This window comes from Lissotriton helveticus, chromosome 7, assembly GCF_964261635.1.
Source record: "Lissotriton helveticus chromosome 7, aLisHel1.1, whole genome shotgun sequence".
NCBI lineage: Eukaryota > Metazoa > Chordata > Amphibia > Caudata > Salamandridae > Lissotriton > Lissotriton helveticus.
In genome coordinates this window covers 1,805,867,577-1,805,939,665 of record NC_136068.1, presented here as the reverse complement: position 1 = coordinate 1,805,939,665, position 72,089 = coordinate 1,805,867,577, and positions in this window count along the sequence as shown.

Sequence of the window (72,089 nt, the reverse complement as noted above, 5' to 3'; positions counted from 1 at the left end):
CCAGTGCATCATGGGAACAGGGCAGACCAAACTACCAAGCCAATTCTTTACTGGAAAGGAAACAAGCTTCCGGGGACCGGTTTCTGGCATTACAGCCGTCTTCGGCCCGGCTTGCTTGAATCCTGATGGTGCAGTGAGCAAGGGACTCATGTCTGAGCATACCCTGCCACACTTATGGTGGCCAAAATAATTTCAAAAAGGGGGTGGTGATGGACAGAGTATCTGAGTTAATCAGAACACTCCTACCCAGTCAACAGATCAGGGCTTGATCCATCACCGTTTTTTAGCTCACTGCACCATCCCAGTTCAGAACCCGGCTACATGCAAATTAGGCTGTCCCTGGCCCAGTGCATCATGGGAACAGGGCAGACCAAACTACCAAGCCAATTCTTTACTGGAAAGGAAACAAGCTTCCGGGGACCGGTTTCTGGCATCACAGCCGTCTTCGGCCCGGCTTGCTTGAATCCTGATGGTGCAGTGAGCAAGGGACTCATGTCTGAGCATACCCTGCCACACTTATGGTGGCCAAAATATTTTCAAAAAGGGGGTGGTGATGGACAGAGTATCTGAGTTAATCAGAACACTCCTACCCAGTCAACAGATCAGGGCTTGATCCATCACCGTTTTTTAGCTCACTGCACCATCCCAGTTCAGAACCTGGCTATATGCAAATTAGGCTGTCCCTGGCCCAGTGCATCATGGGAACAGGGCAGACCAAACTACCAAGCCAATTCTTTACTGGAAAGGAAACAAGCTTCCGGGGACCGGTTTCTGGCATTACAGCCGTCTTCGGCTCGGCTTGCTTGAATCCTGTTGTGCAGTGAGCAAGGGACTCATGTCTGAGCATACCCTTCCACACTTATGGTGGCCAAAATAATTTCAAAAAGGGGGTGGTGATGGACAGAGTATCTGAGTTAATCAGAACACTCCTACCCAGTCAACAGATCAGGGCTTGATCCATCACCATTTTTTAGCTCACTGTACCATCCCAGTTCAGAACCTGGCTACATGCAAATTAGGCTGTCCCTGGCCCAGTGCATCATGGGAACAGGGCAGACCAAACTACCAAGCCAATTCTTTACTGGAAAGGAAACAAGCTTCCGGGGACCGGTTTCTGGCAATACAGCCGTCTTCGGCCCGGCTTGCTTGAATCCTGATGGTGCAGTGAGCAAGGGCCTCATGTCTGAGCATACCCTTCCACACGTATGGTGGCCAAAATAATTTCAAAAAGGGGGTGGTGATGGACTGAGTATCTGAGTTAATCAGAACACTCCTACCCAGTCTACAGATCAGGGCTTGATCCATCACCGTTTTTTAGCTCACTGCACAGTCCCAGTTCAGAACCTGGCTACATGCAAATTAATCTGTCCCTGGCCCAGTGCATCATGGGAACAGGGCAGACCAAACTACCAAGCCAATTCTTTACTGGAAAGGAAACAAGCTTCCGGGGACCGGTTTCTGGCATTACAGCCGTCTTCGGCCCGGCTTGCTTGAATCCTGTTGTGCAGTGAGCAAGGGACTCATGTCTGAGCATACCCTTCCACACTTATGGTGGCCAAAATAATTTCAAAAAGGGGGTGGTGATGGACAGAGTATCTGAGTTAATCAGAACACTCCTACCCAGTCAACAGATCAGGGCTTGATCCATCACCGTTTTTTAGCTCACTGCACCATCTCAGTTCAGAACCCGGCTAAATGCAAATTAGGCTGTCCCTGGCCCAGTGCATCATGGGAACAGGGCAGACCAAACTACCAAGCCAATTCTTTACTGGAAAGGAAACAAGCTTCCGGGGACCGGTTTCTGGCATCACAGCCGTCTTCGGCCCGGCTTGCTTGAATCCTGATGGTGCAGTGAGCAAGGGACTCATGTCTGAGCATACCCTGCCACACTTATGGTGGCCAAAATATTTTCAAAAAGGGGGTGGTGATGGACAGAGTATCTGAGTTAATCAGAACACTCCTACCCAGTCAACAGATCAGGGCTTGATCCATCACCGTTTTTTAGCTCACTGCACCATCCCAGTTCAGAACCTGGCTACATGCAAATTAGGCTGTCCCTGGCCCAGTGCATCATGGGAACAGGGCAGACCAAACTACCAAGCCAATTCTTTACTGGAAAGGAAACAAGCTTCCGGGGACCGGTTTCTGGCATTACAGCCGTCTTCGGCTCGGCTTGCTTGAATCCTGTTGTGCAGTGAGCAAGGGACTCATGTCTGAGCATACCCTTCCACACTTATGGTGGCCAAAATAATTTCAAAAAGGGGGTGGTGATGGACAGAGTATCTGAGTTAATCAGAACACTCCTACCCAGTCAACAGATCAGGGCTTGATCCATCACCATTTTTTAGCTCACTGTACCATCCCAGTTCAGAACCTGGCTACATGCAAATTAGGCTGTCCCTGGCCCAGTGCATCATGGGAACAGGGCAGACCAAACTACCAAGCCAATTCTTTACTGGAAAGGAAACAAGCTTCCGGGGACCAGTTTCTGGCATTACAGCCGTCTTCGGCCCGGCTTGCTTGAATCCTGATGGTGCAGTGAGCAAGGGACTCATGTCTGAGCATACCCTTCCACACTTATGGTGGCCAAAATAATTTCAAAAAGGGGGTGGTGATGGACAGAGTATCTGAGTTAATCAGAACACTCCTACCCAGTCAACAGATCAGGGCTTGATCCATCACCGTTTTTTAGCTCACTGCACCATCCCAGTTCAGAACCTGGCTACATGCAAATTAGGCTGTCCCTGGCCCAGTGCATCATGGGAACAGGGCAGACCAAACTACCAAGCCAATTCTTTACTGGAATGGAAACAAGCTTCCGGGGATCGGTTTCTGGCATTACAGCCGTCTTCGGCCCGGCTTGCTTGAATCCTGATGGTGCAGTGAGCAAGGGACTCATGTCTGAGCATACCCTTCCACACTTATGGTGGCCAAAATAATTTCAAAAAGGGGGTGGTGATGGACAGAGTATCTGAGTTAATCAGAACACTCCTACCCAGTCAACAGATCAGGGCTTGATCCATCACCGTTTTTTAGCTCACTGCACCATCCCAGTTCAGAACCTGGCTACATGCAAATTAGGCTGTCCCTGGCCCAATGCATCATGTTAACAGGGCAGACCAAACTACCAAGCCAATTCTTTACTGGAAAGGAAACAAGCTTCTGGGGACCGGTTTCTGGCAATACAGCCGTCTTCGGCCCGGCTTGCTTGAATCCTGATGGTGCAGTGAGCAAGGGCCTCATGTCTGAGCATACCCTTCCACACGTATGGTGGCCAAAATAATTTCAAAAAGGGGTTGGTGATGGACAGAGTATCTGAGTTAATCAGAACACTCCTACCCGGTCAACAGATCAGGGCTTGATACATCATTGTTTTTTAGCTCACTGCACCATCCCAGTTCAGAACCTGGCTACATGCAAATTAGGCTGTCCCTGGCCCAGTGCATCATAGGAACAGGGCAGACCAAACTACCAAGCCAATTCTTTACTGGAAAGGAAACAAGCTTCCGGGGACCGGTTTCTGGCATTACAGCCGTCTTCGGCCCGGCTTGCTTGAATCCTGATGGTGCAGTGAGCAAGGGACTCATGTCTGCACATACCCTTCCACACTTATGGTGGCCAAAATAATTTCAAAAAGGGGGTGGTGATGGGCAGAGTATCTGAGTTAATCAGAACACTCCTACCCAGTCAACAGATCAGGGCTTGATCCATCACCGTTTTTTAGCTCACTGCACAGTCCCAGTTCAGAACCTGGCTACATGCAAATTAGGCTGTCCCTGGCCCAGTGCATCATGGGAACAGGGCAGACCAAACTACCAAGCCAATTCTTTACTGGAAAGGAAACAAGCTTCCGGGGACCGGTTTCTGGCATTACAGCCGTCTTCGACCCGGCTTGCTTGAATCCTGATGGTGCAGTGAGCAAGGGACTCATGTCTGAGCATACCCTTCCACACTTATGGTGGCCAAAATAATTTCAAAAGGGGTGGTGATCGACAGATTATCTGAGTTAATCAGAACACTCCTACCCAGTCAACAGATCAGGGCTTGATCCATCACCGTTTTTTAGCTCACTGCGCCATCCCAGTTCAGAACCTGGCTACATGCAAATTAGGCTGTCCCTGGCCCAGTGCATCATGGGAACAGGGCAGACCAAACTACCAAGCCAATTCTTTACTGGAAAGGAAACAAGCTTCCGGGGACCGGTTTCTGGCATTACAGCCGTCTTCGGCCCGGCTTGCTTGAATCCTGATGGTGCAGTGAGCAAGGGACTCATGTCTGAGCATACCCTTCCACACTTATGGTGGTCAAAATAATTTCAAAAAGGGGGTGGTGATGGACAGAGTATCTGAGCTAATCAGAACACTCCTACCCAGTCAACAGATCAGGGCTTGATCCATCACCGTTTTTTAGCTCACTGCACCATCCTAGTTCAGAACCTGGCTACATGCAAATTAGGCTGTCCCTGGCCCAGTGCATCATGGGAACAGGGCAGACCAAACTACCAAGCCAATTCTTTACTGGAAAGGAAACAAGCTTCCGGGGACCGGTTTCTGGCATTACAGCCGTCTTCGGCCCGGCTTTCTTGAATCCTGATGGTGCAGTGAGCAAGGGACTCATGTCTGAGCATACCCTTCCACACTTATGGTGGCCAAAATAATTTCAAAAAGGGGGTGGTGATGGACAGAGTATCTGAGTTAATCAGAACACTCCTACCCAGTCAACAGATCAGGGCTTGATCCATCACCGTTTTTTAGCTCACTGCACCATCCCAGTTCAGAACCTGGCTACATGCAAATTAGGCTGTCCCTGGCCCAGTGCATCATGGGAACAGGGCAGACCAAACTACCAAGCCAATTCTTTACTGGAAAGGAAACAAGCTTCCGGGGACCGGTTTCTGGCATTACAACCGTCTTCGGCCCGGCTTCCTTGAATCCTGATGGTGCAGTGAGCAAGGGACTCATGTGTGAGCATACCCATCCACACTTATGGTGGCCAAAATAATTTCAAAAAGGGGGTGGTGATGGACAGAGTATCTGAGTTAATCAGAACACTCCTACCCAGTCAACAGATCAGGGCTTGATCCATCACCGTTTTTTAGCTCACTGCACCATCCCATTTCAGAACCTGGCTACATGCAAATTAGGCTGTCCCTGGCCCAGTGCATCATGGGAACAGGGCAGACCAAACTACCAAGCCAATTCTTTACTGGAAAGGAAACAAGCTTCCGGGGACCGGTTTCTGGCATCACAGCCGTCTTCGGCCCGGCTTGCTTGAATCCTGATGGTGCAGTGAGCAAGGGACTCATGTCTGAGCATACCCTGCCACACTTATGGTGGCAAAAATATTTTCAAAAAGGGGGTGGTGATGGACAGAGTATCTGAGTTAATCAGAACACTCCTACCCAGTCAACAGATCAGGGCTTGATCCATCACCGTTTTTTAGCTCACTGCACCATCCCAGTTCAGAACCTGGCTACATGCAAATTAGGCTGTCCCTTGCCCAGTGCATCATGGGAACAGGGCAGACCAAACTACCAAGCCAATTCTTTACTGGAAAGGAAACAAGCTTCCGGGGACCGGTTTCTGGCATTACAGCCGTCTTCGGCCCGGCTTGCTTGAATCCTGTTGTGCAGTGAGCAAGGGACTCATGTCTGAGCATACCCTTCCACACTTATGGTGGCCAAAATAATTTCAAAAAGGGGGTGGTGATGGACAGAGTATCTGAGTTAATCAGAACACTCCTACCCAGTCAACAGATCAGGGCTTGATCCATCACCATTTTTTAGCTCACTGCACCATCCCAGTTCAGAACCTGGCTACATGCAAATTAGGCTGTCCCTGGCCCAGTGCATCATGGGAACAGGGCAGACCAAACTACCAAGCCAATTCTTTACTGGAAAGGAAACAAGCTTCCGGGGACCAGTTTCTGGCATTACAGCCGTCTTCGGCCCGGCTTGCTTGAATCCTGATGGTGCAGTGAGCAAGGGACTCATGTCTGAGCATACCCTTCCACACTTATGGTGGCCAAAATAATTTCAAAAAGGGGGTGGTGATGGACAGAGTATCTGAGTTAATCAGAACACTCCTACCCAGTCAACAGATCAGGGCTTGATCCATCACCACTTTTTAGCTCACTGCACCATCCCAGTTCAGAACCTGGCTACATGCAAATTAGGCTGTCCCTGGCCCAGTGCATCATGGGAACAGGGCAGACCAAACTACCAAGCCAATTCTTTACTGGAAAGGAAACAAGCTTCCGGGGACCGGTTTCTGGCATTACAGCCGTCTTCGGCCCGGCTTGCTTGAATCCTGATGGTGCAGTGAGCAAGGGACTCATGTCTGAGCATACCCTTCCACACTTATGGTGGCAAAAATAATTTCAAAAAGGGGGTGGTGATGGACAGAGTATCTGAGTTAATCAGAACACTCCTACCCAGTAAACAGATCAGGGCTTGATCCATCACCGTTTTTTAGCTCACTGCACCATCCCAGTTCAGAACCTGGCTACATGCAAATTAGGCTGTCCCTGGCCCAATGCATCATGTTAACAGGGCAGACCAAACTACCAAGCCAATTCTTTACTGGAAAGGAAACAAGCTTCCGGGGACCGGTTTCTGGCAATACAGCCGTCTTCGGCCCGGCTTGCTTGAATCCTGATGGTGCAGTGAGCAAGGGCCTCATGTCTGAGCATACCCTTCCACACGTATGGTGGCCAAAATAATTTCAAAAAGGGGGTGGTGATGGACTGAGTATCTGAGTTAATCAGAACACTCCTACCCGGTCAACAGATCAGGGCTTGATACATCACCGTTTTTTTAGCTCACTGCACCATCCCAGTTCAGAACCTGGCTACATGCAAATTAGGCTGTCCCTGGCCCAGTGCATCATAGGAACAGGGCAGACCAAACTACCAAGCCAATTCTTTACTGGAAAGGAAACAAGCTTCCGGGGACCGGTTTCTGGCATTACAGCCGTCTTCGGCCCGGCTTGCTTGAATCCTGATGGTGCAGTGAGCAAGGGACTCATGTCTGCACATACCCTTCCACACTTATGGTGGCCAAAATAATTTCGAAAAGGGGGTGGTGATGGGCAGAGTATCTGAGTTAATCAGAACACTCCTACCCAGTCTACAGATCAGGGCTTGATCCATCACCGTTTTTTAGCTCACTGCACAGTCCCAGTTCAGAACCTGGCTACATGCAAATTAATCTGTCCCTGGCCCAGTGCATCATGGGAACAGGGCAGACCAAACTACCAAGCCAATTCTTTACTGGAAAGGAAACAAGCTTCCGGGGACCGGTTTCTGGCATTACAGCCGTCTTCGGCCCGGCTTTCTTGAATCCTGATGGTGCAGTGAGCAAGGGACTCATGTCTGAGCATACCCTTCCACACTTATGGTGGCCAAAATAATTTCAAAAAGGGGGTGGTGATGGACAGAGTATCTGAGTTAATCAGAACACTCCTACCCAGTCAACAGATCAGGGCTTGATCCATCACCGTTTTTTAGCTCACTGCACCATCCCAGTTCAGAACCTGGCTACATGCAAATTAGGCTGTCCCTGGCCCAGTGCATCATGGGAACAGGGCAGACCAAACTACCAAGCCAATTCTTTACTGGAAAGGAAACAAGCTTCCGGGGACCGGTTTCTGGCATTACAACCGTCTTCGGCCCGGCTTCCTTGAATCCTGATGGTGCAGTGAGCAAGGGACTCATGTGTGAGCATACCCTTCCACACTTATGGTGGCCAAAATAATTTCAAAAAGGGGGTGGTGATGGACAGAGTATCTGAGTTAATCAGAACACTCCTACCCAGTCAACAGATCAGGGCTTGATCCATCACCGTTTTTTAGCTCACTGCACCATCCCATTTCAGAACCTGGCTACATGCAAATTAGGCTGTCCCTGGCCCAGTGCATCATGGGAACAGGGCAGACCAAACTACCAAGCCAATTCTTTACTGGAAAGGAAACAAGCTTCCGGGGACCGGTTTCTGGCATTACAGCCGTCTTCGGCCCGGCTTGCTTGAATCCTGATGGTGCAGTGAGCAAGGGACTCATGTCTGAGCATACCCTGCCACACTTATGGTGGCCAAAATAATTTCAAAAAGGGGGTGGTGATGGACAGAGTATCTGAGTTAATCAGAACACTCCTACCCAGTCAACAGATCAGGGCTTGATCCATCACCGTTTTTTAGCTCACTGCACCATCCCAGTTCAGAACCCGGCTACATGCAAATTAGGCTGTCCCTGGCCCAGTGCATCATGGGAACAGGGCAGACCAAACTACCAAGCCAATTCTTTACTGGAAAGGAAACAAGCTTCCGGGGACCGGTTTCTGGCATCACAGCCGTCTTCGGCCCGGCTTGCTTGAATCCTGATGGTGCAGTGAGCAAGGGACTCATGTCTGAGCATACCCTGCCACACTTATGGTGGCCAAAATATTTTCAAAAAGGGGGTGGTGATGGACAGAGTATCTGAGTTAATCAGAACACTCCTACCCAGTCAACAGATCAGGGCTTGATCCATCACCGTTTTTTAGCTCACTGCACCATCCCAGTTCAGAACCTGGCTACATGCAAATTAGGCTGTCCCTGGCCCAGTGCATCATGGGAACAGGGCAGACCAAACTACCAAGCCAATTCTTTACTGGAAAGGAAACAAGCTTCCGGGGACCGGTTTCTGGCATTACAGCCGTCTTCGGCTCGGCTTGCTTGAATCCTGTTGTGCAGTGAGCAAGGGACTCATGTCTGAGCATACCCTTCCACACTTATGGTGGCCAAAATAATTTCAAAAAGGGGGTGGTGATGGACAGAGTATCTGAGTTAATCAGAACACTCCTACCCAGTCAACAGATCAGGGCTTGATCCATCACCATTTTTTAGCTCACTGTACCATCCCAGTTCAGAACCTGGCTACATGCAAATTAGGCTGTCCCTGGCCCAGTGCATCATGGGAACAGGGCAGACCAAACTACCAAGCCAATTCTTTACTGGAAAGGAAACAAGCTTCCGGGGACCAGTTTCTGGCATTACAGCCGTCTTTGGCCCGGCTTGCTTGAATCCTGATGGTGCAGTGAGCAAGGGACTCATGTCTGAGCATACCCTTCCACACTGATGGTGGCCAAAATAATTTCAAAAAGGGGGTGGTGATGGACAGAGTATCTGAGTTAATCAGAACACTCCTACCCAGTCAACAGATCAGGGCTTGATCCATCACCGCTTTTTAGCTCACTGCACCATCCCAGTTCAGAACCTGGCTACATGCAAATTAGGCTGTCCCTGGCCCAGTGCATCATGGGAACAGGGCAGACCAAACTACCAAGCCAATTCTTTACTGGAAAGGAAACAAGCTTCCGGGGACCGGTTTCTGGCAATACAGCCGTCTTCGGCCCGGCTTGCTTGAATCCTGATGGTGCAGTGAGCAAGGGCCTCATGTCTGAGCATACCCTTCCACACGTATGGTGGCCAAAATAATTTCAAAAAGGGGGTGGTGATGGACTGAGTATCTGAGTTAATCAGAACACTCCTACCCAGTCTACAGATCAGGGCTTGATCCATCACCGTTTTTTAGCTCACTGCACAGTCCCAGTTCAGAACCTGGCTACATGCAAATTAATCTGTCCCTGGCCCAGTGCATCATGGGAACAGGGCAGACCAAACTACCAAGCCAATTCTTTACTGGAAAGGAAACAAGCTTCCGGGGACCGGTTTCTGGCATTACAGCCGTCTTCGGCCCGGCTTGCTTGAATCCTGTTGTGCAGTGAGCAAGGGACTCATGTCTGAGCATACCCTTCCACACTTATGGTGGCCAAAATAATTTCAAAAAGGGGGTGGTGATGGACAGAGTATCTGAGTTAATCAGAACACTCCTACCCAGTCAACAGATCAGGGCTTGATCCATCACCGTTTTTTAGCTCACTGCACCATCTCAGTTCAGAACCCGGCTAAATGCAAATTAGGCTGTCCCTGGCCCAGTGCATCATGGGAACAGGGCAGACCAAACTACCAAGCCAATTCTTTACTGGAAAGGAAACAAGCTTCCGGGGACCGGTTTCTGGCATCACAGCCGTCTTCGGCCCGGCTTGCTTGAATCCTGATGGTGCAGTGAGCAAGGGACTCATGTCTGAGCATACCCTGCCACACTTATGGTGGCCAAAATATTTTCAAAAAGGGGGTGGTGATGGACAGAGTATCTGAGTTAATCAGAACACTCCTACCCAGTCAACAGATCAGGGCTTGATCCATCACCGTTTTTTAGCTCACTGCACCATCCCAGTTCAGAACCTGGCTACATGCAAATTAGGCTGTCCCTGGCCCAGTGCATCATGGGAACAGGGCAGACCAAACTACCAAGCCAATTCTTTACTGGAAAGGAAACAAGCTTCCGGGGACCGGTTTCTGGCATTACAGCCGTCTTCGGCTCGGCTTGCTTGAATCCTGTTGTGCAGTGAGCAAGGGACTCATGTCTGAGCATACCCTTCCACACTTATGGTGGCCAAAATAATTTCAAAAAGGGGGTGGTGATGGACAGAGTATCTGAGTTAATCAGAACACTCCTACCCAGTCAACAGATCAGGGCTTGATCCATCACCATTTTTTAGCTCACTGTACCATCCCAGTTCAGAACCTGGCTACATGCAAATTAGGCTGTCCCTGGCCCAGTGCATCATGGGAACAGGGCAGACCAAACTACCAAGCCAATTCTTTACTGGAAAGGAAACAAGCTTCCGGGGTCCAGTTTCTGGCATTACAGCCGTCTTTGGCCCGGCTTGCTTGAATCCTGATGGTGCAGTGAGCAAGGGACTCATGTCTGAGCATACCCTTCCACACTTATGGTGGCCAAAATAATTTCAAAAAGGGGGTGGTGATGGACAGAGTATCTGAGTTAATCAGAACACTCCTACCCAGTCAACAGATCAGGGCTTGATCCATCACCGCTTTTTAGCTCACTGCACCATCCCAGTTCAGAACCTGGCTACATGCAAATTAGGCTGTCCCTGGCCCAGTGCATCATGGGAACAGGGCAGACCAAACTACCAAGCCAATTCTTTACTGGAAAGGAAACAAGCTTCCGGGGACCGGTTTCTGGCAATACAGCCGTCTTCGGCCCGGCTTGCTTGAATCCTGATGGTGCAGTGAGCAAGGGCCTCATGTCTGAGCATACCCTTCCACACGTATGGTGGCCAAAATAATTTCAAAAAGGGGGTGGTGATGGACTGAGTATCTGAGTTAATCAGAACACTCCTACCCGGTCAACAGATCAGGGCTTGATACATCACCGTTTTTTAGCTCACTGCACCATCCCAGTTCAGAACCTGGCTACATGCAAATTAGGCTGTCCCTGGCCCAGTGCATCATAGGAACAGGGCAGACCAAACTACCAAGCCAATTCTTTACTGGAAAGGAAACAAGCTTCCGGGGACCGGTTTCTGGCATTACAGCCATCTTCGGCCCGGCTTGCTTGAATCCTGATGGTGCAGTGAGCAAGGGACTCATGTCTGCACATACCCTTCCACACTTATGGTGGCCAAAATAATTTCAAAAAGGGGGTGGTGATGGGCAGAGTATCTGAGTTAATCAGAACACTCCTACCCAGTCTACAGATCAGGGCTTGATCCATCACCGTTTTTTAGCTCACTGCACAGTCCCAGTTCAGAACCTGGCTACATGCAAATTAATCTGTCCCTGGCCCAGTGCATCATGGGAACAGGGCAGACCAAACTACCAAGCCAATTCTTTACTGGAAAGGAAAGAAGCTTCCGGGGACCGGTTTCTGGCATTACAGCCGTCTTCGGCCCGGCTTGCTTGAATCCTGTTGTGCAGTGAGCAAGGGACTCATGTCTGAGCATACCCTTCCACACTTATGGTGGCCAAAATAATTTCAAAAAGGGGGTGGTGATGGACAGAGTATCTGAGTTAATCAGAACACTCCTACCCAGTCAACAGATCAGGGCTTGATCCATCACCATTTTTTAGCTCACTGCACCATCCCAGTTCAGAACCTGGCTACATGCAAATTAGGCTGTCCCTGGCCCAATGCATCATGGGAACAGGGCAGACCAAACTACCAAGCCAATTCTTTACTGGAAAGGAAACAAGCTTCCGGGGACCAGTTTCTGGCATTACAGCCGTCTTTGGCCCGGCTTGCTTGAATCCTGATGGTGCAGTGAGCAAGGGACTCATGTCTGAGCATACCCTTCCACACTTATGGTGGCCAAAATAATTTCAAAAAGGGGGTGGTGATGGACAGAGTATCTGAGTTAATCAGAACACTCCTACCCAGTCAACAGATCAGGGCTTGATCCATCACCGCTTTTTAGCTCACTGCACCATCCCAGTTCAGAACCTGGCTACATGCAAATTAGGCTGTCCCTGGCCCAGTGCATCATGGGAACAGGGCAGACCAAACTACCAAGCCAATTCTTTACTGGAAAGGAAACAAGCTTCCGGGGACCGGTTTCTGGCATTACAGCCGTCTTCGGCCCGGCTTGCTTGAATCCTGATGGTGCAGTGAGCAAGGGACTCATGTCTGAGCATACCCTTCCACACTTATGGTGGCCAAAATAATTTCAAAAAGGGGGTGGTGATGGACAGAGTATCTGAGTTAATCAGAACACTCCTACCCAGTAAACAGATCAGGGCTTGATCCATCACCGTTTTTTAGCTCACTGCACCATCCCAGTTCAGAACCTGGCTACATGCAAATTAGGCTGTCCCTGGCCCAATGCATCATGTTAACAGGGCAGACCAAACTACCAAGCCAATTCTTTACTGGAAAGGAAACAAGCTTCCGGGGACCGGTTTCTGGCAATACAGCCGTCTTCGGCCCGGCCTGCTTGAATCCTGATGGTGCAGTGAGCAAGGGCCTCATGTCTGAGCATACCCTTCCACACGTATGGTGGCCAAAATAATTTCAAAAAGGGGGTGGTGATGGACTGAGTATCTGAGTTAATCAGAACACTCCTACCCGGTCAACAGATCAGGGCTTGATACATCACCGTTTTTTAGCTCACTGCACCATCCCAGTTCAGAACCTGGCTACATGCAAATTAGGCTGTCCCTGGCCCAGTGCATCATAGGAACAGGGCAGACCAAACTACCAAGCCAATTCTTTACTGGAAAGGAAACAAGCTTCCGGGGACCGGTTTCTGGCATTACAGCCGTCTTCGGCCCGGCTTGCTTGAATCCTGATGGTGCAGTGAGCAAGGGACTCATGTCTGCACATACCCTTCCACACTTATGGTGGCCAAAATAATTTCAAAAAGGGGGTGGTGATGGGCAGAGTATCTGAGTTAATCAGAACACTCCTACCCAGTCTACAGATCAGGGCTTGATCCATCACCGTTTTTTAGCTCACTGCACAGTCCCAGTTCAGAACCTGGCTACATGCAAATTAATCTGTCCCTGGCCCAGTGCATCATGGGAACAGGGCAGACCAAACTACCAAGCCAATTCTTTACTGGAAAGGAAACAAGCTTCCGGGGACCGGTTTCTGGCATTACAGCCGTCTTCGGCCCGGCTTGCTTGAATCCTGATGGTGCAGTGAGCAAGGGACTCATGTCTGCACATACCCTTCCACACTTATGGTGGCCAAAATAATTTCAAAAAGGGGGTGGTGATGGGCAGAGTATCTGAGTTAATCAGAACACTCCTACCCAGTCTACAGATCAGGGCTTGATCCATCACCGTTTTTTAGCTCACTGCACAGTCCCAGTTCAGAACCTGGCTACATGCAAATTAATCTGTCCCTGGCCCAGTGCATCATGGGAACAGGGCAGACCAAACTACCAAGCCAATTCTTTACTGGAAAGGAAACAAGCTTCCGGGGACCGGTTTCTGGCATTACAGCCGTCTTCGGCCCGGCTTGCTTGAATCCTGATGGTGCAGTGAGCAAGGGACTCATGTTTGCACATACCCTTCCACACTTATGGTGGCCAAAATAATTTCAAAAAGGGGGTGGTGATCGACAGATTATCTGAGTTAATCAGAACACTCCTACCCAGTCAACAGATCAGGGCTTGATCCATCACCGTTTTTTAGCTCACTGCGCCATCCCAGTTCAGAACCTGGCTACATGCAAATTAGGCTGTCCCTGGCCCAGTGCATCATGGGAACAGGGCAGACCAAACTTCCAAGCCAATTCTTTACTGGAAAGGAAACAAGCTTCCGGGGACCGGTTTCTGGCATTACAGCCGTCTTCGGCCCGGCTTGCTTGAATCCTGATGGTGCAGTGAGCAAGGGACTCATGTCTGAGCCAACCCTTCCACACTTATGGTGGTCAAAATAATTTCAAAAAGGGGGTGGTGATGGACAGAGTATCTGAGTTAATCAGAACACTCCTACCCAGTCAACAGATCAGGGCTTGATCCATCACCGTTTTTTAGCTCACTGCACCATCCCAGTTCAGAACCTGGCTACATGCAAATTAGGCTGTCCCTGGCCCAGTGCATCATGGGAACAGGGCAGACCAAACTACCAAGCCAATTCTTTACTGGAAAGGAAACAAGCTTCCGGGGACCGGTTTCTGGCATTACAGCCGTCTTCGGCCCGGCTTTCTTGAATCCTGATGGTGCAGTGAGCAAGGGACTCACATCTGAGTATACCCTTCCACACTTGTGGTGGCCAAAACGATTCATAACAGGGGGTGGTGATGGACAGAGTATCTGAATTAAGCAGAACACTCCTACCCAGTCAAAAGATCAGGGCTTGATCCATCTCCGTTTTTTAGCTCACTGCACCATCCCAGTTCAGAACCTGGCTACATGCAAATTAGTCTGACCCTGGCCCAGTGCATCATGGGAACAGGGCAGACCAAACTACCAAGCCAATTCTTTACTGGAAAGGAAACAAGCTTCCGGGGACCGGTTTCTGGCATTACAACCGTGTTCGGCCCGGCTTCCAAGAATCCTGATGGTGCAGTGAGCAAGGGACTCATGTCTGAGCATACCCTTCCACACTTATGGTGGCCAAAATAATTTCAAAAAGGGGGTGGTGATGGACAGAGTATCTGAGTTAATCAGAACACTCCTACCCAGTCAACAGATCAGGGCTTGATCCATCACCGTTTTTTAGTTCACTGCACCATCCCAGTTCAGAACCTGGCTACATGCAAATTAGGCTGTCCCTGGCCAAGTGCATCATGGGAACATGGCAGACCAAACTATCAAGCCAATTCTTTACTGGAAAGGAAACAAGCTTCCGGGGACCGGTTTCTGGCATTACAGCCGTCTTCGGCCCGGCTTGCTTGAATCCTGATGGTGCAGTGAGCAAGGGACTCATGTCTGAGCATACCCTGCCAACTTATGGTGGGCAAAATAATTTCAAAAAGGGGGTGGTGATGGACAGAGTATCTGAGTTAATCAGAACACTCCTACCCAGTCAACAGATCAGGGCTTGATCCATCACCGTTTTTTAGCTCACTGCACCATCCCAGTTCAGAACCTGGCTACATGCAACTTAGGCTGTCCCTGGCCCAGTGCATCATGGGAACAGGGCTAACCAAACTACCAAGCCAATTCTTTACTGGAAAGGAAACAAGCTTCCGGGGACCGGTTTCTGGCATTACAGCCGTCTTCGGCCCGGCTTGCTTGAATCCTGATGGTGCAGTGAGCAAGGGACTCATGTCTGAGCATACCCTTCCACACTTATGGTGGCCAAAATAATTTCAAAAAGGGGGTGGTGATGGACAGAGTATCTGAGTTAATCAGAACACTCCTACCCAGTCAACAGATCAGGGCTTGATCCATCACCGTTTTTTAGCTCACTGCACCATCCCAGTTCAGAACCTGGCTACATGCAAATTAGTCTGTCCCTGGCCCAGTGCATCATGGGAACAGGGCAGACCAAACTACCAAGCCAATTCTTTACTGGAAAGGAAACAAGCTTCCGGGGACCGGTTTCTGGCATTACAGCCGTCTTCGGCCCGGCTTGCTTGAATCCTGATGGTGCAGTGAGCAAGGGACTCATGTCTGAGCATACCCTTCCACCCTTATGGTGGGCAAAATAATTTCAAAAAGGGGGTGGTGATGGACAGAGTATCTGAGTTAATCAGAACACTCCTACCCAGTCAACAGATCAGGGCTTGATCCATCACCGTTTTTTAGCTCACTGCACCATCCCAGTTCAGAACCTGGCTACATGCAAATTAGGCTGTCCCTGGCCCAATGCATCATGGGAACAGGAGATACCAAACTACCAAGCCAATTCTTTACTGGAAAGGAAACAAGCTTCCGGGGACCGTTTTCTGGCATTACAGCCGTCTTCGGCCCGGCTTGCTTGAATCCTGATGGTGCAGTGAGCAAGGGACTCATGTCTGAGCATACCCTTCCACACTTATGGTGGCCAAAATAATTTCAAAAAGGGGGTGGTGATGGACAGAGTATCTGAGTTAATCAGATCCCTTGCTCACTGCACCATCAGGATTCAAGCAAGCCGGGCCGAAGACGGCTGCAATGCCAGAAACCGGTCCCCGGAAGCTTGTTTCCTTTCCAGTAAAGAATTGGCTTGGTAGTTTGGTCTGCCCTGTTCCCATGATGCACTGGGCCAGGGTCATACTAATTTGCATGTAGCCAGGTTCTGAACTGGGATGGTGCAGTGAGCTAAAAAACGGTGATGGATCAAGCCCTGATCTTTTGACTGGGTAGGAGTGTTCTGCTTAATTCAGATACTCTGTCCATCACCACCCCCTGTTATGAATCGTTTTGGCCACCACAAGTGTGGAAGGATATACTCAGATGCGAGTCCCTTGCTCACTGCACCATCAGGATTCAAGCAAGCCGGGCCGAAGACTGCTGCAATGCCAGAAACCGGTCCCCGGAAGCTTGTTTCCTTTCCAGTAAAGAATTGGCTTGGTAGTTTGGTCTGCCCTGTTCCCATGATGCACTGGGCCAGGGTCAGACTAATTTGCATGTAGCCAGGTTGTGAACTGGGATGGTGCAGTGAGCTAAAAAACGGTGATGGATCAAGCCCTGATCTTTTTACTGGGTAGGAGTGTTCTGCTTAATTCAGATACTCTGTCCATCACCACCCCCTGTTATGAATCGTTTTGGCCACCACAAGTGTGGAAGGGTATACTCAGATGTGAGTCCCTTGCTCACTGCACCATCAGGATTCAAGCAAGCCGGGCCGAAGACGGCTGCAATGCCAGAAACCGGTCCCCGGAAGCTTGTTTCCTTCCCAGTAAAGAATTGGCTTGGTAGTTTGGTCTGCCCTGTTCCCATGATGCACTGGGCCAGGGTCAGACTAATTTGCATGTAGCCAGGTTCTGAACTGGGATGGTGCAGTGAGCTAAAAAACGGTGATGGATCAAGCCCTGATCTTTTGACTGGGTAGGAGTGTTCTGCTTAATTCAGATACTCTGTCCATCACCACCCCCTGTTATGAATCGTTTTGGCCACCACAAGTGTGGAAGGGTATACTCAGATGTGAGTCCCTTGCTCACTGCACCAGCAGGATTCAAGCAAGCCGGGCCGAAGACGGCTGCAATGCCAGAAACCGGTCCCCGGAAGCTGGTTTCCTTTCCAGTAAAGAATTGGCTTCGTAGCTTGGTCTGCCCTGTTCCCATGATGCACTGGGCCAGGGTCAGACTAATTTGCATGTAGCCAGGTTCTGAACTGGGATGGTGCAGTGAGCTAAAAAACGGTGATGGATCAAGCCCTGATCTTTTGACTGGGTAGGAGTGTTCTGCTTAATTCAGATACTCTGTCCATCACCACCCCCTGTTATGAATCGTTTTGGCCACCACAAGTGTGGAAGGGTATACTCAGATGTGAGTCCCTTGCTCACTGCACCATCAGGATTCAAGCAAGCCGGGCCGAAGATGGCTGCAATGCCAGAAACCGGTCCCCGGAAGCTTGTTTCCTTTCCAGTAAAGAATTGGCTTGGTAGTTTGGTCTGCCCTGTTCCCATGATGCACTGGGCCAGGGTCAGACTAATTTGCATGTATCCAGGTTCTGAACTGGGATGGTGCAGTGAGCTAAAAAACGGTGATGGATCAAGCCCTGATCTTTTGACTGGGTAGGAGTGTTCTGCTTAATTCAGATACTCTGTCCATCACCACCCCCTGTTACGAATCGTTTTGGCCACCACAAGTGTGGAAGGGTATACTCAGATGTGAGTGCCTTGCTCACTGCACCATCAGGATTCAAGCAAGCCGGGCCGAAGATGGCTGCAATGCCAGAAACCGGTCCCGGAAGCTTGTTTCCTTTCCAGTAAAGAATTGGCTTGGTAGTTTGGTCTGCCCTGTTCCCATGATGCACTGGGCCAGGGTCAGACTAATTTGCATGTAGCCAGGTTCTGAACTGGGATGGTGCAGTGAGCTAAAAAACGGTGATGGATCAAGCCCTGATCTTTTGACTGGGTAGGACTGTTCTGCTTAATTCAGATACTCTGTCCATCACCACCCCCTGTTATGAATCGAGTTAGGTTTATGGACTGAAGCTGTGGGCAGTGTGGGATTTGGTGCCATACTCGGGGCGAGTGGGTGGCGCAACATTGGCCGGCTTGGTGGGTTGAGAGTGGTCTGACAGCCATCATAGGTTTCCTGGAACTCTTTCCCATCTGGGTAGCACTGACTGTTTGGCCTCATCATCTGCGTAATCAATCTCTGATTTTCTGGTCAGACAACATGACAGTAGTGGAATGCATCAACCAACAGGCCGCACGGTATAAAATGATCCTCTGCCTGTTGAAAGAGATAGTGCTGTTGTGCATGAAGCTGAACATACAGTTTAAGGCTAAACATGTCCGGGGTGCTGAATAATGCTGCTGACGCACTCTCTCGCTTCAAGATGCAGGTTTTCAGGGAACACCTACCATCTGCAGAGGCAACATCAACACACTTCCCGGAAGTACTCTGGCAGATTGGTGCCCCCAGCTACAGAACCTCGTGGCAGCTAGCCTAGCTCCCAGGAACAGGACAGCTTACAAGGGGGCGTTTTGGTTCTTACTGCGCTTTTTTGGGGCAGGATTGGGCGGATAGCTGGCATAAGTCAGGGGCATTCCTCCAGTATTTAAACACTTTGAATAAAGAGGGGCGCTCTGCGGCGACAGCCAGGCGACATGTGGCAGCGATTTCTTTCTTTGCGCAGATCACGGACACCAGGGACCCCACAAATAGTTTCATTGTAAGGAAGGCACTAAAGGGGTGGCGGCGCCCCCAGTGGGCCACTCCTGACAAAAGACAGCTGATCGGCTTGGAGCGGCTGACATCACTGCTAACAGCCCTGGGTGGCATTTGCAGTTCGATAGGGGAGGCTTTGCTATTCAGAGCTGCTTTTGCGCTGGCCTTTTATGGGGCATTTAGGGTGGGGGAACTGGTGGCGCGCAACAAACAGGATGTGCAAGGTGGGCTCCAGCTGGAGCATGTGAAGATTCAGGGAGACACGTTGCTAATAACCATTAAAAGATCTAAAACTGATCAGGAAGCCCGTGGCAAAGGGATGGTGCTTGACCGGGCACAAAAACATCCATGCTGCCCAGTGATGCACCTAGAAGCCTTCCTACAACAGAGGAATAGTGCAGTAGGGGGGACATTATTAATGCATGCTGACAGTACCCAGCTTACTAGGTTCCAATTTAAAAGGGTGTTTGCCATGGCGATCGACAGGACAGGTTTGAATCCAAAGGACTTTGGGACTCATTCATTCAGGATAGGGGCTGCCACAGAGGCCACAGCTAGAGAGTTGCATAGCAACAGTGTGAAGAGAATTGGGAGATGGTCTTCTAATTGTTACAAGCGCTATGTGCGGCTGCACATGTTGTGAGGGTGGTAATGCAATTGTGGACTGATGCCTGTCCTGTTTGTTTGCTTGAATTTCAGTTTCTCGAACCTGTCACGCAGGGGGAAAACTGCCGTCGGGGCATCACAAGCAAAAATCTTCACAACGGCGGCCACATCCACAGGACAAGGGAGCACATGTTGTATGGGACATTGGTCATTCTTAAATACAGCGTATGAAATCTGTTTTCGTTTAGGTAGCTACAGACAAAGAGCTGAGCAGGATGGTTTAAAGGTTTATTTCCATGGTAAACGGGGTTTCTGCCTCAGTCAGTTTAGGGGTTTTGTTACAGATCTGTTGAGAAGACACAGTCCTCCACCCACGATAGTTATCTTGCATTTGGGTGGGAATGATCTGGTAAATCTGGGGAGAAGGGTCTTGATGGAGGACATAATCTCTGAAGTAGGCTGGTTAGCTAAGACATGCCAAGGCTGCACCAAAGTTTGGTCTCAGATGATACCCAGATTCAAATGGAGGGGGGAGATTCTGTGAAACCTTTGAACCACTCGGTAATGAGGATCAACAATAAAATAGGGAAATTGTTCAGGTCCCCTCAGTTACAAAACATAGCGCATGGGTGTGTCAGGGGGAACTGTGCTTCTTAAAAGACGGGGTCCATCTGACTAGGTTAGGTAATGAAATCCTATTGGAAAATATAATGTCTTGGTTAGGGAGTGTCAGGACTGGGCATGACCTTTCAGTTTAGGAGGATAGGGGGGCCAGATAGTCTGGCAACTACAGTGGCCTGTGGCGGTAAGGTCATGTTTGCTGAGCAGTAAATTTAAGGTCCTTAGGGGGCGGCACCATTCTTGAATGGGGCGGCCCAGGGGGAGGGACAAGTGATCTCTCCTAGAAATCCAGGGGTGGTACATACGGTGACTGGATGGGTGCGGGGGGGGGGGGGTCACGCTTTCTTTAGGCTGGTTGACCACCCCGCACGGTCACAATTACGTCACAAAACAGCGCAGAGTGCAAGGCCTCCTTTTAATAGAGTTCATGGAGTGCAAGGGGGTAACCGGGGGGGACGTACCCTCTCGGTAAACGGGCCCTCTGTGCATGCGCACTACTATGGGAGGGCGTGGCTAATTGATATGGATCTGACACCAGTTAGAGACTAGCCGTAGGCCCAAATAGGATACGCAGAAAAGGGATGTATGACGTTACAACGCATGATTTTACCACGCATGCCTTTACAACGCAGTTTTTACAACGCAAACCTTTACAACGCATAGCGCTTTGGGGTGCTGGATAGTGAATAGTTTAATTTACTATTCCAACTCCAGTCCCCGTGGACACTAGGGAAGGTGTTGGATAGTAAATTAAATCTATTCCCTATCCTAGAGCGCCCCCCAGCGCAATGCGTTGTAATGGTTTCCGTTGTAAAACCTGCGTTGTAAAAGAACTGCGTTGTAAAAGTTTTGTTGTAAAGGATGTTTCCCGCAGAAAAGTAATCAATATATGATTGTGGTTCAGATGTTAGACTTGGATAAGAAATACTTTGTATTAGAAGTATGTTAAGGTTAGCCATCTGTTCTCTGTACATATGAATTGTAATCAAATGTCATGCTACATTTTCTGCATAAAAAATAGTTGAAATATTGTTTGTTTCAATTTTAATTTTGATTTTATGTTTTAATAAATACGGCCGGGGGTTGTACGAACCCCACTTCCAAAGAAATCCTCTCTCATGTCCATCTTCAATAAATGGTCATTAAACACAAGGCGTGGGAGGGGGATGTTTGGTAGTCCCTGGCCATATTATATAAAGGAAAAGGCAGGCGTTGTATTTATGGTGCGGTCAGTGTAGGCTCCGGACGGCCAAGAGGAACTGCTGCTCTGTGCAGAGGGAGCGGGAGGGAGAGGCAGGCTCCGGGCTGATGGGCGGCAGAGAGAGGAGCTCGGCAGAGACAGCGGGCGCTGGGGAGCAGGGAGATGCCCAGCGCTTCCGAAAACCGGCCATTACTCTTAGTGTTGCAAGAGATTAAACGCACGACAGTAATGTAAATGATGTATCGTTTTAATGAAACCTTAAGACTTTAATGCCCAATCAAAGTATGAGAAGTTTAAAAGAGGCGTGCTGCAGCGATCGGACACGTGATCAGTACCAACACCTCATTCAAGATGGTGGTAATAAGGGCAGCTGACGTGCGTTTCCCCTGCTTTTAACTCGGATGCATTAGGAGCAAGGCTTGGAACGGACCGCCTGAAAAACAAAAGATTTCTCAAGAGCGTTGTAAAACAACAAGTCACATGCAAAGAGGAAATGGGGCTGAAATGTATTACATACTCGTAATAAACGCTCTTGGTTTTTAATCTCCATCGAAAAACTCTGACATTTGCTGATCAAAAATGGTTTACGCAAAAAAAAGAAAATCTTGTGTTCCTCGTGCCTTTGTATACAGTCAATCTAACATCAAAACACGTGAACCCGTGCATATAAAGAAAAACAGATTTTATGCACATAAGGTTACTCAAGTACATCTGATCATATTTCTCAACTTTTGGATTCCAGAAGGACTAGAGTTTGTGTTTTGCGTACAGTTATTTAACCTATCAATTGGTCATTTTCAACAATGGTTGTGGAACCTTTACTTGCTATAAACTGGCTCGCTATTCATATATATAGCCAGCATTTATAACGTTTTTTTTCCAGATGACAAAAATGCGCCAAGAAAAAGATATCATTTGGATGTGCGTAAATGTAAAAGTAGGTACAAAATGTATTTCCTCAGTTTTTTCAGCACAGGCTCACCATACACTGGCTCATTTCTATTATCAATCAGAATTCTGGTAGAAATAACCAATGGTTTGCAAGAATGATTCTTTGCATACTCATGTTGCAGCTAAAACATAAAAAAATGCAAAAATATACTCTGAACAATTAAAACTCGGTTTGCAATGGAAAATGAGTGTTGGAAGGTGCAACAATTTGTATGAAGTTTAGGTGCAACACTTACCCCACTAAATACAGCTCCTGCATATTTTTATAACTGCAGAATGTCTGCTTTTTCCGATGGAAGGCCCATAGCAAAGATCTTCCCAACTTTGTGAAATTCTCAGGATGTTTTAAAATAGAAATTTACGTTTGAAAGTGAAGTCCAGGACCTTTACACACCTTTGTAGGTTCTCATAGTTAGTAAGCATAATGGTAAACCTAAGTAGCCTTCAAATTGCATGCTGTAGTAGCTATTGCATACTGTATGTAGAGTGATGGCCTTACAAAAGTGTCCCCTGTGGTGCTACTGCTTGATGGTAAGAGAAAGGTTTCAGCAGAAGCAGCATTTAGGAATATTGGGAAGGAGTTACCTAAGGACCATATGAAACAACGCAGAACGTAATGCACAATACAGATTTTTCTTGTGGCCAACTTAGCTCAGCAATTTCATCAGGGAGGAGAATTTTTTTAACAATGGCAGAAGCCCGATGTGTACTAATGTCAACAATAACACTTGTACTAAAACTACCACGGTTAGAAGAAAAAATGTGAGGTCTGGAAGCTCAAAGCTCCCTGCAACCTAACACACCCTGCAATTAAATATAATAAACATCTCTCAGGGCTATTGGAAGGATTAGGCCATGAGAAAACAGGAAGTGAGTCAAAGAAGGTGAAAGGAGAACACAATGAACTGAAGAGGAACATATCAGGACCCGTATCACAGAGGAAACGGGTACAGGGAACAGGCATCAATAAAATAATTGAAGAGAATGTTTAGAGACTCTGGAGACTGGTCCTAATCAAGTAGGCAAACAGGAAGTAATGTAGCAAAAAGAATACAGAAAAGCACAGACAATCCGTAACAACCAGAATGTAGAATTTCAGGAACCAAACCTGCATATGATGAACTAGAATACAGAGCCTGTAGCAGGGACCATGTTTGTATACTATCTGTGCTCCCTGGGGCCCAGAAGAAGTTCTTACTATTGCCTTTTAGATTGGGATAGTGATGGCTGGACGGCTTATTAGAGGCAGCCATTTTGAATAGGACAGACATCTTGGATCACAGCGGAACACTATGTGACTCCCCATGCCCCAGAAACCAGGGCTGTACTCTCAATCCCTCCTCCCTCCACCTCCCAACACGAGGTAGCAGGTTGCTGAACCATCAGTCCTGATCTGTGCACTATGATGGATAAAAACCTCAGTGAGCGGACTTCCTGTCAGAGAACCGCCAAGAACCCCAAATCCCCTGTTAGGCCTGGACTGTGCTACCACCCTTAGAAAACCTTCCCAGCTTAGTGGGGAAATGACTGTGAAACACACAAATTGAAGTTCCAAGCACCATAGTGTTTCCCTTCAAAGAGATTCTTCAATTAACCACAAAGTAAACATGAGTCCAGAAAGCCTCCACCTCATATTCCAGAGCATCACACTTGAGGTGAGGTGAAGGAGGTGCTACTGTATATAATGGCACACAGGTTGAGAGTTTCAAATAGGTTTTGTGGAAAACGAGATGTATTCGCCAGTGCAGCATCAATTTCAAGCGAAGGACAGGACTTATCACAGACAAAATACTAAAAGCCCCCCCCCCCAAAAACATTTTGGATGGAAACTCATACGATCTAAACAGCCTGTTGATAAGCAGACTAAACAACGTTTTAAGACATAGATACAACAAGCACTTGCAAATCTCCTATATGCACTCTTCGCATTCAGGACATATGAAACAACCTTAGTCTGCAGAGATTCAACAAGGGTAAAGACTAAAGGGGCCATACATGAGAGCAACTCAGTTAGTGGCATGTTAGGATGAAAAAACACTGTGTAAGAGTTATTGTAGACAAACTCAGTTTCAAAGGCCTATCTAATCTTGTTTTAAGAAAGCGAGAGATGGAAAGAAGAATACTATCCATCTGGCATGCTGATAATTCTCACAATCCATAGAATGAAAATTCCCAGATTTTGTGGTCTCCAAACTACTACTTCATGGCTGGATCACTCCAAAGATTGTTGCTAGTGGAAAGTTGCCTAGTAACTCCATTTTGTAGATGATAAAGTGCTGCTCAGTGATTGTAAGAGGCCTTGAGTAGAAAGCTAGAGGATGAGGGGCCTCAGTGTTTGGATCTCACTTAGATAATATGGTGCCAATGACAGTGCCTGAAACATCTCTTTATAGTCCTAGGATATGCCAAAATCCCTGATTTTCCACTCTCTACAAACTACTATTTCATGACTGGATCACTCCAAAGATTGTCGCTAGTGTAAAGTTGCCTAGTAACTCCAAGGTGTTGATGGTAAAATGCTGCTGAGTAATTGTAAAATTTCTTGAGTAGAAAGCAAGATGATGAAAGTGTTCAGTGTTCGGATGTCACTGAGATAATATGGCTACAAAGACAGTTGCTGAAGCATCTCTTTCTGCTACAAAGTGTAGAAATACTTTTGAATGATGTAAAACCGGAGCAAAGGTAATCTAGTTCTTGAGAGGGATAAAGGCGTGTTCTTATTTCTCCCTCTTACCCCTGGCTGATCGACTCTCATTGCTCAGTTAAGTGGTTAATTGTATAATTTGGTCAATAATGGTGAAATAATTTTTACATTGTGGTTGGTAAATCCTCTGAATCAGTGAACGCATCTGACATTTTTCAGAGAGTGCTATTACAGAACAGCTTTAACTTCTCTGCAGTCCTCGCTGATGATCTGTGAAGAGAAATAGAAATTAAAGTAGAGACTGTCCTGACCATAAACGTACACTTTTCTAGTTTTGCTTATGAGTGGTGTCACAGATGAGACAGGACCTCTCAAACATGCCGCACGTGTTTAAATAGAGGGGGAGTGAACACTAAATGTCATTTAAATACCCCACTACATATTCTTCCATAAAGTCATGTATACTATCATTGATCAGGTGCTGAAAAGTTGCAGGGGCATAGCATTACTAGATAATAATAACTGTTCCACAGTGATTGAAATGATGGGGTCAAAGGTAGGCATTCCACACAATGAGTGTATTTAACTTCCTGTGATGAATTCACAGGATATGTTGGCCATGAGATTTGGGATGGATGTTCTGGCTGCCCATGTGAGTGATGTATAAACCCTTTGATGGATTGTCTTTGAAGTACTGCTTTAGTTCTGCTTCTTCCCTTTAAGTTAGCACATAAACTCACATCATTGGAGACTTACCTACAGGAACCAGATCAGCAGCACAATCATATGGGCAGTGTGATGGTAGCCTTCAGAACTTTTCTCACAAAACACTTCCTGATAATTTAGATACTGGACTGGGACATTTACAGAAGACTATCGTAGTACTGTTTCCGCTTAAGTGGCCATTGTTATCACAGACACCAATAACTTAACAGCAAAATTGTTTTTTTGTGGCAGGAACTAGAAGAAACACTGGTAATTTTCCATACCAAATCATAGGATTTTGCTTGTTAAACCAGGATACGAATTTAAAAGAAAATACCTGAACATTGAAACCATAAAATGGGAACATTTCTATTTGTCTTATAAATAAGACCAATAATACAGTTAATAAAGGACTACTATCTACTCCTCATATGTGTTGACATTTTGTTTCAGAGAAAATGGAAAGTGATGAATGCTGGTGAACTGAGCATCAATCACGGTTCCTCGGGACCCAAAATCTAGTTGTGCTGAAACCAATAATGAAAAAAGAACAATTGATGGATAGAATGCTGCTCATACATTCACCTCAGTACAGAGATCTGGATTTAAATCCATCCTTTTTTTGCTCCTCATGCCATTCCAGTTCAGACTCAGCCAAACGCAAATCAGTCTTGACCCTGTTCCCAGCCTGAACTGTAAGACCAGGTCATCCCTGGACCGGAAACAAGTATCCTAGGACCTGTTTAGTGGTATCACCCCTCATCATCCAAGCTAGCTTGACTCCAGTGGCATGGAGAGCGCAGGACCCTTGTCTTGTTTGCTGAACAATCTCATATATTCACCCCAGAACAGAGATCTGGGCCTACATCAATTGTTTTTTGCTCCACATGCCATTCCGGTTGGGACCCAGACATAGGCAAATCAGCGCTGACCCTGTTCCCCTTGAGAACAGTCCAGCGGAACTGCCTGTCCACCTAAATTTGACTGGACTGGAAACAAGCATTGTAGGACCAGTTTTGGGGTATCATCCCTCATCAGCCAGGCTAGCTTGACTCCAGTGGCATGGACAGCACGGGACTCATGACTGGGTATTCCCATCCCACTCAGAGGGACAAATGCAAAAAGAACAATTGATGACAGAATGCTGATCAATGTCATACATTCACTCCAATACAGATATCTGTGCCTAAATATATAGTTTTTTTGCTCTTCATGCCTTTCCAAAGACTCAACCATATTTAGGTGGAAAGCAGCTTAAAGACTTTGAGGGAAAAGCACACATTTAAGGTGAGCACATTTGGAGTGTCGCTGGTGTTGAGAGAGCTCTGTACTGGAGCTGCTGTCCACCTAAATTTGAGAACTACCCAGAGTTCTCTGCTTCATTTTTGCATAATGTATGCCTCACTCTATGCCTGAAGGTGTTTTGTTTTGACTTATACTGGGTGCTTCCTTGTGTCTGGACAAAGCTAGACCACTCTGAACAGCTCTAATGAGAGTGAAACGTGTGTCGGAGGTTGCTTTTATTCATTTCAGGCTGGCTTGGATGGTATTTAACCAATACAAAGTTGCAATATTGTGCCTGGAGTGGTAAAAGGCTTTGAGCATTTTACAGCTCAGAATGGACAGCACTGTGCTAATCCTATGCTTAAAGACTTTGCTGTAGAAATGGTAAAAGACTTTGTCCCGTTGTATCTCTGCGTGGATGGCATTGTGCTAATCCTGCGCTTAAAGACTTTGATAGAAAAACAGACATTTGAGGTGAGCAAATTTTGAGTGTCACTTGTATTGAGAGTTCTCTATACTGGAGCTGCTTTTCATGTAAACTTGACAACTACCCAGACTTCTCTGCTTCGTTTTTTTGCATACTTTATGCTGCATCAATCTATGTCTGAAAGGGTTTTGTTTTGACTTATACAGGGTGCTCCCTTGTGTCTGGACACAGCTATACCACTCTGAAGAGCAGTAATGAGAGCAAAATATGTGTCAGGGGTTGCTTTTATTTAGTTCAGGTTTGCTTTGATGGTATTTTACCAATCCAAAGCTGTAATATTGTGCCAAAACCCAACCACTTATAAATTCAACCAGGAACTCTCCTTGCAGTACTCTAATCATTCAGTCAGTACCCAAGTACTCATACAGTGACCCATGCTTTAACACATGCACTGCTGCAAAACCTTGTCCACTACGCATGCAGTCCTCTAACCAACTACACACTTGTCTTTCACACCTTCAATTACCCAGGCGGTACCTATACACTCCGGCAAACACCCTGTCACTCCCCATGCACTCCTCCAGTCAGCCATCCAGCACAATGTACTAATCTAAACACTGCGCTAAAACCCAAACATACATAAATTCACCCAGGCACTCTCCTTGCTGTACTCTAATCATTCTTTCAGTACCCAAGTACTCATGCAGTGACCCAGGCCTTAACACATACACTGCTACAAACCCCTGTCCACTCTGCATGCAGACCTGTACCCACCTACACACTTGTCTTTCACACCTTCAATTACCCAGGCAGTACCTATACACTCCGGCAAACACCCTGTCACTCCCCATGCACTCCTCCAGTCAGCCATTCAGCACAATGTACTAATCTAAACACTGCGCTACAACCCAAACACACATAAATTCACCCAGGCACTCTCCTTGCTGTACTCTAATCATTCTTTCAGTACCCAAGTACTCATACAGTGACCCATGCTTTAACACATGCACTGCTGCAAACCCTTGTCCACTACGCATGCAGTCCTCTAACCAACTACACACTTGTCTTTCACACCTTCAATTACCCAGGCGGTACCTATACACTCCGGCAAACACCCTGTCACTCCCCATGCACTCCTCCAGTCAGCCATCCATCACAATGTACTAATCTAAACACTGCGCTAAAACCCAAACACACATAAATTCACCCAGACACACTCCTTGCTGTACTCTAATCATTCTTTCAGTACCCAAGTACTCATGCAGTGACCCAGGCCTTAACACATACACTGCTACAAACCCCTGTCCACTCTGCATGCAGACCTGTACCCACCTACACACTTGTCTTTCACACCTTCAATTACCCAGGCAGTACCTATACACTCCAGCAATCTCCCTGTCAGTCCCCAATGCACTCCTCCAGTCAGCCATCCAGCACCATATACTAATCCACACACCACGGCAAAACCCAAACACTTATAAATTCACCAAGGCACTCTCCTTGCAGTACTCTACTCATTCAGTCAGTCCCCAAGTACTCATTCAATGACCCAGGTCTTAGCACATAGACTGTTTCAAACTCCTATCTACTATGCATGGAGTCCTCTAACCACCTACACACTCGTCTTTCATACCTTGAATTCCCCAGGCAGTATCCATACACTCCAGCACACACCATGTCACTCCCCTTGCACTCCTCCAGTGACCCATTCAGCATCATGTACTAATCCATTCCCTGTGCCAAAACCCAAACACTTATAAATTCACCCATGTCACATGAGCAGGGCGCAATTGTTTTGTTTTGTAATAACGCACATCATTGATAAAAGTCGACAGTGTGAGAAAGGTGAGGCCGGCATCGGCCTCTCCGCAAGTATGGCGAGGCACCGGCCCCCCCTTACCCCGCCTGCTCTCCATGGTGGGGTGCGCCACGTCGCCTCATTATGATGCAGTGGGCATGCCTCATCATGGATTGGCCACAAGGGTTCCAAAGTGACCCGGAAGCGATTGAATCACTTCCGGGTCACTGGGGAGCAGAGGTCATACCGGTTAGAACCGCCCTGGCCAGTAGGGGGGTTTAAAAGGCCAGGGTGCGTGGGAGTCGGCCTCTTTTACCCACGCTCCGCGGTCTGTCCCACCCAGCCTCTAGGAGGCTGTAATCTTTTTCTTTTTTTTGTATTTCACGCTACAGGTCGTTTGTGGACGAGGACGGGTGCGAGGAAATCAGGATCGCGACGGCGGAGCTATTGTTTCTTTTTCTTTGTTTAGGTTATCCCTCTGCAGGTTTTGTTGGCAGCGCTGTGGTTATTCTCGCCCCCCCTTTCGCAGCGTTGGATCGCAGCATGCTTGGAGACTGACCGAAGCGGCAGCCGAGGATTCGTCTGTGGGCAGGGTGGCGGGCGAGATTGGGAGGCGCACGCGCTATCAGGCTGTGGAGAGGTGCCGGGCGCGAGCGCGTGCGCACAGGAGCTCCGTGTGGGGCTGCTTCCAGCCGGAGCTGAGGTAAACTGAAGTGCTCACGCTAGGTTGTTGCGAGGGGGGGCAGGACGTGGGTGCACAAGGCAGCGGTTTCTTTGACGTGCGCACAAGTGCTCCGTGTAAGATTGCTTCCTGACGGAGCTGAGTTAAAGTGAAGTGCTCATGCTAGGTCGTGGGATGAAGGATTAAAAAAGCGCTAAGAGCTGTTTTAAGTGATCAGCTGCACACAGATGTTATGCTTACAGCAGGGTTGGGATAGCAGATTTCTCAAGCATTTTTGGGAGTCAATCAATCAATCAATCAAAGCATTTATATAGCGCACTACTCACCCGGGGGGTCTCAAGGCGCTAGGGGAGGGGGGGGGGTCTGCTACTGCTCGAACAGCCATGTCTTGAGCTGCTTCCTGAAGGCAAGGTGGTCTTGGGTCAGGCGGAGGTGGGTCGGGAGGGAGTTCCAAGTCTTGGCGGCCAGGTAGGAGAAGGACCTTCCTCCTGTTGTGGCTCTTCGGATGCGGGGGATGGCGGCGAGGGCGTGGCCAGTTGATCGGAGCTGGCGTGTGGGAGCGTAGAAGTTGAGGCGGCTGTTGAGGTATCCTGGGCCTTGGTTGTGTAGGGCTTTGTGTGCGTGGGTGAGGAGGCGGAAGGTGATTCTCTTGTTGACCGGGAGCCAGTGCAGATCCCTCAGTTGTCCGGCGATGTGGCTGCGGCGGGGGATGTCCAAGATGAGTCGTGCTGAGGCGTTCTGAATCCGCTGGAGTCTCTTCTGGAGTTTTTGCGGTCGTTCCGGCGTAGAGGGAGTTGCCGTAGTCCAGACGGCTGGTGACGAGGGCCTGAGTGACTGTCTTCCTGGTCTCGGTGGGGATCCACCGGAAGATCTTACGTAGCATGCGCAGGATGTTGAAGCACGACGAGGAGACGGCGTTGACTTGTCTGGTCATGGAGAGGGAGGAGTCCAGGATGAAGCCCAGGTTGCGTGCGTGGTCAGTTGGTTTGGGTGCGCTGCCCAGGGCGGGGGGCCACCAGGAGTCGTCCCAGGCGGAGGGTGAGGAACCCAGGATGAGGACTTTCATCTTGTCCGAGTTCAGTTTCAGGCGGCTGTTCATCATCGACTTGGCTACGTCTGTCATCCCTTCGTGTAGGTTGGTTCTGGCGGTGGCGGGGTCGTTGGTGAGGGAGAGGATCAGCTGGGTGTCGTCGGCGTAGGAGATGATGTTGAGGTTGTGTTGGTGTGCGATGGCTGCGAGGGGGCTCATGTAGACGTTGAAGAGGGTTGGGCTGAGCGAGGAGCCTTGTGGGACGCCGCAGGAGTCTTACTGTTGCCAGATATTTTCCCTTGTACGTTAGCTCAGCTGTTTACCGCTTGCAGTGCACATCTGCAGTGCTCTGCAGGTTCAAAGTTTTAAAGCCCAAAGGGGCATGGCAGTTGGTTATCTCAAAGGTGCACTATTGTGGGGATTGGTGATATTAACCCATTTTTTCTCTTTTGGGGAAATGTGTCTGCCATTTTGTATTAAGGCAGTCTGTTGTGCATGCAAGCTCAAGCACATTCCCTACTGATTAACTTGCTTTTGTTAAGGGGGCAAACGGTGGACATTACTGTTGTCAGGCAAATAACGATCAGGTTGTTATAATTACAGGTTTCATGCTTACACAGACTCTCCACAGTACCACATTGGAGGAGACGCAGGGGTTCTTCTCAGAGGTCACAGACAGGCCTGCACTTCACTGCTTCTGTGGGCCGCCTGGCTTGAGATTACTCACCCAACACCCAGGCTAGCTGGGTGGCCCGGTTCCTGTTGCGTGGTGCTTACGGCCAGTTTGTGTACCCCAACGGCGCCCAGGTAAGGACCTGGACAGGTTTCCAAGTCAGGCAAACGTTGTGAGGAGTCACTCTGTGACGGACATAGTTTAAGTACAGATAACATTGTGTTTGCTGTGTTATTGACAATCAGTGCATACCTTACCTTGCGTTTGTTGCCTCGGGAGCTATGGCTAGTAAGCGTGGCACAAATCATTCCCGCATGGAACATATGTTGGAATCTATGATGCGGAGAATGGCGACCATGGATAGGAGATGGGGAAAGGTAGAGCAAATGGGGCAGAGAAATGCAGAGCTCAGACAAAGGGTAGTTGGGCAGAGTGGGCCGGCAGGCCGGCTTAAGCGCACCATAGTCCCCCCAAAACCTAGAGGGGAGTTGGACCCACTCCCCAGGCGGGCTAGGCCCAGGAAGGGGAAGAACCAAGCACCCATGCCGAGTCAGCCTTTAGGGAATATGCCTTCGGGTGAGAGTACCTCAGGAGTTCTAGTGATACTGGTGAACCCTACACCTATACCAGTGATCCCTGCAAGTGTTCCATTGGTCCCCGCTCCTACTCCATTTGTGCCTACACCAAGTCTGGTGCCTCCCGCATCAATCCCGGTAGTCCCCACTTCAATTCCTGTGGTGCCCGCACCCAGCCCCCCCACCATTCACGGTGGTCCCCGCGTCAACACCTGTGGTGCCCACACCTAGCCCAGTGATACTGGTTCTGAAACCATTGGTCCCCACTCCCGCCTCAGCACCAGCAGTTGTTAATCAGGTACCACAGGAGCTAGTGGTACAGATAGCGGCAGTTCTCCCTTGGCTAGGAAGGGGGGAATGTTACCGACTTCGGTGGGAGCAAAGGAAGTACTGGAGGACCCGTTAGCAGAGGCACAAATGATGGTGGCAAAGATTATTGCAGCCACAAGCGGGGGGCCAGGTACTTCAGTTCTACCCCAACCAGTGGTACAGGCGAGCGGCAATGGTAAAGACAAGGTGATATGGAGTTGGGGCAATAGGTATGGAAGTGGCATTGCCACTGCTGGGCGTGGGGGTATGACCCTCTAGAAGGGAACATTTGGCCAGACATGTAACACGCGAAGTAAAGGAATTAGTATGGTCTGGTGCTTACATCAATATGTTCTCCTGACTTGTGGATGACAGAGAAATGGAGTATGCCAAGAAGCAGAAGGACTGGATGCTTCCTAGTGAATGGCGTGTTGAACTGATGAGATTCAGGGTTGAAGAGACTTTGAGCAACTGGATTAAGGCTTTTTGAGCAACTGGATTAAGGCTTTCTCTGTATTTATGGCTATAATAGCTGAGCGTTTGCCTAATCTGCAAGCAGAAAGGGTTTGTTACCAGAGCAGGGTTGCTATGACTCATGATAAATATGGGGGCATAGGGTGGAAGGATTATGACATGAATTTCAGGAAGGCCAAGAATTTGACCCATCACTTTCCTGGGACTGGGTCGACACAATCTTGTGGTTTGATCAGTTTGGCCTAGGACAGCCGGGCAGTGCAGTGCAAAACTGGAACAAGGGTCACACTTCCCAAGTGCCTCAGCCCTTGTGGCCACCAAAAACCTCGGTCACGGCCCGTTGTCCAGGGAGCGGTGGGGGACGGAAAAGAACATGCTGGGACTTTAATAGACGGACATGCACCAGGGCCCAAGGGACATGTAAATTCAGGCACGCATGCTCCGTATGTAATCACCCTTCCCACCCAGAATCAAAATGCCTAAAAAAATGAGGAAATAGGGGAAAGAAGAAACAGGAGTGAGAAGAAGACACTAATGGTAACACATTCACCCACTGACTTTATGGCTATTACTTCTTGGTTATACAGATACCCAGACCATGCCACGGCTAGGATTTTACAAGAAGGTTTTTTGTATGGCTTTAGGATTCCGGCAGTGGACTACACAGGGACACTAGAGTGTAAAAATAAGCTTTCTGTAAGGACCAATCCGGGGGAAGCAGCAGCAAAAATTGCAAAAGAACTATGCTTGGGCAGAATAGCGGGTCCTTTTGATCACATCCCTGTCCACAATTTTGTCTGCTCGCCCCTGGGGGTGATCCCGAGAAAGAGGAAGGGGAGTTCAGGTTGATTCATAATCTGTCAGCCCCTAGAGGCAATTAATTAAATGACGCCATTAACGAAGAAATCTGTAGCATGAAATATGCCTCTTTTGACCAGGCAGTAGATATGCTAAGGGTTCTGGGACCCGGGGCCGTGCTAGCCAAATCAAATATTGCCTTTTGGACTGGGTGAAGCCCTTCTTACCCGCTGCTGTTGTAGAGGAGATCCCTGGGCCAACGCTATGCGGGTGCCGCTTCACGATACTTGCCACCGGAGGGAGCCTCTGTTTGCCTGAGGGAGCCGTGTGACTTGCTGGGGGGCGAGTGGGCTAACCAGAAGAATGCGCCAAACGCCGCAGGGACTCCAAGTACCAGGAGTCCCTGCCTGACCCGATACAGCTGGTCACGCGTTCGCCTGGAAGCCCCGCCCGCACCGTGCAGCTAAAACTCCTCTGCTCACCACTGCACTTGGGATTGTTTGTGCCTTTTGGACTGGGTGAAGCCCTTCTTACCAGCTGCTGTTGTAGAGGAGATCCCTGGGCCAACGCTATGCAGGTGCCGCTTCACGGTACTTGCCACCGGAGGGAGCCTCTGTTTGCCTGAGGGAGCCGTATGACTTGCTTGGGGGTGAGTGGGCTAACCAGAAGAACGCGCCGAATGCGGCAGGGACTCCAAGTACCAGGAGTCCCTGCCTGACCCGATACAGCTGGTCACACGTTCACCTGGAAGCCCCGCCCGCACGGCTACCTCACGTACTATTTAATTTACCCCAACACACGCTGTGCGGGAGCACGCGGGAGCGTCCAGGGAGAAGCCCGGGCAAAGGGCGGGCCATCTGTGGCCGTCCGGGGCCGGATGAGGCTGGGCTGGGCCAGCCTTCTTAGCCCCCTCTATCAAAACTATTTATTGCACCAACTGGAAATTGGACCTCATGTTGTGGCCGAACAAAGACACTGGACTATAACGGTGGGTTATTGTTGGGCGATTTTTATATGAAGGTGGGTAGGGGTGGTTAACCCTTGTATGTTAGTATAACGAATTGGGGTAGAGAGTGCTCTACTAGTTAATATTGACCAACATGGCCGGTAAAGTTAAAACTCGCTCTACTAAAGGTAAATCTCATATTCTCCTAACACCTGTCATAACAGTTACTGATATTAATGCTTCATCATCGCGAAAAGCCCAGCCCACTGCAATTGATCGCATGTTTAGGCAGGTCATTAGTGCAGTCTCTGCGGAGATCGAACGTACAGAGAGAAGGTTGTCATTAACAGCATTAACGGATCTATCGACTCCATCACAGATCCCCCAAAAGGACATTTTTGTTGTTCCTTCTCCTGAATCTTTGGAAACCTCGGCTGACGCTGTCCCTTGTGCACAACCGATAACGGATATAGAGCCAGAATTAGCTGTAACCAGAGGAAACATCCCAATTAAAAGAACTAGAATAATAGGAGCAAAGAAATCTCACCCCAGGAGAGCAAACTTAGATGCCCCTAGATCCAGAATAGAAGTCACTGAGGCAGAACCTATTGATTTAGATACATCACAGCAGGCAGCCCCTCCCGGGTGCATGGCCCAAGTTGTTCTAGATCTCCAGACACATCTGGAACTTTTTATAACTAGTCAGATTAAACCCCTAGTCAGCAGACTGGATAAAATCACAAACGAATTTCACAAACAGGGCAAAACAAAGTGCGTTACCACTTGTAATACCCCTCCTGAAAAAGGGGCTCAGCAGGCACTCAATACCATAAACAACGGTGGTAATTGCGAACAAAGCACGTGTGTGCAATACCAAGCCGCTTTAAACCCCCCACTCAAGGTAGAGACAAGGAACCCCCAGGTTGCAGGGACCAAGAGTTCAGACAGGGGATGTAATCAATCAGATCAGATGCAAAGTCTAGTTGACAAGCACATACCACCAATACTGCCATTGATACAAAATAAAGGTAATGAGAAAACTGAGAGAGTTATTAACTCTAACTCTCTACCAATGATACACCTACCCCCTGAGGCGTGCCCCTATGCGATTGTTCTGGCGGGGGTACCGGAACTTAAGCCAGCACAGAAAGAGTCCTATGCAGAATTAAAGAACAAAATTATTTACTGGCTAAACATGAATAGTCCTCTGCCAGATAATGAAAGTGGGGAGATCCTGAACGTAAGAAGAGTAGACTGGATAGGAAATAGAAGCAAGGACATAGTGTGCAACTGTGTTATAGTAAATTTTAGAAAGTCTAACGTAGTAGAGTTTATATTGAGAAATGGGAATATTAACCAGCATAGTTTGATAACCCACTGCCGCTAAGTTATTTCTATCCCTCACAGGGTGAATCATACAACTCAGGGTATATGCTTGTTAGAAGGGGAAGGGTCCCAGAAACTACCAGGCCAAGGCATTATACTTTTGAAGGCTTGGTTCTAAATGAGAGAACTCCTCACCAATGGACAAATAGATTTAACCCTCTAATGTCCCTTGATACAAATGACTGACTACTCGGGGGTGGAGACTCCAAGATGATACAGTAAGTGAGGTGGAGGACGCATCTATCCCCCCGAGAGACTTAGAAAATTACGACCAGGGTAGGGGTGATGTATCACTTCCACTGCAAGACCAGGGTGCACGACAGGGACCGTCACAAATAAAGAAAGGACCTATTATTGTTAACCAGGGTGCACAGGAAGTGCAATGTTTAGACGGAGGTCTGAAAATAATGTCCTGGAACATAGCAGGTTTAGCGGGGAAAGTTTGCTAAAACAGATTGGAGGAAGCACCTAAATGGGTTTCACATAATTAGTTTCCAGGAGACCTGGGTGGCTGACAGCGGCCCCGTCCCCCCCCCCCCAATTCCCGGGTTTTTAATGCTTTTCTGTACCAGCACAAAACGCCAGATCTGGAAGGGCAATCGTCTTTTAGCTATGTATGTAGATCTAAATTTAAAGGGGGTTTGGACGACACCTTCCTGGTCTTCACTGACACTTCAGGCTATAAGATTTTCGGGGAATGGCTCTCGGCTGCTGTTATTTAATGTTTATAACACAGGGCTGGTAAGGGGAATTAATGTTGTTTTGCAGGAACTAGAGCACAGATTACAACAAGAGTTAGATGCCTGGCAAGGGGTGGCAGACTCTATAGTATTAGTCATGGGAGACTTAAATTGCCACCTATGCCCAAAATTGATCCCAGTCAGACCTGATTGGTCATTTTTTTCGGTCGAGACTGGTCCTCACTTCGAGCATAACCCTGAAGGGCTGGCATTAACAAATTTACTTTATACATATGCTCTTGATCACACTATTGATCTTGTGGTCCCTGGTGAAGAGGGCACCCTTACCCCAACATTTAAAGGTAGGGGATGCTCTTCCTTTATAGATTTTATTATAATATCTAGATTTGCTAAAAACTGGGTCACTGGGGTTAAGATTCAATGGAGCGCTTTCAGCGACCACAACCCCCTAGTCTTGGAACTTATGCACACAGGCAGCCTAAAAGGGTGCTTCCAAACAGACACCGTTCTTAGGCCAACTGACCAGGTGAGACGGCTGAGGTGGGAGAAAATTGATGCCCAGGCATTTTACAAGTCACTAATAAAAAAGGGGAAACCCCAGATTGAAGAATGCTTAGACCCATTGATAGAGGGGCACTCCTTGGTCACATCGTTTGGAACAATAACTAGCCTAGTGTCTGAATTATTGAAAGCAAAAGGTCCTAGGAAAGCTATTTCTCAGCCAAGATGGTTTTGATGCCAATTGTACTCGTGCACTGAAGGACTTAAAATTGAGCCTGAAAGTTAAGCCCAGGGATAAAACAAAAGTTGCCCTTTCCAGACAGAAATACAAGTCAGTGTTAAAACAAAGGAAGGATGTACTCAAGGCGGAAGTGTGGGCTGACCTGAGGGAGGATGGGGAAAATAGGGATCTAAGTGAATTCTGGAGGATAATTAATAGGCCATGCTTCCAGGATTCTAGAGCCCCGGTAATTGGTACTAACATACTCCCAGAACAATGGGTGGTACACTTTGAGGGTCTCTACAATCACACTCATGGCAGGGACTGGGATGAGGGCTGGGACAGAACACGGAGCCTGGATACAGATTTTCCCCGTACGGAAATAACTAAGGCTATCCAAGGGCTCACTCGAAACAAAGTGCCGGGCCCGGATGGAACCCCTCCAGATCTGTTCCTGAGCAATGTGACCTTTTGGCCCCCAATTTTGACAAGGGTCATTAACGTAGCTGTGAAAACCGGGCTCCCGCGTTCATGGTTGACAGCCATGATCGTCACTATTTTTAAGAAGGGAAGCAGGGACAACCCCCAATGTTACAGGCCGATATCGTTGATCGATGTCTCTGCCACAATATTGGGGCGTGTTGTATTGGACAGATCAATGGATTGGACCGAAGAGCACCACATCATAGCAGACACACAGTATGGCTTCAGAGCAGGGAAATCAACCAGCGATCAATGCCTAAATCTCTATCTATTGGTCGCCAAATATACTAAAGCCAGTAGTGAAACTGTTTATTTGGGGTTCATGGACCTGGCTGCGGCCTTTGACAATGTAAATAGAAATAAGTTATGGGCTATGATGTGCAGTCTCGGGATTGACCCTGGATTGATTAACATCTTCGGAGAATTACAGTGGAACACCACTGCTAGGGTCCGCAATAACACGGAGGGAGGGAGTACTGAACCCTTTCCGTGTACTAGCGGAGTGAGACAGGGGTGTATTCTTGCCCCCTTTCTTTTTTCACTCCATATAAATAATCTCGAGAAAGCCCTAATAGCCCTGAATACTGATTGCCCCAAAGTAGGTTCGCATCATGTTTCGGTACTTATATACGCGGATGACGCGGTCCTGCTTGCCCGTACCCCACGGTACCTAAAGTGTCTGATCACTGGGTTTGCTCATTTTATGGACAGCTTAGATCTGTCAGTAAATTTGACCAAGTCCTTTGTGATGTGAGCAGGTAAAAAGCCTTGTAAAAGCTACAATTACAATATAGGGAAGCACAGTTTGGAAACGGTAAAGACCTTTACATATCAGGGACTTGTTTTCGATGGGGCACTAAAATTTAAACCCTTGCTAAATGAACACTGCTTAAGTTTGGTCCACTCAAACGGTGCAATATTGTACTTTGCCCATAGGCTGGGCCGTTGGTCCCCTGAACAGGTATTGAGCCTTTACGGCTCTGTAAGTACTGCAAAAGCCCTGTATGTAGCGGACGTCTGGGGTTTTGTGGACGCTTCTCATTTGCAGCGGGAGGAAGATAAATATCTTCGCAGGATTCTAAAAATTGCACAGAGTACCCCAGCTGCAATTGTGCATGGAGAACTGGGAATACCCTATATTGCTGATCAGGCAAAGCTAAGGCCTATTATGGCTTGGCTTAGAATTTGGAAAAATCCGGAGGCTGAACTCAGTAGAGTAATTGTTTCCGACTGCTTACTAAGGGAAAAGGGATCCCAAATCCAGTGGTTACATTATGTCAAGGTCATGCTTGAGGCTATAGAGAGGAAGGACCTCTTTGCCAATCCATCTTTAATTGCCACCACTTGTATATCACAAATTAAGAAACACATTTTAAATTATCTTGCACTCTGTAGAGATGGTCTAGAAGTTTCAAAGAAATCTGTAACTGTGAGTAACGGGGAGAATATGGAACCCTACTTGTTTTTGATGTACAACCCACAAGATAGATTCTTAATGTGTCATTTTAGGCTCAATTTGTTGCCAAATATTCTGTCCTATCCATCTGGCTTTACTCTAACAATTGAGCAGAAGGGTGCCTGCGGCTGCGACAATAGGTCTCCGCAGGACACCCTTCATTTTGTACTTTTATGTTCATTTTATTAGGAACCCCGACAGAAATTTTTGGTGGAAATTTTAAAGGAGAAAAAGTTTTGTCAGGCTAAGCCTGCCTTACTTTTTTTACAAAGAGCAAGTGAAACGAGAACCTTATGTTTTATTATGAATTTCCTCAGAGTAGCTGTTAGTTTAAGAAATACAAGAGGTGACTATTAATGTTAATGAATTAATGGAATTTATGATTATGTGCATATAGCAATGTGTTTTTTACAATTTTGTATATTCCCATTTTATGGAGCTGTGTCTAAAGTAATTGTTCAGAAATATTATTTAATTCTATTTTAAATGCATACATGTATTTTTATGATGGTTTTTAATCATCGAAATAAAATCTTACTGAACTGACTGAACTGAGTCCACTTTCCGGCTGCTGCCTGTGCATCCTCTAGATCACCACCTTCTAGGCTTTTCATTCCAGGACAAATTCTACATGGATATGTGCATTCCCATGGGTTGTTCTGTTTCCCGTGCTTACTTTGAAAAATTCATTTAATTTCTGGAATGGGTTTTGAGACCGGCAACAGGGCACCAATACGTCATGCATTACCTGGATGACTTTCTCTTTCTGGGGTCGGCGGGCTCCTGGGAAAGCGCTTGGGCATTGCAGGAATTTTACATGCTCATGCGTGCTTTCAGGGTTCCTCTGGAAGACGGTGGGTCCAGCAACCACAATAGAATTTTTAGGCATTGAGTTGGACTCTGTATAGGGGTGTTTCCAGTTACCTAAAGAAAAAATATTGAAATTTAGAGCAGCACTCCAGCAATGTTTGGCAAAGGATAAGGTAACCTTACATCAGCTAAAGCAGACAGTTGGTCAGTTGAACTTTGCACTAAGGGTAATACCTATGGCACGGCCGTTCTCCCGCTCCATCTCTCAAGCCATGACAGGACTCCAGGAAAAACACCATCACACAAGACTGTCGTCTGAGGTTCGCCAGGACATGCGGATTTGGATCGCATTTATGAAGGATTTCAATGGCAGGGTAGTGTGGCCTGGTCCCCCTTACTACTTCCGTGGAGTTAGGTTTATGGACTGATGCTGCGGGCAGAGTGGGTTTTGGTGCCATACTTGGAAAGGAATGGGTGGCACAACATTGGATGGCTTGGTGGGTGGAGAGAGGTGTGACAGACAATATAGGTTTTCTGGAACTCTTTCCCATCTGGGTTGCACTGACTCTTTGGCCTCATCATTTGCGTAACCAATCTGTGATTTTCTGGTCAGACAACATGACAGTGGTTGAATGCATCAACTAGCAGGTGGCATGGTGCAAAATGATCCTCCGCCTGTTGTAAGAGATAGTGCTGTTGTGTATGAAGCTGAACATACAGTTTAAGGTTAAGCAAGTCCTGGGGGTGCTGAATAATGCTGCTGATGCACTCTCTTGCTTCAAGATGCAGGTATTCAGGGAACACCCACCCTTTGCAGAGGCGACACCAACACTCTTCCCGGAAGTACTCTGGCAGATTGGTGCCCCAAGCTACAGAACCTCGTGGCAGCTAGCCTAGCACCCAGGACCAGGAAGGCTTATGAAGGGGCGTTTGGTCTTACTGCACTTTTCTGGGGCAGGATTGGGAGGATAGCTGGAAGGAGTTAGGGGCATTCCTCTGTTATTTAGACACTTTAAATAAGGAAGGGAGCTCTGCGGCAACAGCCAGGCGACATATGACAACGGTTTCTTTCTTCGCGCAAATCAAGGACACCAGGGACCCAACTAATAGTTTCATTTTGAGGAAGGCACTGAAGGGGTGGCGGCACCTCCAGGGGGCTGCTCCAGACACGAGACGCCCGATTGGCCCAAGCCGGTTATAATCACTGCTAGCAGCCCTGGGTGGCATCTGTATTTCAACAGGCGAGGCATTGCTATTCAAAGTCACCTTTTCACTGGCCTTTTATGGATCATTTAGGGTAGTGGAACTAGTGCCGCGCAATAAGAAGGATGTGCAAGGTGGGCTCCAGCTGGAGTATGCAAGGATACAGGGCGACACTTGGCTACTAACCATTAAAAAATCCAAAACTGATCAAGAAGCCCATGGCAAAGGGATAGTACTCCACTGGGCATGGGATAATCCATGCTGCCCAGTGCCTTCCTCCGACAGAGGAATAGTGCAATAGGGGGGGGCATTATTAATGCATGCTGAGAGTACCCCTCTTACCAGGTTAGAATTTAAAAGGGTATTAGCCATGACGATAGACAGGATAGTTTTGGATCCAAAGGACTTTGGACTCATGAATTCAGAATAGGGGCTGCCACAGAAGCAACAGCTAGAGGGTTGCACAACAACAGTGTGAAGAGATTTGGGAGATGCTCCTCCAATTGTTACAAGCGCTATGTGCGGCTACACATGTTGTGAGGGTGGCAATGCATTTTGTCCTGATGCCTGTCCTATTTGTCTGCTTGCATTTCAGTTTCTCAAACCTGTCATGCAGGGGGGAAAATTCCGTCAGCGCATCACCAGCAAGATTCTTCACAACGACAGGCACATCCACAGGACAAGGGAGCACATGTTGTTTAGGTCATTGGTCATTCCTATGTACAGCGTATGAAATCTGTTTTTCTTTCAGGTAATTACAGACAAAGAGCTGAGCAGGATGGTTTCAAGGTTTCTTTCCATGGTAAAGGGGTTCTCTGCCTCAGTCAGTTTAAGGTTTTCGTTACAGAGCTGTTGAGTAGATACAGTCCGCCAGCCACAATAGTTATCTTGCATTTGGTTGGGAACGATATGGTGAATCTGGTAGAAGGGGCTTGATGAAGGACATAATCTCGGAAGTGGGCTGGTTAGCTAAGGCATAACAGGGCTGCACCATGGTTTGGTCTCAGATGGTACCCAGATTTAAATGGAGGGGGGAGACTCTGTGAAATCGTTGAATCACTCGGTAAAGACGATCAACAATAAAATAGGGAAAACTGTTCCGGTCTTCTCAGCTACAAAACATAGCACATGGGTGTGTAAGTGGGGAACTGTGCTTCTTAAAAGACGGGGTCCACCTGACTAGGTTGGGTAACGAAATCCTGTTGGAAAATATAATGGCTTGGCTAGTTAGTTTTAAGGGCAAGGCATGACCTTTCAGTGTAGGAGGGTTGGGGGCAGATAGTCGGTCAACTACGCTGGCCTGTAGCGGTAAAGTCATGATTGGTGAGCAGTAAATTTAAGGTCCTTAGAGGGCGGCGCCATTCTTGAATGGGGTCACCCAAGGGGAGAGACAAACGGTTTCTCCTAGAACTCCAGGGGCGGTACAGCCGGTTGGCTGGATGGGTGCCGGGGAGGGGGAGTCACTCTTTCTTTAGGCTGGTTGGCCACCCTGCACGTGCACAATTATGTCACTAAATGGCGCAGAGTGCAAGGGCCCCCTTTAATGGAGGTAATAGAGCGTATGGGGTAACCGGGGGGGGAGTACCCTCACGGTAAACAGGCCCTCTTCACTCCTACTCCTTGCCCACCACCCCATTCTAAATACATGCCAGCCGCCACTGCAAGCAGTGCGGGGGGACCCAATCTCCATCGGGACCCCTCTGGCACTGTGCACAGGTGGCGGGATCCTGACCTGAAAGTTTCTGACTGGGTTTGGAGTGTGGGGTGCCCCCACCATGTACTTTGCAGAAGAGACCCTCAAGTTTTATTACGCAACTGGCCATAGCCACTGAGGGTATGGGGACGGAATTGAACACATATTGTTTGTTGGCCCAGTCAAATGACTCAAACAACTCAGTTTATTTCATCAATCTGCATTCACATTTGAATGCCTACAATGTAAAATTAAAACATTCTGCCTTTAAATGCAGCCTTACTGAAAGAAAAAAAAATGGCAATGTTGCACCTTGGAAAACACAGCAGTCTGTTGCTGACAGCCAGCCTGCATAAGAAGACTAGAGAAACAAGCATTTGCAATGCAGCAGGTCTTGCATTTGCCAGACTTTAGGCTATTGGTATTGTCAATGGCAATGCCTTTATTTATCTGTTTTGCTAATTAACCCATAAATAAAAGGCTACATAAAATACAAAGCTATGATCTTCATGTTACACAATGTTTTTTACTCATAATCAATCAATCAATCATAGCATCTGTAAAGCGCACTACATACCCGTGAGGGTCTCAAGGCATGGGGGGGAAGCTGCTATTGTTCCAAGAGCCAGGTCTTGAGGAGTCACCTGAAGGTTAGAAGGTCTTTGGTTTGTCGGAGGGGAATGGGGAGAGTGTTTCATGTCTTGGCGGCGAGGTGGGAGAATGATGTGCTGCTGGTGGTCACTGTTCGGATGCGGGGTACAATGGCGAGGGCTTGGTCTGCGGAGCGGATCTGGCGGGCGGGGGTGTAGAGGAGACTCATCTGTTGTGGTACGCTGGTCCGGTGTCGTGGAGTGCATTGTGTGCGTGGGTGAGGAGCTTGAAGGTTATCCTCTTGTTGATGGGGAGGCAGTACAGGTCTTTCAGGTGGGGTGTGATGTGGCTGCGGTGAGGGATTTCGAGGATCAGGCGTGCAGAGGCGTTCTGGATGCGTTGGAGTTATGTCAGAAGTTTGGCCGGGGCTCCTGCATAGAGTGCGTTCCTGTAGTCCAGCCTACTGCTGATGAGGGCTTGGGTGACCGTCTTTCTTGTTTCGGTGGGGATCCACTTGAAGATCCTGCAAAGCAGGCAGAGGGTGTTGAAGCAGGAGGAGGAGACGGCGTTGACCTGCTTTGTCATGGAGAGTGTGGGGTCGAGGATGACCCTTAGGTTTTGTGCGTGGTTGGTGGGTGTGAGGGGTGCTCCTAGTGCCGTTGGCCTCCAGGAGTCGTCCCAGGCCGAAGGGGTGGAGCTGAAGATGAGGACCTTTGTCTTGTCCGAGTTCAGCTTCAGTCGGCTGTCCTTCATCCAGTCGACAAGAGCCTTCATTCCTTCATGGAGGTTGGTTTTGGCAGTGTGGGGTCCTTGTTGAGCAAGAGGATCAGCTGGGTGTCGTCGGCATAGGAGATGATGTTTAGGTCGTGCTGTTGGGCGACTTGAGCAAGTGGTGTCATGTAGACGCTGAACAGCGTTGGGCTGAGAGATGAGCCTTGGGGTACGCCGCAGATGATCTCGGTGGTTTTGGCGCAGAAGAGGGAGGCAGACGCTCTGGGTTCTCCTGGAGAGGAAGGAGGTGGTCCAGTCCAGGGCCTTTTCTTGGATTCCGGGGTCGTGGAGGCGTGCTCTTAGTGTGGGGTGGCAGACTGTGTCGAAAGGGGCTGACAGGTCCAGGAAGATGACGGACGCGGTTTCTCCATTGTCGAGCATGATCCTGATGTCGTCGGTGGCGGTGATGAGGGCAGTTTCGGTGCTGTGGTTGCTGCGGAACCCGGACTGGCTTGGGTCCAGGATGTTGTTTTCTTTGAGGAAGCTGGTTACTTATTTGTTGACGGCCTTTTCGATGACCTTCGCAGGGAGAGGGAGCAGGGAGATGGGTCGGAAGTTCTTGAGGTCCTTGGGGTCCGCCTTGGGTTTCTTAAGTAGGGCGTTGATCTCTGCGTGATTCCAGCTCCCCAGGAAGCTCGCTGTCTCAAAGAGATGTTGATGGTTTTCCGTAGGTGGGGTGCGATGGGGCTGCTGCTTTGTTGAAGATGTGGTGTGGGCAGGGGTCTTCCGGGGATCCAAAGTGGACGGTGTTCATGATCTTGATGGTGTCGTCATCGTTGATGTTGGTCCAGACGAGCAGGCGGTTGGTGAGGGTGGTGGTCGTGATAGCGGGGGTGTTGGATTTTGCCGAGGTGGTGACGGTGTCGAAGCAGTTGTGGATGTCTGCCATCTTGTGATGGAAGAAGGTGGCCAGTGAGTCGCACAGGTATTGTGATGGTGGGATGTTGTTGGTGTTGGAGCTGGAGTTGGAGAGTTCCTTCATGATGCTGAAGAGCTCTTTGCTGTTGTGTGCGTTGTTGTCTAGGCGGTCTCTGAAGGCGGTCCTTTTGGCAGATCTGATGAGTTAGTGGTGTTGGTGGGTGGCGTTCCTGTGGGCTGTGTAGCTTTCCGGTGTTTTTTCATGGGTCCAGTTTTTCTCTAGTTTACAGCAGGCTCGCTTGACGGCCTGGAGGTCTTCGGTGAACCAGCTGGCTCTCTTGCTGGTGTAGGTGTTGGCTGGCTTCTTTAGGGGGGGCGAGGGTGTTGGCACAGTTGTTAATCCATTGTCTGAGGCTGCGGGCTGCGGCGTCGGGGTCAGTCGGGTCTACAGGTGGGCTCTGGGCAAGGGCGGCTGTAAGCTGGTCCTTGGTGATCTTGCCCCAGCTGCGGCAAGGCATCTGCTGGGAGGGGTGGTGTATGGTGGGTTTCCGGAAGGTGAAGTGGATGCAGCGGTGGTCGGTCCAGTGGAGTTCGTTGGTGTGGTCGAAGAAAACGTGGGTGCTCGCAGAGAAGAATGGGTCAAGCGTGTGGCTGATGGAGTGTGTTGGTGCTGTGACGAGTTGTCTGAGTCCGAGATTGTCGAGGTTGTCAATCAGGGTGGAGGAGTTGGTGTCGTTGTTGTTCTTGAGGTGGAAATTCAGGTCCCCGAGGAGGATGTAGTCCGTAGAGGCCAGGGCATGTGTGCTGATGTGGTCGATGATGGGGTCGCTGAATTGCGGTCGGGGTGCGGTCTGTAGATGAGGGTTCCTCTGTGGGTGGTGTTGGGGTCAGTGTGGATCTGAAAGTGCAGGTGTTCGGCGGTGCTGAGGGTGTCGTCGGTGTTGGTCGAGACTCTGAGAGTGTTCCTATGGACAATGGTGATTCCTCCTCCTGTCCCATTGGTGCGGTCCTTGCAGGTGATCTTGTAGCCTTCCGTGATGGCTATAGAGATGTCAGGTGCCATGGAGGGGGTCAGCCAGGTCTCCATCAGGAAGGTGACGTCTGTGGTATTGGTGTCGAGTAGGTCCCGGAGTTTGCGGGCGTGTGTGTGGGCGGAGCAGGTGTTGAGCAGGATGCATCTGAGGAAGTTGGGTTCTTCTGTGGGTGGGTTGGTGGGCCGGATGCTGGTGAAGTTGCAGTTCCGGCAGGAGAAGGGTCATTGGGTGCGTTTCGGGATGGCCAGGCAGCAGGTGCATGATCGACCGGTGTTGAGTGCATGGAGGGTGCTGGAGCCATAGTGGAGGCGGGCTTCATGGCATTCGCGGGGCCAGGGGTCCTAGCGCTGGGCGCGGTCCAGGCGGGGACGGGCGCGGCCTCCATATAAGTGGTTAAGGGAGGGAGGATCAAGTGGGAGGTGGGAGCAGGGTGGTGAATGGGCGCTAAGGGGGCGGGCAGCAGGGGAAGGCAGCGGTGGGAAAGGAAAATGGCAGAAGCGGGCACAGCAGATCGTAGGACACAGGGGAGAGAGAAAACTTGGAACAAAATGAGTTAAAACAATGGCACGGGGAGGCAAAAACAGTGGTGTAAACAGCGGCGGTGGCACAGAGGAGCAGCAAAGAGTGAGGTGGGGAGCGGCCTACTCTGAACCAGGGTCGAGGGTTGCTCTTCCAGCTATTGCGCGGCCTCCATATAAGGGGTTAAGGGAGGGAGGAGCAGCTGGGAGGTGGGAGTGGGGCGGCGAATGGGCACTAAGGGGGCGGGGCCGCAGGGGAAGGCAGCGGCAGGAAAAGAAAACTGAGGAGCGGGCACAGCGGATCGTAGGACACAGGGGGAGAGAGAAAACAGAGAACAAAATAAGTTACAGCAATGGCACAGGGGGTGAGACAAAAACAGCGGTGGAAACAGCGGCGGTGGCACAGAGGAGCAGCAGTGAGCGAGGTGGGGAGTGATCTACCCTGAATCAGGGTCAAGGGTCGCTCTTCCAGCTACTGCGCGGCCTCCATATAAGGGGTTAAGGGAGGGAGGAGCAGCTGGGAGGTGGGAGCAGGGTGGCGAATGGGGGCTAAGGGGCGGGCCGCAGGGGAAGGCAGCGGCGGAAAAGAAAACGGCGGGAGCAGGCACAGCGGATCGTAGGACACAGGGGGAGAGAGAAAACAGAGAACAAAATAAGTTACAACAATGGCACGGGGGGAGGCAAAAACAGCATTGGAAACAGCAGTGGTGGCACAGAGGAGCAGCAGTGAGCGAGTTTTGGAGCGGCCTACCCTGAACCAGGGTCGAGGGTCGCTCCTCATAGTAAACCTTTATGCTACTTTAGGAGTCAGAACTGTGACTGGATGAAACACAATGCTCCAAGAACTATCTTAACCACTAGAGTTCTGTTACCATTATTAAAATCCCATCAAAAGTGTTAGGTGCTCAAAGGCAGCTGAACCATGTGTCTTAACCATGTAGGATATTTTAAAATACAGACTTTTTTGTATCTAAATAAGTAAGCTATAGCCTACTTTAAGTCACATATCCTTATTGCCAATTTCTTTGCAGCAGATGTATTGAAAATAAATCTATAAATTGACAATCTGGCTCTGCTTTCCAAACCTCACCCCTTGTGACCCCACCCCCTTTCCTCTGCTACACTGTGACTCCCAGTTTATGACTTCCTGGGTAATTTATTTCTGACTTCAGCACTGCCACTGTTTTAGGGCATAATTCTGCCTCAAAATAACATAAACCAACGTGAACGCCTCACACTTAACCTGCAAATCCAGTTACAGCATCATGCATTAGAAGTCTGTGAGCAAATTTGTTTTTGGCCCCTCACCCAGAAGGGCCTCATCATTAAACTGTATATGATTTCTGTTCGCACATCATGTTGCTTCTTAGCGTTTGCAGATCTTGGATTCTCCACCACCACTTTCCTGGCAATGGCGGTACTGCGAAAATGTCTGCAGTCTTGTGAGGCAGTCGGGTCACTACATACTACGGGTACAATGAATCCCGCTGCCTCCTTCCAAATCTTCTAAGCATCAAGTTGAACTAGACCCCACTACTTAACACTTAACTGCTTTTGTCTCACCCATAGGGACTTTCCAGTTCAGGAGGATGCCATTCGGTTGAGCCTCGGCGGCATCCGTTTTTCAATGTATTATGGAAAAGGTATTGGAAGGTGTCCCAGATACTGTTGTTTTCCAAGACGAAATTTTAGTTGCAGGAAAGTGTAAAGAATCACATGATAAGAATCTTACTCATGTTTTGGAGAAATTGGAGGATAAAGGCATGAAATGAAAATGAAATGAAATGAAATGAAATGAAATGAAATGAAACAAATATTTATAAAAGCGCACTGCGGCCAAGCGGCTTCCTGGCGCTGAGGATCACAGCCAACAATTTGCAAAGAAAACCGGGGGGAGATTAGACAGGAAAAGCCTGAAGAAAGAAAAAAGTTTTAAGAGCTTTCCGGAAATGTGAGAAAATAGGGATAGAACGAATAGAAAGGGGAAGAGAATTCCAGATCTGGGGAGCCCGCACCGAGAAGCGGGTGCCTCCGGTGCGGGATTTGCGGAAGCGGGGAACGTGAAGAAGGGAGAGAGAGGACGAGCGAAGAGAGCGACAGGGGGCATGAGAAGAAACTAGAGAATTGATAAAGAGAGGAGCAGATCGGGCATGGGCCCGGAAAGCCAAACAGGCAAGTTTAAAGTGAGATCTGAAGTGAACAGGGAGCCAGTGAAGGGATTTAAGGGCAGGGGTGATGTGGGAAAACTTGGGAAGACGAAAAACAAGACGGGCTGCCTGGTTCTGGATGGCCTGGAGGCGGCGAGTCTCGTAAGCCGGGATGCCTACAAACAGGCCATTGCCATAATCCAGGCGAGATGTAATAAGGGCAGAAATAATAGTTTTAAGGGCATCAACAGAAAAAAACCGGGAGATTTTGCGGATGAGGCGGAGGGAAAGAAAACAAGCGGAAACGACGGCGCTAATATGCGCATGCATAGAAAGATCATTGCTGATCTTAATGCCCAAGGTCCGAACGGAGGAAACTGGTGAGGGAGGGGGACCGAAGGAAAGGGGCCAGTGAACAGCAGACCAGGGGTTAGAGGGACCACCAGTGAGGACAAGCTCAGTCTTGTCAGGATTAAGCTTTAAATGATTAAAGCTCATCCATTGGGAAATAAAGAGTAGAGTAGAGCTGAACTTGGAAAGAGAGTGAGTAGGAGAGGATAGATCAAAGACAAGCTGGAGGTCATCTGCGTAATTGTACACAGAGACCCCCAGCTCGAGAAGGGAAGAGATAAGAGGGCGGATATAAAGGTTGAAAAGAAGAGGGGACAGAGAAGAACCTTGGGGTACCCCACATGTGACCGGGAGAGGGGGGGCAGAGAAATCAGAGAGGTGAACTGCCTGTGATCTGCCCTGAAGAAAGGACGCGATCCAGGAGAGGGCGGTGCCCTGGATGCCCGCTGCGCCGACACGGTCGAGAAGGATGGCATGATCAACCGTGTCAAACGCAGCGGACAAGTCCAAGAGAACTAAGGCCTGGGGGAGATTGCAATCAGCCTTCCCCTTCAGTTCATCCAAGACCGCGAGGACCACACTCTCAGTGGAGTGGCCAGGTCGAAAGCCAGCCTGGCGGGAGGCCAAGATGTTATTCTCCTCGATAAAGTTCGAGAGACAAGAAGTCACATAGCTCTCGAGGATTTTCCCGAGATAGGGAAGAAGGGAGATCGGCCTATAGTTCGATGGAAGGGAAGGATCCAGGCCAGCTTTCTTCAGGATGGGGTGCACAATGGCAGTTTTAAAGAAAGAAGGAACAGAGCCCGAAGCCAAACAAGAATTGAGAAGAGTTAAGGGGGGAGTGGGGCAAGAAGTGTAAAGGGATCTAAGAATCCGAGCAGGAGCGCAATCTGCCGGAGAGCCGGACTTGACCTTAGCAAGGAGGTCACGGAAGAGCTCAGGTGAGATGGGTAGTAGCAAATAAACTCAAGTGCGTGTTTGCTGTTGAATCTATTGAGTATATGGGACACTGTATTTCTGGAGAAGGTATTGTCCCCAGAGAAGGTCTTATCAAGTCTATTGTGAGTGCTCCCTGCCCTTCTTCAAAAGAACTGGTGTCTTCATTTTTGGGAATGTGGGAATTTTACACTAAATTTCTTCCTAACTTTGCAGCAAAGACTGTACACATGAGCGAGTTACTGAAGACGAGAGCCACATTTATCTGGGATGATGTTTGTCAAGGTGACTTTTTACATATCATGAAAGAATTGGGATCTCGCAAGATCCTCACTCCATTCAATTCTTGTTTTCAGTGTACCCTTTCAATTGATGCCAGTCTTTATGGTCTAGGGGCTATGATCTCTTAAGTTAAACAAGGAATAGAATACACAGTGGGGGTTTGCATCACAGGCTTTACGGCCAAGTGAAAAGAACTACTCTGTTATCGAACGTGAGCTGTTGGCGTGTTGTTGGGCAGTGGAGAGGTTCAAATGTTTCCTGTGGGGCAGGACATTTAGTCTACTTACTGACCATAAATCACTTGTTCCCATTTTTGAAGGTAAAATTGTCAAATATCATACCCCAAGAATTGCCAGTTTAAGCTCAAAGTTGCTTCAATACACTTTTGAGGTTGCCCATATATCTGGGGGAAAGAACACCAGGGCTGATTTTCTATCAATGTTTCCTACTCCGGTATCCAAGCATATTCTTGATGATGAAGTGGATGAGTAGTGTTTGATTGCAGCGGTCAGTGTTTTCTCCATGGGGTGTTTTTCAGAACAAGACTGGTTTCGTACAATGGAGTTGGATTCTGTCCTAAAGAGTGTCAAAGAGTTCATTGTTTCAGGATGGCCAAAAGAAAAACATCTTGATGGTCAATTACATCGTTTTGCTAAGAATGCAGATGAACTCACTTTGGAGGGTGGTGAAATGATCATGCGAGGGGAAAAATGTGTTCCTCCTGAGTCTTTGGGAAACTGTATCATTGACTATGGCCATGAGGGACATCTTTGGCAAACTAATGCGAAAAAGAGAATCTGTGCTATCCATTGGTGGCCCTCCATGGACCGTCAAATCAATGATGTTGTGGAAGGTTGCCTTATATGTTGCTCTAGTGACAAAGTTGTAAAATTGTCTCTCCTCCTGTACAAGAAATTATATCTCCTGATGGTCCCTGGCTTAAACTAGCTGTTTACTTTGTGGGACCTTTTAATATTCTGCCAAATAAGTATAAATTTGCTTTGGTTGTGGCTGACTATTTCAGTAAATGGTGGGATTGTGGAAAATTGATATTTTTCGTTATTTATGTCCCATTATACACCCTCTCTTTCACGTCCCGAGCTCATCATGATGGTAACTAGAAAAACCCGGGCACATAAACGTAAGGTTGCACACAACATATTTCTTCCTGTAACTGCAACCATACTTTCTTATGGTCAGGCCGATTCCGAGAAATAAGCCCCTGTTTGCCAAGACACGACAACCAATGCGAGAAACCAGCTCCTGTTTGCTAATACATGACACCAGACATCCTGTCACGACCATTTCTCTCTCTTATCTAAGGAACCAGCCTAGGGTTATTTCCCAACACTCTGCCTCTGCCGTGACTTGCTCACGATTATGACACCGTTACGTCGCTTCTGCCATGACTTCTGTATGATTACAACACAAGTAACTGAAATTTGCTCAAGGGAACCTCCTTCCTCTTTTCTATGTCCAGAAATGTATAAATACTATGTTTTCATTGATTAAAGTAGAGACTATTCCCGAGCCTCCTTAGGTGACGGAGCTCTCCCTTAACTCAAGTTACTAAATAAAGACCCTGAATTCTAACCACCATTCTGCTCTTCATGCTTGACCTTATTGATATTATAGAAATTCCGATCAAGGTAAATTACTAAAATATTTACCACAGGATGTGCATTTCATGACTGATCCCAATTCACAAGAAGTTATCAAATTCTTTCAGACTCTGTTTTCAAGAGATGGTTTTCCTAAGAAAATTGTTTCTGACAATGGGGTGCAGTTCACGTCTAAAGAAATGTATGATTTGTTATGCCCATATGGGATTCTTTACAAGCGAGTGGCACTCTATCACCCACAGGCCAATGATTTTATTGAGCGTACCAACCATATTCTAGTTGAATGTGTACAATGGGCTGTTTCTTCAAGGATTGATATTAAAAAAGCTGTTCAAAGCATGCTTTAGGCACATCGTACAACTCCGAGTTCTATCACAGGTTCCAGAGCGTTCAAACTCCTCAGAGGTAGAGAAGCTTTATTTTACATGTGTCCTGCTTGGATGAAAAAATGGGGTTCTCTTAACAAGTCTGGGATGTCTCATGATGAGACTGGTCCATGTGATCAATCTGTTTTGCCCAGCTTGAGACTTCAAATCGAATGTTTTTGTGGGAGATTGGGTCAAAATCAAGGCTCCTCACAATGTTCCTAAAGGTGTATCAAAGTTAAGCGCCCTACTGAAGAAACCAACAGCGAACCCCACCGACCTCAAAAACTTCCGCCCCATCTCGCTCCTCCCTTTTCCTGCCAAAGTCATCGAGAAGATCGCCAACAGACAGCTTGCCGCCTTCCTCGAGACAAATGGATCCCTCGACCCCTCGCAGTCCCGTTTCAGAGCCAACCACAGCACCGAGACCGCCCTCATCGCAGCAACCGACGACATCCGAGCCCTGCTTGACAACGGGGAAACAGCGGCACTCATCCTCCTGCACCTCTCCGCAGCGTTCGACACTGTCTGCCACCGCACCCTAGTCCAACGCCTCAGCAACACCAGCATCCAAGAGAGGGCACTGAAGTGGATCATCTCGTTCCTTGCCGGAAGAACACAGAGAGTCCGCCTCCCCCCATTTCGATCCAAGGCCACCGAAGTCATCTGCGGCGTCTCGCAAGGATCATCACTCAGCCACATTCTCTTCAACGTCTACATGAGACCTCTCGCTACCATCGCACGCCAACACAACATCAACATCATCTCCTACGCCGACGACACTCAGCTGATCCTCTCCCTCACCAGAGACCCCGACACCGCCAGAACCAGCCTCCACGAAGGGATGAAAGACGTCGCCGAGTGGATGAAGAACAGCCGCCTGAAACTGAACTCAGACAAGACGGAAGTCCTCATCCTGGGACCTTCACCCTCCGCCTGGGACGACTCCTGGTGGCCCCCAGCCCTGGGCACCGCCCCCAAGCCAACAGACCCCAAGTACCTCAATGACCGCCTGACCTTCTACACGCCCACCCGCGAGCTACGGTCTGCTAGCCACGCCCTCGCCACCGTACCACGCATCCGAATAGCCACCGCCGGAGGCAGATCCTTCTCCTACCTGGCGGCCAAGACATGGAACTCCCTCCCCATCCACCTTCGGCTTACCCAGGACCACCTCGCCTTCAGGAGACAACTCAAGACCTGGCTGTTCGAGCAGTAGCGGACCCCTTCCCCCAAGCGCCTTGAGACCCTTCCGGGTGAGTAGCACGCTATACAAGTGTTATGATTGATTGATTGATTGATTGATTGAGTTTGGTCCTCCTGTTCAAGTTGATGCAGTTTCTCATTGTGCCATACGGGTCAATGGGAAGCATTGGTGGAACCTTTCTAGGATTTACGAGCTTCCAAAGAGGGTGGTATTGCAACTAAATCTTGTTTCTGGAGATGTGGAAGACAATCACTCAGTGCAACCCTTACCATATCCGAAGGTGGGTGTGGATTTTGCTGAGTCGTCTTTGGGATATGTTCCGCCACGAAGCAGTGGTAGAATTTGTTTTCAACCTAATCGTATGGATTTGTAATGCTGCTTTGCATGGTGTTCTAATTATTAATGTTTATTCTTGCATATTGTTCATATGATATTTTCATGTATTTTGTTTTTCTTTTCTCTTCTTTGCATTGCTTATTTTGCTATATTCTTTTCTTTTTTTGTTTAGGTAAGGAGAGAGATGTTGTAGTAATCTCCTTCTTCTCCCCAGCAGCTCTTATGATGTCATTACTATGACAATAGAACGTTCCGGTTTGAATGTGGATTACGTGTTAGTATCCTGGGAGCTGTGGAGGCTAACAGTCAATGAGCATGTTGTCTCTGCACTTACCTGTGTCAGCGTGATCACTTCAGTAACCATGTTGTTTCTGCTTACATTTCACATGCTTTACTTAATCTTGCATTCCCTATGAGTGTTTGCTTTTCGCGGGATTTTTTTTTAAGCAGCATATTACTCTTCTCTTGTGCATAATTTGAATGACCCACATCCAGGTGTTTATAGCAGCCACAAATAGGCTGTAGCTGTAGGCCTCGTAAGTTTCTCTCAGTGGGGCAGTATAGTGTTCAGTGGGAGAGAGGATGTGGTATTATGGCCAGAGCTGCCAAATTTGGAACTCGGGAATAAGGTTCAACCTTCATGACCAGTCCACCAGACTGGTCCTGAGGGAGCACATTCTCATGCTAGACCTTGGAAGGACCCAGAAGGCCTTATAAGTCCAGGTCTCCAGGTGCCGTAGCACAAGCAGGTGTACCCTAGCAGTGTCAATTGTGGGTTAACCTTGAAAGCCTTCCCATCACAATCAATACTGATTTTATGGCCTGTTCCTATCATTTGGCTCGTCATATTAATTTAATTTATGTAAAACCATTTCACAACGCCATAGACCTCTCTCTCATTTGCATTCAACCGAGGACATTATTGTTTATGAAACAGGCAACCAGCATTTGGAAGTCATTTGCTGGTGGTTAACCTTCAGCAATAAAAATAAATGGACAAGAAACCCAGACACAGAAAGAATGATGTTCCATACAGCTTTCATTTGCCGTGCTATGTTTTCCGACACATATAACTGAACCACTTGGCATGTGCAGGGCCGCAGATGCTTCAAAACTCCACCCATCCACAATGATGCACAGCCGGCCTCTTTGCGAGTTCAAAATGGAGCGTGGCGAAGGACATGTAGAGCTAGACTGCGAACAAGAACATATAGCAAGGGGTGAATGATGGAAGCAAGGCAAACTTCAAATGTGTTCTTTTGACACTTCCAGGGCTTTCAGTCGGATAAAAAAAGGACATCGCCTTGGCCTGGCATAGGCAGGCAGGGGCAATCAGGGGGCAGGGGGGACTATTGGGACTAATGGGAGAAAAAGGTGCTTCCACTATCCGAAGGGTATTGCTGCCAAATGGGAAAAAAGTGCTTCCTGGCTAATTAAATGACACAGTATAACGCCGCAGATAAAAGATCTAGTCCCGGTGGGCAGGGCTAAAAGTGGACAGAGCAGTAACAAAGAGGGACTAAGAAGCCTCCTTTACAATCAGAAGCCAGCGTTTTGCATGGAAGATGACTCTACCCAATCAAAGAGATCGGCGGGGCTTCAAGTCCCCTTCCAAAAGCGTATTGATCACAAAAAGCTCTCGCATGGTGAGGGGCACACCATGTGTCTTTCGGCCAGGGTGTGCATGCAGGGGGTACATGTTGTGCCCCCTCATAAATATACACCCTAGTTCCTGCACAGTGTGGTATGTATGCTACAATGTGCAGGAAGTTTCAACCGATGCTCTGAGAGCGGTGGTCTACCTTTTAGGCTCTTTAATGAGCCTGATAGACTGCGGCTCTCAGACCGCTGCTAGACCGCCTGATCTGGCGGGTGGTCCAACCACCGGTTTGGTGGCCCCATCAAATTTGTCATAAGGCCTTTAGGTACAGTGTTATTGTAGCACAGCAAATAGGTAATCTGAGCTTTAATTGCCCAGCCTCTATGGGAGAGACCTGTGAGGCATCTAATGCAGATCATTGCTTCAGGCGACAGTACCAGTGTCTGTTGTTGTTCTACTCCCACACTGTGCTGCGCCTGTCCAGACAAGTGAAGTTGTGCAAATGACCCTGGGGTGGGTACTGGCCAGTGACCAGAGCAGGCTATGCGGGCATGGCTCAGGATGTTCACCAATACTGGAAAGAGCCATCACATGGCTCTCCCTTATCTCTACCCTACCAGCCACAAGCTGTCCCTGAAGTTTTCCAAACAGATTAATTTGTGTGGCCAGGGGACCTGTGGGGTAGTGTTTCCGCTCCATTCTGGCTAGAGTGGGAGGCTGAGTAAAGGGCTGGGGAAAGTGCTAGGAGCACTGGCGAGCCAGACGCAGCTGAGTGAGGTGTCAGGACAGCTATAACTTAGGTCAGGATATAACTGCGTTCACCTGAAACATCCTTAGACTCAATGAGCTGCAGCTGCCCAGTGTGCCTCCCGGACCAGCCCACCTGAAGAATCTGTGAGGAGCACTCCCCTGGCACTTCTGGACCGGCACTTTAGACAGGTGTGTGATGCACTCTTCAATGAAGTTGATATACAAAAACGTGTTGTTAACTTTCAACATGAGCATGGAGTTGCAGACTAATCAAAATGCTCTTCTTTATAACTTTACCTTTTGTAAAAGTATTGTTGTCACTCATCTGATTGCTCTGCGGCATGTGCCATAACTATACTAGGATGCCCTTCCAGTGATGTTAAGGTATAGTGACAACCAGAGACATATTTTTCTAAGATAATTTATGTTTCTAGCCCAACAAATTGCCACCGACTTCTAATTTCCAGGGGTCTTACAGCAGTTTCAAAATAGTTTTAGACCTTTTCCATGCTCCAAACTGTGTGACTTTCTAAGCACTTCATTGCATGGTTTTACTCTCAAGAAAGTGTCACTCTAAGTGTCATACATTTAGCAGTTGAATTTCACTTCTGGCTGCATTCAAACCATGGAAATATCACCCATAAAAAATCTGATAGCTTGGCACTTATGTTGTTGCTTGCACACGCATAACTGCTGCCAGTGGGCTCCATTATGTGTAACACCATTAACCACTCGAACATTTAATCCAATAGCACTTTGCATTTTTGTGTTAATGCAAACTCATGCCTGTAAATATCACGTCATGTAAGATACTGTTGGGCAAAATCAAGGGGTGCTCTGCAGCCTGACAAATTACATGATGCCTTTTGCCAGCTTTGCACACCTGACACTGCTAGCAGTGTGTACATGATATGATATGGTTTTTATAGAGCGCGACTTACACTCCAAAGGAGCATCTTGGCGCTAGTGGTAAAAGTGTGACAGAGGAGGGGAGAAAGGAAATGTACGGGCGACTAGTAAGGGGAGGGAGGAGAGGGGGCTGAACTAAATAATGTTAAGTTAAATAAGTGTTAGGACGAAGGTGTCAGATGCATTAAAAATCCAGGTTTTGAGAGCCTTACGAAACAGGTTTTCTGAAGGGATCAGGCGCATCTGGGTGGGGAGCTTGTTCCAGGCTCTGGCTCCCAAAAAACCTAAAGATTTTCCACCTTTGGTTGAGAGTCTGAATCTGGGGACCACCAGTAGGTTCAGGTTGGAGGACCTGAGCGATCGAGAGGGGGTGTATCTTCCAAACCTTTGGGACAGATAGGTGGGACCTGACTGGTGGTAGGCTCTAAAAGTGATAAGTAAGATTTTAAATAGTACTCTCTTATGAATAGGCAGCCAGTGTAGGGTTCTGAGTGCTGCCGAGGCAGAAGACTTCCTGGGCAGCCTCAGTACTAGGCGGGCTGCGGTATTCTGCACCATCTGCAGTTTGTGCAGGACACTTTTGTTGGAACCTGCGTAGATGCTATTGCAGTAATCCAAACGGGATGTGATGAGGGCCACTGCTATTGTCTTCCTGGCCGTCAGGGGGAGGAGGTCAAAAAACCTTCTCAGGCCCTTGATGATGTTAAAGCAGGACCCTGCCACGGTACCTGCTTGTTGCTTGAAGGAGAGAGCTTCGTCAAACCTAATCCCGAGGTTGCGGGCTGATTTAATTGTGTTTGGCGGGACCTCAGCGTCTTGGGGCCACCACTGTTTCGGGCAAAAGAGGTTATCCTGACCAAAGGGGAGGATTTCCATTTTCCCCGAGTTACACTTGAGGTGGTGGGTTCTCATCCATTCAAAAGTTGCGGTAAGACAGTCTCTCAGATTTTCTTCAGCTGTAGTAGTGTTGTCTTGAACAAGGATGAGCTGAGTGTCATCAGCGTACGATATAGTGCTGATGTTGAAGGAGGTGATGAGCTCTATCAAGGGGGTCATATACAGGTTGAAAAGAATTGGGCTTAGACTAGAGCCCTGTGGCACCCCTGTATTGAGTGCTTTCTCGTCTGACCGATAGTTCCCCAGTATGGTGACTTGCTTCCTATGGCTGAGGAAGTTTGTCAGCCAGTTTAGGGCAGTCCCTGTTAGTCCCGAGTCTGCCAGGCGGCCAATTAATACGGGATGTGAGACCGTATCAAAGGCCGCCGACAGGTCGAGCAGGATCAGGACGGCTTTTTTACCTTGGTCCATTGCTGTCTTGAGGGTCTCCACCGTATGTAGGAGGGCTGACTCCGTGGAATGTTTTGCTCTGAAACCTGCCTGGCTCGGGTGTAGTAGGTTGTTTTCCTCCAGAAATGTGGTCAGCTGCTTGTTTACCGCTGCCTCAGTGAGTTTGAACAGTAGTGGAAGCAGTGATATAGGGCGGAGGTTGGAAAGTATGGTAGGGTCAGCTAGGGTTTTTTTTTTAAGGGGTTTCACGGCAGCGAGTTTCCATTCAGATGGAATGGCAGCAGTGGCAAGGGAAGAGTTAATGATGTTATTTATAGTAGGGTTAACTGTGTCCACTATGGTTTGGAGAAGCAGAGGGGGACACGGATCAAAAGGGGAGCCTGACTTGATGGAGAGGATAGCTTGGCGAGTTTCGTCAAGACTGACCGGGACAAATTTACTTAGCTGCGGGTTTTTTTTGGTAGGTGGTAGATTTTCCTGGAAAAGGGATTCAGGGGGGTCTGGAAAGTCTTTAATGAGATTTTGGATTTTTTGTTCGAAGTAGTCTGCTATCGAATTGCACAGGGTAGGTGAAGGTGGGATATCTTGTCTGAGGATTCTGGGGTTCATGAAGTCATCAACTATTTTGAAAATGTGCTTTTGATTGTTATTGGACATAGTGATGGCATCAAGGAAATGATCTTTTTTGGCGGTTTTTATCATTGCGTGATAGTGTTTCCTAGCAGTTTTGTAGTCTAGGAGTTCAGTATCACTATAGGTACGGCGCCATTTCTTTTCAAGGGTTCTAACCTCTGAGCGCTTGTCTTTAAGGTGGGGGGAGAACCATGGGGCACGTTTTTTGTTTTGCTTTTTTCTCGCTTTTTGCGGGTTGGGGGGTCCGCCGAGATCAGTGATCCATTTACAGAAATTGCTGTAGTCTGTTTCAGTACAGCCAGTGGGGAGGGGTTTCGAGTTCTCAGCGACGAGGTGCAGATTGGGGGAGTTTATTAGTTTCTTCCAATCTGTCTGTGCCTGGGTGTCGACTTTTGGATTGGGAGTGTTTGCCCTTTTTTATAGAGCGAGGTTGAAAGGGATCAGCCAGTGGTCTGTCCACGTTTGAGGCAGGGGAGTTGCTACAGTTAGGGTAGAGAGATTGGTGCTAATGCAGTCCAGAATGTGACCTGCTTTGTGTGTGGGCTTTTTGGTCAGTATTTCCAGCCCCAGGATATCGGTTAGTTCATTGAGCCATATTGTGTTAGGGTCGTTAAGTTTGTCCAGATGGAAATTTAAGTCGCCTAATACGGTGAAGTTGGCGTATTTTATATTTACATGTATTGTGAGGGAGGATTGAAATGATGATTGTTTCCTGTCCTTGAGCTACTTTGTAAATTAGACATGCTCTCCTTCTGTACATATTGTCCTTTTCTGTGAGTGAGTTTTGCTTAGTTGTTGTCCATGCTGTATATTTTGTGAGGTGAGTTTCAGTGCCAGAACACCCTACCGGGTGATACTGCGCTGTACAAATATGCCTAACATAACACCTCCTTCCATTGCCTTCCAGGTTTAAAGAGTTGCTCCACATGCTGATCATGTTTTGTGCGAAGGTTTAAACTCAGTTCCTACCATCCTGTACCAATATGATGAGGGAACATTCTACTACTACTGCATGTAACTATGTGAAGGACACTTGCACAACTACTTATCGCGATGCACTATGTTGTAGGGGAGATGCCTGTCCAGCTAATTTTAATGGTTTATTGTTTCTGTCCACATTGAGCCTTTTTAACACTGATGGAGCAAGGATTCGCACGTAAAGCGACTTGCTTGTATCAAGAACCTCAAAATAATGTTAATAAATGTAATCAACATGTTCGTGTTACTAATATTGCACATTTCTACATTACACGGGCTGTCCCAGTGAAGCTTGCATATGTGTTTATTCATCCTAATATGCTTGCCACTAAAATGGCCGCTGTTTTGCGGGAATTTCTTCTGCGCATGCGTCGGTCACACTCACGTGACGTGACGTACTCGCAGTTCTGGTGGGAAACCTTTGCACTTGCGCATTAGCAATAAGATGGCTGCTTTGTGTACTCACATGCCGACGCTTGCCCTGCAGCTTTTGCAATGCTGTTCGTTTTGCACTAATCTTAATGCTATAGTTAGTATAAAGTAAGGGGAGTCGTATAGGGATTCCTGGTATACAGTGCAATCATTTATTTCTGTGTTCTAAATTGTTTTCCTTTACTTTTCATGTGGCAAATCTTTTGGGCCTGGGAGGTGCTTAAAACTCCATCTTTGAAGTCCCCACTGCGCATGTCATCCTAGCAGAGGGAAGAAAACCTTGTACCAGTGGAACCCAACCAGCTGGCAGCCACAGTCAAGATGCTCCTGGGAATCGACCTGTAGCCCAGCAAACGGAGCTGAACTATACTGCATTTGAAACAATAGTAATAAAATTTGTATATGCCATTGTTAGGTGGGAAGAGTATGTCATGGGAACCCCAAATTCAATGGGAGGTCCCAAAGATGTAAATTTGAAACTTGAGAAAGTCAAATCCTAGTTGTTGTGATGACCTGTCCTTTCTTCGGACCAATCGAAATTGGGGATTCTTACACTTGCAACATTTGGGGGGTGGTACACTGACCCGAAAACAGTATAACTAGCCTAGGTTTAGCTAGAGAAATTGTCCGACATGTCCGAATAGCTGACCTGTCACTGACCCAACGCATTCAATAGCTGATCGATACGGAGGTGCTGCGGAGCACTCTGTCCAAAATTTCCAGAGACCCAAGGGGAGTTTTGGGGAAACCTTAAGTGCTGGCGGAGCACTTTGCTGGGAAATTCGATAACCCAATCGGGGTTCTGACTGCAAGCTGCAGAGAAGGTGTAGCGCAGGCATTGCAACTGAACTGCGGGTGCTGGTCTTACCTTGGTGGTCCTGTCCTGATCCTAATCTGGTCTTCCTGTCTTGTCCTGGAGTTCCATTCCCCACCTGCTGGCCTACCAGCGACTGTCCTTTCTTGGGGTTCCTACTGTCCTCAACTGACCTGTGGCCAGGGTTGGTCTTCACACCGTGCTAGGTAAATATAAAGCTGTTAGGGAAACACACTTGCATCTTTTTCCTTATCTTTGCCTGAACTTTTGCTAAGATCGTAAATTGCATATGTCCCTTGTTCTTACCCTACCCTTTTATAATTACTAGAAAATGTAAAAGTATCTTTATTAGCATGTTCCACTTTTTCCCCTACCTATAGGTGAATAAACACTGTTTCTGAAATAAATAGATGTTCCTTCTCTTTACTCACCCTTTATTGAATTAAAGTAATTGTTCTGAGGGTTAGCGTATTCCATTTCTCTCTTTCCCATTAGTCATATGGTAATCAAAATTCTTTTAGCCTTTTGAAGAATACTCAACTGTGATATTCTAGCGTGTTCCTTTTGTCCCGTCCTTTAGACGCTCTATATTGAACCCAAAATCCTAGAAACGTTTAATAGTATGTTCCCTGTTTTACCTTCCCTTTAGAGTCCTAAATGGTTGGATTTATCCCTTTCTTGCAGAGCTATACCATATTTGTACTTATAATCATTGATAGTTTAATTGCTGTAAACATTTTACTTTCTGACCTTGAAGAAGATTAGATAAAGCTTTTAAAACTTCCTGTGTCTCTGGTTATTACATGAGTGCAAAGAATATAAATGGTATTTGTATTTTGGTGTCTGCCTTTCTTTTACAGCTAGCTCCCTGATCCATTGTGATCATAGGTACCCGTGACAGTGGATTGGTAAGTCGGGTACAATAGAAATAAATAGGAAGGAACTGGGTTACTGTTAGTAGTGTGTAGGTTACCGGATTAATGAATGTTGTAGATTGAATTTATGGGCCCAATGTGTGTATGGACAATTTATAGTCGGGTGACCTGCGCGCTCTATCAACACTAATATAATAAAAATAAAATATACTTAATTGAAATTAAAACATATATATATATATATTTTCCACATATTATTAAACTAATAATTTTAATGTATTTTATAATTTAATGAACAACAATGAAGTGTAATAATATTGTAAATAAATATATGTATTACCTACTGGCGGTCGCCAGTAGGTATATATAGTTAGGATTTTTTCTCTATGGGATTTTTGAAAATTCTATGTCTAATAACTTTGGCGTTTGTGGACGGAATTGGCTGAAATTTTCAGGAAAATGGAACAATTTGTGTCTGAGCAGCCCCTGAAAATTTGGGGGGGGTTCGTCAAGGGGGGGCCGAGAAAAAAGGGGGGTCCCAAAACGCGTTTTTCCCATGTTAATTTCCATAGGGCGGTTGGCCTCACTTTTAGCCCGAACGGCTGAATGGATTTGCACGAAACTTGGCAAAATTGTAGGGACTGGTAGCCCGATGTGCCTTTGCTAGGTCTCAATATATGTGCTCCAGTGGATTTTGAGAAATTAACGTTCAAAAAAAGATATATATCTGTGACAGCGTCCCGGGTAGCGCTCCGTTTCGCGTACTTTTCGCGTTACGGAGCTTTGCGAAGCGAAGCTGATTGTCTCTCCGGTGTCTGTAAACATTCCAAACAGTCCGTAGCGGCCGCCATCTTGGCTCTCGGTAGGATCGAGAGACAAGAGGAGGCCAAAGCGAAGGGGCAAATGACCATAAGGGGGCATAGTAGATCCTCCCTGACCCCCTAGGTTTGACAAGGAAACAAGAATGATTGACTTTTAACTTATTGTAAGTTTATAGACTTTTTTTGTTTTTTTTTTTTTCTGCCGAGTGACGTCTCGGCCTATCTCCACGGGATGCAGTCCCTACCATCTCGGCGTTTAAGCCCAGGGGGACCGGTAGTGTGGGAGAGATAACGTCTGTTAACGTTCGATTCGAAGGAAATCAGGAAGTGTTGATAAACATTGTCTGCGCCATCTTGCCTTTTTTCAAATGCCACACTTTTGTCGTGCACGGCAGCCATTTTAGATGCCTTGACCAGACCCACTCTCTGCACGCTGTCGATCCTTAGCATGGCTCCCCACCCTCGCAAGCATCTCCCCCAGGCACTGGTCACCCCCGCTCTCTGTCTTATGCATGGGCAATAAACCTCCCCCCATCTGCGCTGTTCTTCCCTGAGAATCACACCCTGTGCCCGCTCGACACCTCCCTTTCGCCCTATTCACTACCGCACCCTCTGACACTCCTCTTCCTATGTGTTCGATTGTCCAGGCCGGTCCCAGGCTATCCCTGCAGATGTAGTTTATGGCTCCAGCTGTAAAGAATCACCCCTCTTCAAAGGAGTTACAGTAGATCAAGGCCCCCACCCGATGAGATCCGTCACACCACACGCGTTCCTACTATCTGAAAACCATCCTGTATTGTGATTGGGGAGGGGACCCAGCCTGAAGCGGAAGATTCCAGGGATGCCTCTTTGTACATCAAAGTTTTTACAATTATGTGTCACATTAAAAATATATAGCACTCCAACAAAGTAGTAGGATTATAAAACTTTAATAACTTATAAATATATACAACGCAACAAAAACAGTAAATACATTTAAACATTTTATGGAAAAAAGAAGCAACAATGGTCAGTAGCTGTGTTTTGTGCGAATAGTCCCTGGACGGCACCCAGGTGATGTTACCTGGGTGCCGCACTGGTTTTGGGTATCCTACAATGCAGCTCCGAAAAATGGCGTGGGGCGTCCCGGGGGGTGCGGGGGGAGGCCTCGTCAGTAGCGGTCTGTTGTGCGAATAGTCCCAAGGCAGCAGAACGCGCTGAGATGTGGATGGCACCCAGGTGATGTCCAGTAAGTTGCCGCACTGGTTTTGGTATCCTACAATGCTGCTCCGAATAACGGCGTGGGGCGCCCCGGGGGCGGGGGGGGGGTTGAGGCGGCGTGAACTGGCCTCCCCAGGTGGAGGCTCGTCTGCTGTAGTGGGGCGCCCCTTTACCGTTTCAGTTGCCATTCCGCCCGCTTTTGGTACACTGTGCCAAAATCCGCCATTCAGCTGAGTTGCGCCCACTCTTGCGGTGCAGCGATAGGCGGCTGCCACAGGACTCTCAAAATGGCGGCAGGCTCTTTCCTTTTTGGGCCAGGTCCACTGAAATGGCCCTGGGACACCTTGGAACTCGGACGCTTGTCTGCTAGGTCTTGGACCCCATTCTCGAAAGCGTCCCCTCAGCCTTGAAGATTCTACAAAAGTCTTGGGGGCCCCCGACTCCTGCACGTTTCCGGTGGGGAGCGGCTGCCATGATTGCTCGCGGAATGACCACGACGGAGCCACGAGATGGTGGTGCTTTCATGCTGACGACAGCTTCAGTCTGAAACATCCAGAAAGAAGGTGGGGCTTTCATCGTTTGGGAAAAAAAATGTTTTAATCCAATGAAAAGTGTTATTTTAGGTCATATGATCAAGCCTTCCTCATTAGGAAACCAAAAGTAAAATGGACCAATGAAAAGTTTTATAAACAAGTCACATGACCTGTTATGCGGCATAGGGTTATAAAAAGCGTAGAAAATCCGTTGGCACGTGAGGCGGCGTCAGTGGCGGACCGATGTGCGAATAGGCCGAAGGCAGCACAACGCACCAAGATCCGGATGGCACCGAGGTGGTGTCCAGCAAGTTGCCGCACTGGTGTGGCCATCCTACAATGCTGCGCCGAAAGTCGGCGTGGGGCGCCCCGTTGGCCTGTGAGTTCGCGTCAGTCAGTGGGGGCTGTTTGAGGATCTGATTGCATTGGAAAGCAATGTGATGCTGTGCGTCGCCCCCAAGATGGTGGTTCCTCGGCTGCAGTGGGGCGCCCCTTGGTGTTTCACTCGCTATGCAGCTGAGTTGCGTGCGCACTTGCGGCGAATAGGCCGAAGGCAGCACAACGCGCCAAGATCCGGATGGCACCGAGGTGGTGTCCAGCAAGTTGCCGCACTGGTGTGGCCATCCTACAATGCTGCGCCGAAAGTCGGCGTGGGGTGCCCCGTTGGCCTGTGAGGTGGCATCAGTAGCGGACCGATGTGCGAATAGGCCGAAGGCAGCACAACGCGCCAAGATCCGGATGGCACCGAGGTGGTGTCCAGCAAGTTGCCGCACTGGTGTGGCCATCCTACAATGCTGCGCCGAAAGTCGGCGTGGGGTACCACGTTGGCCTCTGAGGTGGCGTCAGTAGCATACCGATGTGCGAATAGGCCGAAGGCAGCACAATGCGCCAAGATCCGGATGGCACCGAGGTGGTGTCCAGCAAGTTGCCGCACTGGTGTGGCCATCCTACAATGCTGCGCCGAAAGTCGGCGTGGAATACCACGTTGGCCTGTGAGGTGGCGTCAGTAGCGGACCGATGTGCGAATAGGCCGAAGGCAGCACAACGCGCCAAGATCCGGATGGCACCGAGGTGGTGTCTAGCAAGTTGCCGCACTGGTGTGGCCATCCTACAATGCTGCGCCGAAAGTCGGCGAGGGGCGCCCCGTTGGCCTGTGAGGTGGCGTCAGTAGCGGACCGATGTGCGAATAGGGCCAAAGGCAGCGCAACGCGCCAAGATCCAGATGGCACCGAGGTGGTGTCCAGCAAGTTGCCGCACTGGTGTGGCCATCCTACAATGCTGCGCCGAAAGTCGGCGTGGAATACCACGTTGGCCTGTGAGGTGGCGTCAGTAGCGGACCGATGTGCGAATAGGCCGAAGGCAGCACAACGCGCCAAGATCCGGATGGCACCGAGGTGGTGTCCAGCAAGTTGCCGCACTGGTGTGGCCATCCTACAATGCTGCGCCGAAAGTCGGCGAGGGGCGCCCCGTTGGCCTGTGAGGTGGCGTCAGTAGCGGACCGATGTGTGAATAGGCCGGAACCAGCACAAGGCGCCAAGATCCGGATGGCACTGAGGTTGTGTCATAGTTGAGAAGCGGGGGGGAGGCGGCGCAAACGAGTCTCTCCCTCCATGTGGAGGCACTTCATCTGCAGTGGGGCGCCGAGATACGGATGGCACCGAGGTGGTGTCTAGCAAGTTGCTGGGAAAAAAAATGTTTTAATCCAATGAAAAGTGTTATTTTAGGTCATATGATCAAGCCTTCCTCATTAGGAAACCAAAAGTAAAATGGACCAATGAAAAGTTTTATAAACAAGTCACATGACCTGTTATGCGGCATAGGGTTATAAAAAGCGTAGAAAATCCGTTGGCACGTGAGGCGGCGTCAGTGGCGGACCGATGTGCGAATAGGCCGAAGGCAGCACAACGCACCAAGATCCGGATGGCACCGAGGTGGTGTCCAGCAAGTTGCCGCACTGGTGTGGCCATCCTACAATGCTGCGCCGAAAGTCGGCGTGGGGCGCCCCGTTGGCCTGTGAGTTCGCGTCAGTCAGTGGGGGCTGTTTGAGGATCTGATTGCATTGGAAAGCAATGTGATGCTGTGCGTCGCCCCCAAGATGGAGGTTCCTCGGCTGCAGTGGGGCGCCCCTTGGTGTTTCACTCGCTATGCAGCTGAGTTGCGTGCGCACTTGCGGCGAATAGGCCGAAGGCAGCACAACGCGCCAAGATCCGGATGGCACCGAGGTGGTGTCCAGCAAGTTGCCGCACTGGTGTGGCCATCCTACAATGCTGCGCCGAAAGTCGGCGTGGGGTGCCCCGTTGGCCTGTGAGGTGGCGTCAGTAGCGGACCGATGTGCGAATAGGCCGAAGGCAGCACAACGCGCCAAGATCCGGATGGCACCGAGGTGGTGTCCAGCAAGTTGCCGCACTGGTGTGGCCATCCTACAATGCTGCGCCGAAAGTCGGCGTGGAATACCACGTTGGCCTGTGAGGTGGCGTCAGTAGCGGACCGATGTGCGAATAGGCCGAAGGCAGCACAACGCGCCAAGATCCGGATGGCACCGAGGTGGTGTCCAGCAAGTTGCCGCACTGGTGTGGCCATCCTACAATGCTGCGCCGAAAGTCGGCGAGGGGCGCCCCGTTGGCCTGTGAGGTGGCGTCAGTAGCGGACCGATGTGCGAATAGGGCCAAAGGCAGCGCAACGCGCCAAGATCCAGATGGCACCGAGGTGGTGTCCAGCAAGTTGCCGCACTGGTGTGGCCATCCTACAATGCTGCGCCGAAAGTCGGCGTGGGGCGCCCCGTTGGCCTGTGAGGTGGCGTCAGTAGCGGACCGATGTGTGAATAGGCCGGAACCAGCACAAGGCGCCAAGATCCGGATGGCACTGAGGTTGTGTCATAGTTGAGAAGCGGGGGGGAGGCGGCGCAAACGAGTCTCTCCCTCCATGTGGAGGCACTTCATCTGCAGTGGGGCGCCGAGATACGGATGGCACCGAGGTGGTGTCTAGCAAGTTGCTGCACTGGTGTGGCCATCCTACAATGCTGCGCCGAAAGTCGGCGTGGGGTGCCCGAAGGGGAGGGGGGAGGCGGCGCAAACGAGCCTCTCCCGCCTCTCCAGGTTGAGGCACTTCATCTGCAGTGGAGCGCCGTCTAGCTGAGTTTCGCCCGCTCTTGCTGCTACAGCGACAGGCGGCTGCAACAGGACTCTCAAAATGGCAGCCTGTTCTTTGGATTTGGGCCTGGTCTACTAAAATGGCCCTGGGACACCTTAGAACTCGGACGCTCAAATTTTTTTTCCTTTCCTCTACATGCAAAAAAGGTAAATGCCCGGTACGTTACCTGCCTCATCTGCCACGATGTACTCTCCAGAGGAACCGAAAAAAAATATAGTTATGGTAATTATACCATGCATCGTCATATGGAGAGGTGGCACCGATTAATTATAGTGGTGCACAAAAGAGAGATTTGGAGGACAACCCCCGACCTGCCAGTACATTCACCAAAGAAGTGGCACTGACAGCATCAGAGGCAAGGGAAACGGTCCCAAATATTCAGAAGAACTTTGGAAAGATTAAAATGACATGTTTAGATTGTGGCAAATTAATTTCATGTGGACAGATGAGTGTTACTCTAATAAATACAGCATATGAACATCATCATAGTCGATGGTTGGTGGAGACATTTTGACTATATCCTGGACCTGCCCGTCCTCGCCCAAAATGGCGGCGGAATAAATGGGACTCGTAACTCCTTGTTGTGTACTGGTTGCACAACCTTGATATCACGAGATACGTATGCAGTTTTGAAGCACATGGCGGGCGGGGATGAGAATTGATTGAATATTTCGACATCCCTATTGATATTAAGTTCTGATGTGTTATTGATTACTGTACTATTGAAAGTTCGAATTAACGTCACCCATGGTACTTGCCCGCAAATGTATATCTAGATAATTTTATTGTAACTGGCCCTGTCGTATTTTAATTATAAAATGTACGTCCACCGATTCCGCAACTGTTAGACACCTTAGTTCTTGCAACCTAATGGCCCGCCCGTTACGTTCCTCTACAGTGTAAATGTCTCCTCATCATATACGATTACAGTTTGCTCCGTGGCCGGCCCACGTGGTTATAGGCCCGTATTTGTATACTGACATTTTCACAATAAAGGTTTTTAAAAGAAAACATGGTAGTAGTATTTACATTGGTAAAGTTTTTAATAATAGTCACTGTTTTCGAATCAGTAAAAGGCAAGTGAAATAAAGCAGTCCAATTACATGAAGGGTAAGAGGTATAATACGCAGGAACGCAGTAAAGATAAATGGTCAAGGGCTGTTGTGTTTTCTACTTCTGCAACATAAAGTGATCGATAAGAATCTGATATTCAGGCGTATCGGCGACTAAGACAGCAGGCGGAGCCTCTTTTGCTCAACGGCTCCGTCATGGGACGAAGAAACGCCCTTTTTCTCGAAAAAGGAATATATTTTACTTGCAGGATAGTTGTAAATTTTCCGGGAAAGTACGTTAGCCTGGAACATTATAACATATATGTTTAAGAAAAAATAATGTTCGAAAGCAATAAAAAGCGTAATTTTTAGGTCATATGACCAAGCCTTTCATCATTAGAATAAGAAAAGTAAAATGAAAACCAATGAAAAGTTTTATTAACAAGTCACATGACCTGTTATGCTTACGTTATGCGCTGCGCGCCGCGCCCCGGATCGCTTCCGGGTGCGCTAACGCGGCGCGTCATATGACGCATTACGCGACAACGCAGGTCCAGAATATAGTCAAAATGTCTCCACCAACCAGCGGTCGGAACACAACCCCTTTCAGCAGGCTAAATAGTTCTGTTAAATGACAACAGAAGGGACAGGCAACAAGAACCATCAGTCAAAGAGGGGAGGGCAAGTTCTTCTCTACCGGGTCACGTTGGGGCGCTACCGGAACTGATCGAATTGGTAGTCTACAGTGTTTCTGGATGTTTCAGACTGAAGCAGGCGTCAGCATGAGAGCACCATCATCTCGTAGCTCCGTCGTGGCCATTCCACGAGCAATCATGGCAGCCGCTCCCCACCAGAAGCCTGCGGGAGTCGGGGGCCCCCAAGACTTTTGTAGAATCTTCAAGGCTGAGGGGACGCTTTCGAGAATGGAGCCCAAGCCCTAGCAGACAAGCGTCCGAGTTCCAAGGTGTCGCAGGGACATTTTAGTGGACCACGCCCAAATCTGAAGAGCCGGCCGCCATTTTGAGAGTCCTGTGGCAGCCGCCTATCGCTGCACCGCAAGAGCGGGAGCAACTCAACTACATGGTGAGCGAAACGCTGTAGTCGCAAGAGCGGGCGGTAAACAGCTGAATAGCGGAAGAGGCACAGTGTAGCAAAAGCGGGCGGAATGGCAACTGAAACGGTAAAGGGGCGCCCCACTACAGCGTGTCTTCAGGTCAAACGGATTGTGGGACAAGGTCAAGAATGGAAGGGTCACCAAAAGGCAAAAAGTTCCGCTTGACCCCGGGAGCCGGCCGCCTATGTCGGGGGCGATCTCAGGCCACACCAGGGCAACAAGACTTGGGGAGGGGGCAGGAGCCAAGCGCCCCCTCCCAGTCCGCGCCATCACACCGTCCCTCGGGGGCCTCCGTCAAGCGGTTCAGGGAGGCACCGCATCACATTGTTTTCAAATGCAGTCACGTCCTCAAACAGCCCCCACTTACATTGGGAATAGTGAAGCTGTAGCAGGTGCAAATAACCTTCAGACAGTGTAACAAGCACTCCTCAAAACTTTGAACTATCAGAGTGCATGAGTTTCATGCTCGATCGATTGAGCTAGCCGGATCGGGCAACAAAAAGTATAAAATAGTTATGTAAATAGTTATTTAATAAAATGTTTTACCCTGTTACTTTGCTGGTGTGTTGTATATATTTGTAATATTTGCATAGAGTTTATCGTTATTTTGGGCGGGGTGGGTGGCGGAGCCGAGCCGTCTTGCAGCCATCATGGTGTGGAGTTCAGTTCATCTCACTAGTTTCGTATTTCTCATGAGGGGTTGTTCCTAATGTTTCTATTTTAGCGAGGTCAAAAAGAGATCCCATTAGTAGCCTACTGATTTTGCTCGATTCCTTTTGTTTTTTTACACGATTTTTCGCTATCTGCAAAGACTAAACAGAGTATTGCGACTCTGTGCTTGTTTGTAAATAGAGAATGAACCAAAGAGAACCAATTCTAAAACAGTAAATGCTTGGATAACAATCAATCAAATGGAGAGAGAAGCAGGCACGACGGATTACAACGGGGGCAAAGGCCTGCGTTAACTACCCTTCACTATCTGCAAAGAGAGAGTACTCCTAATAGAAATGAGGTGGGGGGGCAGCATTCACAGCAGATCAGTGTGCATAAACACGAAAATGTTTTTACTTACCACGTACTTGACATTCGACAGCTTATGATATTTGCTATTAAAAAACCATTGAAATTCACTGAAAAAACCATAGGTTAGAGACCATATATAGTTAGGAATTAGCATTTAAAAAACCTTGAAAATTCACTGAAAAAACCATAGGTTATAGACCATATATAGTTAGGAATTAGCATTTAAAAAACCTTATTTTACTCACACAAAACCATTGAAATTCCATATATAGTTAGTTGCACTAACTATATATCGCGCACCCGCAATCCACTGCTGATGATGTCACATATTACATCATTCATGACATGGTCAGTGACATCACTGATGACATCACTGTCGGTTCTGGCCAGAAGATCTTGGAACACCTCCAGAACCCGCAGTAGTAGTAAAAAGCCTGGGTATCTCCCTGGACGGTAGCTTGTCGATGCAAAGGCAAGTCTCTGGGGTGGTTGGCCCTTGTGTAGGTTTGCTTCGACAACTCAGGAAAATTTCCTCACTCTTGTCCTTCACCACCCTAAGACGCGCCATCTCTGCTATGATCCTAGGGAGGATGGATTACGGAAAT